This window comes from Silene latifolia, chromosome 11 (assembly GCF_048544455.1).
Source record: "Silene latifolia isolate original U9 population chromosome 11, ASM4854445v1, whole genome shotgun sequence".
NCBI lineage: Eukaryota > Viridiplantae > Streptophyta > Magnoliopsida > Caryophyllales > Caryophyllaceae > Silene > Silene latifolia.
The window spans coordinates 69,092,219-69,164,307 of NC_133536.1; positions in this window are offsets into that span (position 1 = coordinate 69,092,219).

Here is a 72,089-nt window from a genome sequence, read left to right on the forward strand (position 1 = left end):
GAACACCTTAATGGGGCCGAGGTGTTAGTCCTCTATGGTGCTAGGACTACTCCAACAATGATCAAGATTGATAAAATACAAGTTAACAAAACACAAACTTCTTTTCATGAAACTTGAAAATTAAAGAGAGGAAATGAGGAAACTTCACTTAAACTTAGATGGGTGCCTCTCGCCCGCTCCACCTAGCTATGAAGAAAATCCTCTAGAGATCGGCATCATCTCCTTCTAGATCACTATCCCATATCTCCTTTGATGCATCACTCATACTCGGGTCCATGAACTCGTCCTCTTCACTTTCAAGCTCCACCGTGTCCCCTCCGCAAGAATTGTTGCTCCCCTCCTCTTGTCTCCTGTTTGCCCCTTCATTTGCCCTCTCCGAATTGGGGAAGAGTAAGTCCATTTGAGCCCATGAGGGAAATGCTCCTTCCTCACTAACCTTTCCCCTTCGAACCATATCGTGGTATTGAGGATAGAGTCCATAGTAATTGTCCACGGTGGTTTCGTATTGCCGGTAGTGCAAATCTTGTAGAATTCCCGTGACAAAGTCATCACGGGGAAGGATGAAGGGGTTGGGATGGTTGTACGGTTGATAAGGAAATGGGTAGGGAGGCACTTTGATCTTCTCATCTTGAGATTGTTTCTCTTGTTGTTGTTGTTGTGGATTCGGAGGTGGTGGTGCTTGCCTGGCTTGATTCGGGATGAGGTAGTATGGGATTGGAGCTAAAGGTCCTCTTCTTGGGGAAATACGTGGTTGGCCGGTCATTGGAAGATAAATCGGCTCGCTTCCTTTCGTTATCCACTTGATCCGCTTATCGACCCCCTCAAGGGTTATCCAATGATGATGAATAAGAAGAAGATCTTCGTTTATCCTCGTGTTTCCCGAAAGAGGAGCATACTCATTATTCTTATTGAATCTCGGATTGAAATGCTTCGCAAGCCTAGTAATGAGTCCTCCATTTACAATGTGTTTCATCCCATCATCATCACCATTCCTAAACTTTGCCCATTTCTCGAATAGCATTAGAGGTGCATTGAAGTGGTACACACTCCTTCCTTGAATATTGAGGTAGGATTCCATAAACACAAGGTCAAGTTGATTCACTATGGCCAGATCTCGGCGAGCAAGTAGAGTGCCGGAAAGGAATCGATAAGTAAGTCTCAAGATAGGATTTTGAATATGAAAAGCGAGACATTCCTTGGTGTGTATGAAATCCCGGCCGGTCATGGCCCTCCACAAAGGTTCAACACTATACTTCTTTGGCTTCGATGTCCGGGTAGGCGAAACATCGAGACCAAGCACATTTGCGAATTCTACAAGGGTCATCATCCTATAAACATTCTCCAACCTAAATTCTATGCATATTGTTTTGTTCAAGGTTGTAATCTTCAAAAAGCTAAAAAATTCAAGCACAAGAGATCGGTAAGTTTGTTCATACATGCGGAAAAGGGTAGAGAGACCAAATACTTCAAAGAGAGCTTCCACTTGGTAATAAATCCCAAGTTTCCTCAAGGTGTCATGACATAAAAACTTAGTGGGGAGAATGTTCTTACTTAGAAGCCGGTGGAAGAATAGTCTTTGCACATCATTGACGAATTCGACATTTGAGAAGTCATCAAGCCTTGTAAGATCCACTATTTCTTCATGCTCCCTTCTTAATGTGTTGATATGGGAGGTAGAAGAACTTCCCCTCATCCTTGGTCTCCTCCCATTCCTAAAAGAAGATCTCCTTGGTGTCATTCTTTGATTATTGAGCTGGGATTTTTGATTTGTTAAGGAATAAAGATGCTCCTTGTAGATTGAATGTTTCCTTTGAAACCCTAGAAATTTGGGGCTTTTTGATTTTGTGGGGTAAAAGAGTGATTTGGATATGCTTTGGAGTCATAAGGAGGTGGGTTTTTATAATACAAGTGGAAGGAAGGGTGATGTGTCACAAATTGTGTGGTGGGGTGTAATTAAATTAAGAAAAGTCGGGCCAAAACATCGCACGAAGACGGGCGGATTCGAGCAGAAGACGCTCGGATTCAAGCTCCTCGGGACGGGCGAATTCTGGGTAAGACGCCCGGATTCTGTCACAGTCATCTTTCCAAAAATTGACGCCAAAAAGACGGGCGTCCCGAGCCTAAGACGCTCGGATTCTTCAATTGCGGGACGGACGGATTCGAGCAGAAACGCGCGGATTCCTTTCCAGGGAATTTTCTTGAAATGCACAGGTAGAAAGACGGCCGGTTTTCTGCAAAGACGGCCGGATTCTTCAGGACGAGCGTTTTCCCTTCTGAGACGCTCGGATTCTTCTACAGTCCCAAAATTTTCAATTTCTCGGTTTAGAAGGACGAACGGATTCTTCCCAGGACGCCCGGATTCCAGCAAGACTGCCGGATTCCAGGGAACACGCACGTGTTCAAGCTGTGAATTTTTCCTTTGACTTCCTTTCCTCTCATAGATGCTTCCCCACACTTGAAAATTGGTTCCTTCCTTCATTCAAAATTTGTTAGTGACCCTCCCTCACTTACTGTCATGAAAATAGTTTATGTTCATGATTAAAGAAATGCAATAAAATTATAAATACAAGTTAGAGGGTTAGTATATTTACAAGTGGTGGTTTAGGGAGGACTACACCAAACTCTCCCTTTAATGGTTCTTTCAAGGATGAGAAGGCCCGAGGTAGGTGACCTCGACCTCTCCAATAAACGCTCCCTCATAGTATGGCTTCAACCTTTGACCATTGACCTTGAACTTGCTTCCATCTTCCGCCTTGAGTTCAAAATCTCCATATTTTCCAACTTCGGTTATCACATAGGGACTCATCCATCTAGAGTTCAACTTTCCCGGAAAAAGTCGGTAGCGGGAATTGAATAGAAGGACTTTGTCCCCTTTGTGCAAGGCCTTTTGTCTAATTCTCTTGTCATGGAGTAATTTCGTTCTTTCTTTGTAAATCTTTGCATTCTCATAGGATTGTAGTCGGAATTCCTCCAACTCTTGAATTTGAATCATCCTCTTTTGACCACTCAATTTGAGATCAAGATTAAGTGCTCGGATTGCCCAAAAAGCTTTGTACTTCAATTCGATTGGCAAATGACATGCTTTTCCATAGACGAGCTTGTAAGGGGAGGCTCCTATGGGAGTCTTATAGGCCGTCCTATAAGCCCAAAGAGCATCATCAAGCTTTGTGCTCCAATCTTTTCGGGTCTTGTTCACAACTTTCTCAAGGATTTGTTTGATCTCTCTATTTGAAACTTCAACTTGACCGCTTGTTTGAGGATGATATCCCAAGCCGGTCCTATGTTGGACACCATATTTGGTCAAAAGAGATGCAATTTTCTTTTCATGAAAATGCGTTCCTCCATCACTTATAATTGCTCTAGGAACTCCAAATCTTGGGAAGATTATATTCTTGAAGAGCTTGGTGACCGTTTTTGCATCATTATTTGGAGTGGCAATTGCCTCCACCCACTTTGAGACGTAGTCTACGGCCACAAGGATGTACTTATTCCCATTGGATGTCACAAAGGGACCTTGGTAGTCGATCCCCCAAACATCGAAGATCTCCACCTCTAGATGCCCCTTTGTGGCATTTCATTCCTCCAAGAGATATTCCCCGTCCTTTGACAAGCATCGCAATGAATGATGAATTCTCTTGTGTCTTGAAACATTGTAGGCCAATAGAAGCCCGATTGAAGAATTTTTGCAATGGTCCTCCTTGTTCCATGGTGCCCACCGTAGGGTGATGAGTGACACCCTTCCAAGATTCCTTGGACTTCCCATTGAGGGATGCATCTCCGGTAGAGCCCATCACTACACTCCTTGTAGAGGTTTGGGTCATCCCAAAAGTACCTCTTTACTTCGAATAGGAACCTCTTTCTTTGGTTGTGGTTCAAATTTGGAGGGAGTACCTTTCCAACAATATAATGAGCATAATCGGCAAACCATGGGGTGATGTGCCTTTCAAGTTGTGTTTGAATGGCCATCAAAATATCGTCGGGAAATGAGTCATTGATCGGATTTTCTCCATGTTCATCATGAAACCGGATCCTTGACAAGTGATCCGCCACTACATTTTCGGCTCCTTTCTTGTCTCTTATTTCCAAGTTAAATTCTTGAAGAAGCAAAATCCATCTTAACAACCTTGGTTTTGCCTCCTTCTTTATCAAGAGATGTCGGAGAGCACGGTGATCCGAAAAGACAATCACCTTGGATCCAAGTAAGTAGGAACGGAATTTGTCTAAAGCATAGACAATGGCAAGAAGCTCTTTCTCGGTGGTATCATAATTCACTTGGGAGGGATCAAGAGTCTTGCTTATATAGTAGATGGCATAAAGAGCTCTTCCTACCCGTTGACCAAAAAACGCTCCAACGGCGTAGTTACTAGCATCACACATAATCTCGAATGGTAGTTCCCAATTTGGAGGTTGAATGATCGGTGCCGAGATTAGTGCTTCCTTGATTCTATTAAAGTCTTCAACACACTCATCAGTGAAAAGGAATTGGGCATCTTTAAGCAAGAGTTGAGTGAGGGGTTTCGCTATTTTTGAAAAATCCTTTATGAAACGGCGATAGAAACCCGCGTGACCGAGAAAACTTCTCACCCCTCTAACATTCACGGGAGGTGGGAGTTTCTCTATCACCTCAACTTTAGCTTTATCGACCTCGATGCCCTTTTCCGAAATTAAATGACCCAAAACAATTCCTTCATTGACCATGAAGTGACACTTTTCCTAATTTAAAACAAGACTAACATCTTCACATTTTTGCAACACAAGAGAAAGATTATGCAAACATGAGTTAAAGTCCTTTCCATAAACACTAAAATCATCCATAAAAACTTCCATTATGGTCTCTAGGTAATCGGAGAAGACACTCATCATGCATCTTTGGAAAGTGGCGGGGGCATTACATAAACCAAAAGGCATCCTCCTATATGCAAAAGTACCATAAGGGCATGTGAAGGTGGTCTTATGTTGGTCATCCGGGTGTATAGGGATTTGGAAGAATCCCGAATACCCGTCAAGGTAACAAAATAATTTGTTGGAGGCTAACCTCTCAAGCATTTGGTCAATGAATGGTAGGGGGAAATGATCCTTTCTCGTTGCGGAATTCAATTTTCGATAGTCAATGCACATACGCCAACCGGTGATCATCCTTGTGGGTATTAGCTCATTCTTTTCATTTGTCACCACCGTAGTACCTCCTTTCTTAGGTACCACTTGAACGGGGCTAACCCACAAAGAGTCCGATATGGGATATATGATTCCCGCATCAAGTAATTTCATAACCTCTCCTTTGACAACTTCTTGCATGTGGGGGTTCAATCTTCTTTGAGGTTGAATGGTAGGTCTATGGTCTTCCTCTAGATGAATTCTATGCATGCGAAAGTTGGGACTTATCCCCTTAAGCTAAGGTCATCTAGACTATAACCTATAGCCTTCTCATGTCCTTTCAACACATCAAGTAATTTTCCCAATTGGTTCTCATCAAGTCTATCATTAACAATCACGGGTTTGGTCTTTGATTCATCAAGGTAAGCATATTTCAAATTTGGGGGAAGGGGTTTTAAAGTAGGAGTTTGTACCTCACTTTCCTCCTTTGGAGTTTCATTGAGAATTTGCTCCATCTCCATTAGACATTCCATTCTCATAGCATATTCAACTTGTTCTTCATTCTCATCAACCTCATCACATTCGAATTCCATAATGGATTCCTCTTGCTCTTGAGCTTGTAAAATATCTTCTAGGATGGATTGCTCATCCTCTATAGGTTGACATGCTTCCACAAGGATGTTATGTACTAATTCGGATTGTGCATGAGTAAGTTCTTTGTTAGCTAGAGCGGCCTCAAAAAGATCTACCTCCAATTCCCAATACATATTTTTAGCCTCACTTGCTTCCAAGGCTTCCAATGCTTGCTTGGGATCCTTGAAGAAAGGTATACTTAAGTGGTCCTCTACAAAAAAATCTATAAGGTCCATCTTGCAAAATATCAAACAACTTGAAAATAATTAGAACAAACCTTGAGGAGTTTTACTTCCTCAAGGCAAAGAAAGACACAACTAATAACAATGTAAGAAAATCTAAATCAAGTTAACACCGTCCCCGGCAACGGCGCCATTTTTGGTCGGAACTAAATCTTTTCGGTAACTTGTCGTTAGGAGCACCTAGACCAAAACACAATTTATAGCTTCACAAACAACTCTACAATTAGTAAAGAGGTAAGTCGAGGTCGATCCATGGGACGGTGTGCTTTGGGTTCTAAGTCTATCTATCTCAATTTATGCTAGTGTCACAATTGTTGGGGTTTGTAGTTGTGTTCTAGACTAATGAAAGTAACAAAGTAGAGCAAACAATGAACCAAGAAATGTAAACAAATGATTAAAAGTGCTAGGATGTCATGGGGTCATAGGGGATTCATGGTATTGATCATACAAACATGTTTACAATTATAAGCAAGCAATTAGTGTTGTGGAGGAACCGACTTGGTTTATGTCTTACGGTTCTTAGGAAGGGTTGGGTCCCGGAGCCGAATCGATTAGATTGTACAACACCTACAAGTCGACTTACTTTCCTCCTAATCAACTTCTATGCATGGTCTAACAAGACTCGAGTTGGTTTATATCTTACAAGTCAAGTTGAAAAGATAGGTGATGGGTAAAAAATGCAAGGATTCATAGGCTCGCATTTCATCAAACATAACATGTGCATGAGTTAAGATCAAAACAAGCAAGCAAATAAACCATGAAAGCATATTAATTTAAGCATGAATCATTCCCCATGTTGGTTTCCCCTAATTACCCATTAATCCTAGCTAGGTGACTACTAACTCATTATCATGTTGGACATGATAGCAAGGTTGTCAATCATACCAACAAAGTGAAACATGATGAATAAATGAAAGTAATTAGCAATAATTAAAAAGGGATTAAGAGAATTATACCTACTAATGATTCCAATAATAAAGCATAGAATAAAAGAAGTACTTGATGCTTGATTGAGAGGTTGTCAATCTCTCAATAATAACCCAAATAATCTTCAATTACCCAAAATAAAGGATGAACAAAAGAGAGATTAAGGAAATAAAACTTGTATTAAAACTTGATTAATTGTTGATTATAAAATTAAAGAGAGATTTGATTGATATTAACTACACTAGAGATTGCTAAGAAGAACATGCTCTTCCTTTTAGACTAATGGGGTATTTATAGTGGGGATTAGGTGTAGGAATTAGGGTTAACTAAGGGTTTAAATGACGATTAAGTCCCTACTTAAGGAAACGCCTGTATTTTTGGAAGGATGGGCATCTTTCTTGAAGCTTGAAGAAACGAAGTTGTGCTACCTTGGAATCCGTTCGTCTTAGGCACGAGACGGGCGGATTCGATGGTCTGGGCCCGCGCGTCTTTGGGAGAAGACGGGCGTCTTCTGGCTGCTGCTGCTCGGGCGTCTTGTAAGGAAGACGCACGGATTGTGGCTTGGTGGACGGGCGTCTTCTTGGGAAGACGCTCGGATTGTCATGCAGCGTGCTTTCTTCTTCTTTTCTTCCCTTTTCTTCATAAAATCCTTGGGGATTTCCTCGGGGATGCAAGGATCTTTTCTCATCATTGCCCATCTACTATAATATGTACAAAGGCCTTCTAATCTTGTCTCTCCTTGATGCTTGGTCATTTGAATTCAATCAATTTAGTCTCATTTTGCCATGAAAATGCAAGGTTTGCACTCCTTTCCTACCAAGGACACAAAACCTCAAAGAATATGCAAAATAAAGAACTAAAGACAATAAATGACCCAAATATGCACTAAAAAGCATGGGAACAAGGCTAATTCGGGGACTAAATATGCTCTAATTATGGTGAAGGGGCGGACGCTCGCGTGAAGATTATGGTGTGTGAAGGGTGGTATTTATAGAGAAATGTGGGATGGTAGGTCGGTTGTGTTTGCTTGGAGGCTAAGCAGACACCGCATTGAGGCGCGAGCAAGCCTGTTATGCAATGGGGTGCCCTGTCCTTTTCAATTTGGACGTGGCCAATTCTCCATCCATTGTTGATATGTGGCATTCATATAAGATGTCGTGTAACAATACGGGCATCTAATAAGATGATTTTGGTGTTACTTGAGGTAGGTGTTTTGTGTGCTTGACTCGGGTTTAACCCGTGTGAGTCGGGATTTGAATTTTGAGTCGGTTTTTGGTCCGGTGTCGGTTTTGACTCTAAATAGGGTCATTTTAAAGGAAATGACATGATAAAGACATTCATAGCATTATTTTTGACATTCGAGAATTGGGTTGACTCAGGTTGACTCGAGTTGCGGGTTTCTAAGTCGGTTTTGGGTCCGAAGACGGTTTTAACTCTAAATAGTGTTATTTTAATGCAAATGAAGTTAGAAAACTTTTGAAATCATTTTTCATATAGTGCATTAAACCGTCTCATGTATAGCCAATCCATGCACGCATATCAAAAACACGTTACAGTCCGATCATCATCGGGTGGTTTTTGAAAGGTGCAGATACTGGGTATCTACAGAAACAACATTAAACAAACAACAATCTATGTATAACTAGTATGTACTTGTGAAAACTCCGCCACAACCAATGACGGCATCGCAACACCACCACCAACAGCCGCACCGTAACGCGAAAATACCTGCATCACAACACGAAGTACCGTGCCCGGATCACCAGCCGAGGCACATCAAACACATGGATAGTCATTGCAACTTATACAATCCCATAAACACGGACTCAGTATAACTTCCCGGACAAGAAAACTTACTCAAAACTGCTTTACTAGATCACAACGCAACATATTACACGGAATAAACAGATAAGAACCTCATGAATATCATCGATAACATTTCACGGAATAAAAATATATCCTTGATACACATACAAGTATAACTAGCCATGCCAGATCACCTAAACTATCAGTTTTGAATATCATTCCATTAGGTTACCGTACCCAACATACATTACAGAACATTCAGATAACAACTTTATAACTAACACACCATACTACTTCTCGTGAGGTCAGAACCTCACACAAACATTTATACATATCATAGACCCGTAATCACATCTAACTAGTCAATCCTGATCCTGTAAGTTACCACTTGATAAACGTTACCTCTCGCCCGGGCTTAACTCGTATGACCCTCATAACACATTCTGCTATTCGCATAACCATCACCTTCTGTCAAACATAACTATATCGCTAATACTCAACTACTAGCAACCGCCTCCTATGACCACATCTTATACTCCCTCATAACCATTCATATCAATCCGCTCCCTAAACAATCAACCTCTTTAGAATGGCTATCTTTCCTATTTATCATCACCCTTTAACCACTAGTGACAACACCTCAACACTACCACTGTTCGTATATCAACCTCTTACACTCATCTTTAAATATCCTTGTTTCTTTCTCATCTTCGGTTAACATCCCAAGTAACGAACATCAAATCCATCAACAAAACTTACCTGAACATTCATTCCAATTCTATCCGTAATTGTATCGTTATTTAACTCCCCACCAAAATCTCATATCGTGTCAATACTTTACCAACTTTTACTCCTTTTAATTCCTCGAAACTCATGGCTAACACGTTGTCCCGAAACTCCAATATAACCATTAACTCACACCCTCTCATGATGCTATCGTACATCTCCATGATTCCTTAACTTCATGCTCCTTCACTCCGGTCAACGTTCTCTTAGTTTACTCCCCTCATTCTTTTCCTTTTACATTCGACAATATCAATTAACAATTCAACTCCTTATTTCTTCTACCTAACTCTTTAGTGCTCCGGTTACCTTCTCATTGCTCCAAAACTCAAATCCCATTATTTCATATCAGTACCATCTCACTCTTTCTTACCATGTATCGTCTGTCATCATGCTATCACTCACACTTGTCACCAACCGTCCACACAAGCAAAGTTTACTCTCCAATCCTCTAGAAACCTAAACCCATTTCATACCGTTAATTGCCCAAGGAAATCACACACTAGTTTCACTTCTTAATAAACCAAATTCCCCAAACTCACTCACTATCTACAAATCCACGTCGCGACATGTCTCCCTCTAAGTTCACTATATACCACTCTTCTCCATCCTTTTACAACGACCTTTCATTAGATATATTCTTAACCAATACAATCCTAACCATCTCCCTCCATAATTCCTTACACATCTCAAGTTGCTACTATCCACATCCTTCCTTTCAATCTTTCCATTCTCACGTTCCTTAGACTTATATCATCCCTTGCCCATATTCACTTAGCTTTACATTACTCAAACTCGCGATTATATCACCCACCACATATCACAAAACATGCTCCTTGCCTCGATAAACTCATCAATATTCCCTTTTCTTTTCCACTATCCCTCACAACCACATATAACTTATGTCCTCCCCGCCAAACTTATACCCACCATAAGGTGCTACTCTTACATCATAAGATTGGGTAACTTACACATCAAGACCAACACATATCTAAAACAATGCATAAAGAAGCAAAAGAACACCTTTGAATTAAAAATAATATGCGACGAAGTCAAAAGATAAGTATATGACCCAAAACAGGGGTCACTAGATCGAGTAAAACTACTTGATTCTTTCTTCCAAACAACTTACACAACAACAAAGTAAACAAAACTAACTCGATACTCGTAAAACCAGTATCCCTAACCACATGTTACTATCTACAAAAGCCAAACAACAACATCCATCATGCACATATATTATTCAACTTATCAATCATGTACTACACACATGCTCTGATACCACTTTGCAACACCCCCATATACCAAGGTGCCTTACCAAGACCACCTAATGCATGGAAGTGCTACCATCTCGGTTACCCGAGGCAATGTATATCAAATTGACCATAAAAGAACATACTTTAGATAAATAAGTTTAAAGTGATTACATCAAAACCAACTGTAAAGTAAAGTACAACTGCTCCAAAACCAAACTACAACTAAAGTAACAAAAGTATTATGATAACACAACGGAATACTACTATCAGACTCGTTGCGACTCCATCCCCAGCTAATCCCGCAAGCATCCATAGTATACCTGCTAGACAACTGCTCACCACCCCCGAATAGATCACCACAGTTTTAAAAACATTTAAACGGGGTCAGTTACTGATTACACAAAACAAGATACACAATATACAAATAACACACAACTACCAACTCCATTATATCTCCACACACCTGACTACACACTAAAGTGTGTAGTCCTTGCTAAATACTCATCGCAACAGATATTCCACACCGCCAGTGGGGGACCGCAACCGTACCCACCTAATCCCCGCTCATCTATTCCGAGCGAAAACCCATGTTCCTTAATGTGCACATCCCCTCTTGTGGCGAGTTCCACATAGGGCGAATCAAGGGCGTGAAGCCACTCCAGCAAGTGACTCCACTCAGCCGAGGGCACATCTCGTGAACCACAGACTAACAACAACAACCAACTACAACATAATCAATTACCAATTCAAATACGATATAGATAAATGCCATTAACCAACCATCAACAACCAATCAACCATCTAATATACAAGTAAACAATAACCGAGTAGGGAAACCCTACCTGGAAAAGCAATCAACAAAACCGTCACAATAGTGAATCAACGAAGTTCCTCTACGAAATCACCTCCTATGAAATACACAATTATACAATCACCATCTAGTATCAAAATACTCCCAAAACCCCCAAATTACCCAATTAGGGTCTTAACTAAACTCAATGAAACGACATAAAAACTGTACAAGAATCTTACCCACAATACGACGGTCTCAACGGTATAAAGAACTCGGAAATCCAACGACCCTAGCCCCATGGATTTGATAGCAATGCGAAAAGAGAATGTAACGACTTTTTTTTTCTTGTAAAAATGTTTAGAACTTGGTAAAAAGTAAAAAGAAACTGACGGAGAAGCTTATATAACCTTTCCACGCATTGTTATCAAACCCGGCAAATAACCCGTAAACACTGACTTACTCGATCTAGTAAGTTACTTACTCGATCGAGTAAGCCCTACTCGATAGAGTACCCAACAACACATAAAATCGTAGTATTACACCTGATGTAGCAGAAAAGGTAGCAAAGGCCCTTAATATTATCATAATAGATGTTACATTTTCTTTACAGAACATCAGAAGGTCATCTGCAAATAATAAGTGATTCATCTTTAAGCTTCCACATTGAGGGTGAAATCTGAAGAACCATTTCTGAGTAGCATAATCTAGAATCATTGTTAAGTACTCTATGCATATGGTAAAGAGCAAAGGAGAGATAGGATCCCCTTGTCTCAGTCCCCTCTTCCCTTTGAAATAGCCAACCTGAGTGATGCGTGTCGTTCAACACCAAAAATAAATGCCAACGAGCCTATACTATAAATAGCTAGGGAAGTCGGGTCGAATCCACAGAGAGGCTTTTCTATTAACTGTGGTCTAATCTGTCGGTAACAAACTGGCGGTTTTGAATTTAATGTTCTAACTACTAAAGTTTAAGGGGAAGAGAAAATAAGGGTATAAGAGAAAATAAGGAGAAAATGTAAATAAACTATCAGATAAAGAGAGATATGCCAGGATTTCGGTACGCCGTGTTCTACACACTATCGGAATAACTAGGTCGGTAAGTTTATTGATAGGAAGGGCTAGGTTATCTCCTTTCGGTCTCAAACCCGACTATACCTTTCGGTCTAAAGTCGCCCTAAGGTCATCCTACTTGACTTTCGCCCTCATAGGAGTCAATTATCAGAACTAAGCAAGTCTACCCTTCCAATATTTCGATCCAGGTCGGGGGTTAACTAAACAGACGGTCTCCTGCGTGCACTCATTTAACCGAACTACAAATAAATTGCTTAGACCTGATTCTGACACGGCTATCGCAACCCTATCAAAGATAAAACCTAACGGTCTCAACTAAAATGTAGCAGAGGCAGTCGAGTATCGAATCCACAGGGAGGTAATGTAATTATAGCTGTCTATTTCTAATCCTATGGTAACAAATGGGGGTTTGTTTGAAATTGGTTCTAAGCTACGAAGGTTGAAAAGAAGAGAAATAAAATAAAGAGCAGTAAAGAATAAAATACGATTAAACTATCAAAAAGAGAGGGACATGTCGGGATTTCGGTTCACTACGGTAGTCCAATAACTCAGCTGTAAATGATTCAGACGAACTAATGTGAGACGGATGTTAAAAGGTCCTTTCGGTCCACTTTCTATCCTAAAATACCACTAACTTAACTTTCGTCCTCATTAGGGTGGTCTAATGTTTATAGCAGGCCTATTTAGTCCAATCTTTCGATCCAGGATTAATTTTAGCCAGATTAAAGGGTGACATAGAAGCGTGCACTCAACTAGGTCGGTAATTACAGTTAAATTGCTATAGCGACAGAGTCTCGTAATTAATTCGTCTAATTTATTCACTACGTCGTCACATTTCTACCGCAGATCCCCTAATCCCAACATGAAAGGGGTTTAGCTACTCATATCGGTAATTAAACTAACAGCAGACAAATTTCCAGCAGGAAACATAATGAATAAATAATAAAACGCAATAATGAAAACTAGGGCAAAGGGGAATAAGAACACAGTCGAGAAATTAAAGCAACAAATGATTATTATTAAATAAGGAAAGAAAGGATTACAATCAGTGCGAATCCGGCGTAAAGAACAACTGAATCTGATCAACAATAATCCCAAGGAAAAGTAACAGTGAAGGAAAGAAAAGCTACGTACTTAGGTTTTCAGTAAAAGAGTTTGATAGATAAAAAAGGTCTATCTAATTAACCTAGTAATGTGCTTAAATAGCAAACGGAAATAATGTTTAGCGAGATAACACAAAACACGGACTGATTAAAAGCCCATAATGACGAAAACCACTCGATCGAGTGGATAAAACCACTCGATCGACCAACTTCTCGGCAAAAGTTACTTGATCGACCAACAGGTTACTCGATCGAGGACTTGGTCTTGGTGCAGCTTACTCGATCGACTGGTAAACCTCTCGATCGACCAACATGGGGTGTAGAAACCACTCGATCGACTAGTAAACTCCTCGATCGAGTGGCTATGTCTTCATTTCAGCTCACTTCTTCACCTAAGTGTCTCGAAATGCGTGCCACGACGCTTCCAAATGCAGTATCTCACTCTGGGACAATCCCGTCTCCTCTAAATGCATGCAAAAGGACAAAAAGGAGTATGGTTCCACTACTTTCGCGATCATTCCTACAAAAAGGACAAAATACACCAAAGTAGCCAATTCGGGGCAAAATACCATAAAAACAGTATAGAAATGCATAGAAATGCGTGCTGAAATAGGCTAAAAAGACTATACATTAGGCACGTATCAAATCTCCCCAAACAAAACCTTTACTCGCCCTCGACTAAACACAAAACTAAACTAATGGAACGGAAATGATAACTCAGAGCTAGCTTAACTTGTCTACTTGAACCAATTTAATGCAACAAAAATCAACAGTTAAAGCCAAGCAAGACAAGTTAAACGAATTATAAGTCATTCGAGAAATAAAGTCGACCTATCGACCTTGCAAGACCAACAAAACTGGACTCTCACGTGGTCACTCTTCTCTTATGAAGCAAAGGGCAAATGTATTATGTAAAAGAGAGAAGAAAAGACAGTCACTCACCTAACTGCGAGCTACATAGCATGCATGCAACAAAAATGAAAGACAATTCAAATACTAATGCACAAATTCCAACCGATAATGTCCGTCACAGCCGAGGGTTTGCAAATAATATGGGAATAGTGAGGTTCAGGTGAGAAAAGGCAAAACAAGTTATGGAAAAGTGGAGGTAAAAGCGTCAAGCTAGTTCCTAACAAGACCATAATGAAACCATCCGGATCTCAACTGACTGAAAGACTAAGTACAACTGCCCTTCACTTGGCACAAAACTCACTAGACTCAAAGCACAATCTCCTCAAAAAAATATGGGATAGAACGGAGGAGTCAGACGGTGACAAACTTCTTCTTTTAAAAACATCGTCTGAAACAACTAACTGAAACGAACAACCCTTTTCGATTGTACGTCTTCAAACATCTTCTCAACTCTGACAAGAGGGCACAACTGTTTTCACAATTTTTTTCTTTCCCTTTTTTTTCGTTCCAGCTCTTTTTTTTCTGTTTTTCATCATTTTTTTTTCTTTCTTTTCACGTTTTCTTTCTCTTTTTTTTTTTCAATACTTTTTTCTTTTTCTTTCCTCCTCCCTTAATACAAACACCAACTCCAACAAGAATCACGGGCCAAATTGCAATGGAGAACATACCACAAAAGGACATACTAACTAGCTTGACTAGGCAGGCTTAGTTTGGAATGTAGCTAATGGGTCAAAAAGGCAAGTTTTGGCTAATGTGGAGCTAAATGGGTGAAAGATATAAAGAAAGGGAAATTTGCAAGACCCTCCCTGCATGTGACACCAACCACAAACCCGAATATGTGCATTTGACGAGAAATTAAATGTCATAAATGTGCAGAAGAGATGAACATGCTATGCAAGGAGTACTACTCTCAAAATTCCTAATGAACTGGTCATAAATGACACCAGTTATGGCTCTAAAAACTCAGAATTTTTAAGTAGTTTGCCAGTTTATAGGTCAAGTCTAAACAGTCAGCTTATATTTGAACAGAAATTCGTAGATTATGCGTATGACAAGGCTAATAACTATTAATAAAAGTGCAAGGCTCAAGAAAAGTGACAAGTTATAGTGCAATTTCATCACGGGAATCTACCGTTCCGACTCAACCTATATGCAAAAAATAAACGTGAAATGTTTTTGAATTTTTGAAATTTTCTACTTTTTTTGGATTTTTTTTTTTTTTGATTTTTATTGAAAATAAACAACAATGCAAGCGAAAAATTAAACGTGAATGCAAAACAAATGCAGATGCAGACCCAAAAGGATGCAATACCCTCCCCAAACCAAAACGGACAACGCCCTCGTTGTCCTCCAGCATACACCAGCAGAAAAATGGGGAACGGGAATATACAACCAACAAAATAAAAATAAAGGAGACGAAATAAAAAGAGTAAGAGAACATACAAAACACGAACTTCCCCAAACCAGCCAGAAAACTGGGGAAGTGAGTAGACCAGTAGCTACTCGTCGTCGTCGGCACCGCCATCTCCCTGGTACTCCGACTCAACAAGACGGTTGCCCCAAACCAGCAACAAACTAGGGGAACCGCTAATCGTCATCTCCACCCACATCCTCCGGACCTGGTGTAAACGGGCGATCCCTCGCCTCCTCTTGGGCAGCTCGCTGTGCCGCCTGCTCAGCCCGCAACCGCACCTCTCGTGCTACCGGTGTCTCCTCCGCCTCGTCCTCTGAGTCAGAAGGGAGTGGAGGGTACCCACCCTCTGGGTATCGGTAGAAGGAGGGATGCGGCCACCCTACTGGAATCGGTCGCCGTGCTCGGATATGGAACTCGTAGAGCGGGAATACAGCCAAGGCCATATCCCGTCGCATCTCAGTAAGGTACCTGCACATATCCAGAAGCAGGGCATCACGACGCCCTTGGTCCATGACCTCGGGCGCCCCTAAAACAGGAGGGCAAACAAAATTGGCCGGCAAGGCCGAACCAGAAGGGGGAGGGGTAAGTGGAGGTGCAGGCGTGGGAGTCTGTGTGGGTTCAGTCTGAGCCGGAGTCTGAACCTGAGGGGTAGATGACTCTCCGGCCTCCCGCTTCCTCTTCCTCGAAGAAGAAGAAGAAGAAGGGGTGAAGGTAAGGTGGTAAATGGGTGGAGGTGGCCTCGCTCCCTCAGCAGCAGTCGGGAGCGGTAAGAGTGGAGGAAGGGTAGGGCACGGCAAGGTAATAGACGTGGAACCACAAATCTTCCACGTCCTCGCGCCCTTCTTCGGTAACTAGGCGAAGTCAACCATGGAAGCCAAGTCAAGGTAAGCCTACTTTTGAGGCGCAGTAAATCCAGGCTCAGTGGAGTAAAGATGGCGGGCAATCCTAGTCACTAACCCGCCGCAGACAACAGAAGTCTTGACCCGCGTCCCAATTCCGTTCCAATGCTGAGCTACTAAATATGCAATGTTTAGAACAAACGGGGTACCGTAGTCAATGTTAAGGTATCCCGCGAGAATCGCTAGCTCAGTGTTGGTCACGTTATTGGGCTCAGGTCGCCCAAAGATGGTCTCTCCTATCAGTTGCAAGAAGTAACGGGGAGCAGATAAGTGTACGTGGGCTCCCTTCCGTGTGGGGAAGAGAGTGTGAGAGAGTGCAGCCCAAAGCGGCTGAAGGAGATCCCGTGGTGGCTCGGTGGGGCCGTCACTAACGAGGCCTAGAACCTCCCCAAACCTGGCCAAAGTCAAGTGGTGTGACTCATTGCGGAGTCGGAAGTGAATGCAAGGACTAGAGTGGTTGGCATCGTAAGAGTAGGTGTCAAAAGAGTAGGAGCTGAAAAACTCGTAAGTGGGAATACGAATAGCAGCTTCCTGCATGGTAATCAGACCCGACATACCCGTCCCGTTCAACAAACTACAGACCTCCTCATAAATTCCTAAGGTCTCTAGGTCAGTCCGTGCAATGAAACGGGTAGAGGAGAGAGGGCAACGAAGCAAAGCGGATAACCGAGTCCGGTGATCCGCGGCGAAACGAAACGCACGTGGGCATCCCTGGTAAAGGGGTGAGAGCGACCTCTCCCGTAACATGACTCCGAAGGGCTGGAAGTAATGGCTAAGCGGCTAGCCGGGTGACTCGGCCTAGGTGGCAAAGATACCGGGTTGCGGGAATCGAGGCGTGGCTCCTCGACCCAGCATAGAGAACGGCCTGGCAGGTGTAGAAACAACAGCTGAAGCTGCCGTGGTGACTAAGGCGGAGCTAGTGGCAATAACAGGGGCCACCGACTCGCTCAAGGACGGACTGGAGGTGGTACTAGTAGAAGGTAAGGAACTAGTATCCATCCTGCAAAATGATAAAGGGCATGATAAGAAAAACGGCTGCTAACCGTGGTTAAAACAACACGTTAACCAACATGTGACAGCACATAAAGGCCCTATCAGTCGAAAATTCGACTTACAGCAGACAAAACCCAACAATTCCTCAAAATTTTCGAATTACAACATGCAAGGGCGATAGGGGACGGGAAAACAGTGAGCAACAGTGGCATGTGAGAAACAATTGAAATGAGATAGATCATGCCAGCAAAAAGACCGTCTGAAAATCAAAGTTTTCGACTTAAATAGCCCTAATCGATGTTTCTTTGCAAAGGCTCAGTGAAGCATGGCTAAGCATACATGGGAGTGCGATTTCAGTTAACAATCAGAAGTAAAAACCGCAACAAGATGCTAGCGAGACAGAATTTAATAGCAAAAGAAGCAAAGTGACAGTCGAAAAATTCGACTATCCTGAACCCATATCACAAAGGTCATGTGAAAATCGAAATAACATGTATTAAGCAGCGAGGAATTATGATCATGATCATCAAGCAAGCTAATTAAGACCAGACAACATAATCAAGTCGAAAATTTCGACTCAAAGGGGATTTTCAAAACCCTAATTCTCTAGCACCTTATAAAATTCAAGATAATCGAGATTAAGATGCAAAGAAGGTGAAGAAATACTTACTTGATGATAAGAACCTACAATATGCAAATAATCCTCAATTAAACAAGCAACAATGGCGGATTATCGAGCTTAAAACCGCAAACCCTAAAACCCTTTAAACACCGAGAAAACAAGCAATAACAGAGGGGAAATCAAAGGGCTTTTGAAGATTAATATGCAAGCAATGAAATGTAGGTGACGGATTTGGTGATTTGGGCAAGAAAATGGGGATTTGGGGGAAGATGAAAACGCAATTAGGGGAAGGGGTTAGACGGAAATAGAGGATGAAATGAATTAGAAAACAAAAATAAGAGTTTAAGGTTAGAAAACTCCCGTGTCCTATTCATTTCCACTCGATCGAGTGGTTTTAAACTACTCGATCGAGGGGTTTTTGATGTCCCTGTTGCTCGATCGAGTACAACGCACTCGATCGACCAGTTCCTCCTTTGGCTTTACTCGATCGACTGGATACAATGCTCGATCGACCAACTTTCCATTCGATCGAGTACAAAAAGTACTCGATCGAGGACTTTCCTCTTGTGGACTCTTGAATTTCCGTCTTTACTTCCTTGAAATGCGTGAAACTTCCCCAAACCTGCATAAAACACATCCAAAGATATCCCAAAATACCAAATATGCAAACAAACACAGTCTATAGTCTTACGTCTATGCTAAAAATTGTCTAAACTAATTGTCGTAATTAAAACGCAATAAAGCAAATTCAAAATAAATTCAAAAATTGTCTATTACAAGGTGTTACACGAGGCATTTCCCCGTTTAATTCTCATCAAATTTCAGTAGCCCCTTCGTGGGCTTCTGACTGGAGGACGTCACCTCAGCAATACTGACCGACCTCTTTAATTTCCATGAGCTTGAATCACTATTTGCAACAGTAGGAGGAATGTAGTTCCAATCCACGTAGGTTCGAACTTTACTCGTCCTTGCTCCTCTGTCATCTTCTTTGACATCCTTGTTTCCAATTTGATTGATAGTGGTTGCACCATGTCCCTTGACAGCCCCATCCTTGCTTTCATCTGTACCTGCAGTGATAAAAACAGACGAACTTTCCTCCTTTTTGCTCTCAGTATAAGGCGGAGGGTTAGCAATAACAGCAATATTCTCCAAATTTTCATCTGGAGTGTCAATAATAGGACTAATAGAAGAAAGAGCATTGCAAGGCTGGGCTTGCATGGGAGCTCTCCGGAACTTGGACTGATGAAAAATCAGCTCCTCGTCCCCCACCTGAAAGGTCAAAGTCTTCCCCCTGACGTCTATAATTGCACGGGCAGTGGACAAAAATGGTCTCCCTGAAATGATAGGGGTGTGTTCATCTTCGGGGATGTCTAAGACGACAAAATCAACGGGAATAAAGAACTTCCCGATCTGAACAGGTACGTCTTCTACTATGCCTAATGGCCGTGATAGACTACGGTCGGCCATCTGGACAGTCATGTTGGTGCAACTCAGATTTGTCAAACCAAGTCTCTTAGCCAGAGACAAAGGTAGGACACTTACGCTAGCGCCTAAATCGCATAGCGCATTATCAATCAACTGCATACCGATATGACACGGAATTGAAAAACTACCCGGGTCTGATTGCTTAGGAGGTAGCTTATTTTGAAATAGGGCTGACCCCACCTCAGTCAAAGCTACGGTCTCATTATCATTAATAGTCCTCTTACGTGCTAAAATTTCTTTCATAAACTTTAAATAAGAGGGTACCTTAGTTAGCAATTCAGTGAACGGCACGCTGACTTCCAGACTTTTCAAAAGTTCGACAAATTTGCCAAACCGTTGATTAACTTTGGTATTCTGCAGCCGCCTCGGGAAGGGATCCGTGATTGGTATCTCGAGTCCCTTGTTTCTCTCTTCCAAAGTGTCTTCCGGTGCAAGTTCAATATCCTTTGGACGCTTCTTACCTCTAGAACGAGGTCTTTCCGGTGATTTCTCGCTTAAACGAGCACTAGCAGGCTCTCGTATAAGCTTCCCGTCATCAATACTACTCGATCGATCAACTTCTTCAGTCGATCGAGTGGTTTCTTCTTCAACAGCAGTCGATCGAGCACAGTTTCTACTCGATCGACCAACTTCTTCATCTGCTTCACTCGATCGAGTAGGAATTCTACTCGATCGACGATTTGCTTTGTCCTCCTGTTCACTCGATCGAGTGGAAACGTCACTCGATCGACCACTATCATCCTCAATTCTACATTCGATCGAACACCGGTCTTGATCGATCGAGTAGTTCCTTTGTCGTGAGCCCTTTTTTTCTCGACAAGATAATCGTTCACCATCGTAATGGCTTCCCTAGGGTCCGATTTCTTCATTGTGGTCCCTCGTAAGAAAGACCGCTCCTCAATTCTATCAGGTTTACCGTCTCATGTGGATTCTTCTCATTTTGAGTCGGTAATTGACCCGGCTTTCTCTAGGATTGATTTGACAAGTTGGGCAACTTGAGTCTCAAGTGCCTTATATGACGCGTTTTTCTTTGTTGATTTTGTTGATCTTCACTGCAATTGCTTCGATATGGCTTGCATCATGGACTTAAGCTCACCCATTTCACTCACCCCACTAGAAGATGATGCACCTTGGTTAGGAGGGTTGAAAGAAGGAGGCTTCTGATAGCCCTGTTGATTCTTGTGTGGGGGATATACGGCGATGCGGAGGGGCGGTGGGATTAAGTACATTCGACTACTCCACCTCAAATTGGGGTGGACATTCGGCTCGTAGTAATTGTTGTTCGCTGTAGTGTTGGAAGGCGGCGCATTGCTCAAAAGGACTGGGACAATGATCTGAGACATGCCCCTCTCCTCCACATCTTCTACAGACGAAAGGACCGTCTGTCATAGCATTAACCTGATACATCCCTCCCTTGGAAACTCCTCTTAGCTCATACTTGTCAAACCTTGCAGTAAGAGCTTCAAGTGCAAAATGGACAGAAGAAGATTCAGCGACTCTTCTTTGATTTCCTCTCGAGTTCCCATATTCAGCCTTATGGATGGCCAAATCATCTATGATCTTCCACCCCTTGGTTGCTCCCAAGTTTTCAGCGAATCGGCCATTGGGTTGCAAAGACATCCAAAATAGCCCCCTGATCGTCGTACAGACCATTATAGAAATGATTGCACAAGCTCCATTTTTCGAAACCATGGTGCGGTATGGTACGCACTAGCTTCTTAAATTGAACCCATGCCTCGTGAAAGTTCTCGTCAGGACCTTGTTTGAAGCTCGTTATCTGAGCTCTAATGGCAATAGTCCTTGATGCAGAAAAGTACTTCTTATAGAACGCTAAAGCCAATGAATTCCAGTCAGTTATACCGTGAGCAGCTCGGTCCAAATCCCTATACCACTCCCTCGCAGCATCGCGGAGTGAGAAGATGAACATGGTTTCTTTTATCCGATCCATTGTCACGCCAAAGCGGTGGGGGTATGGAGCAGCAATAATCAATAAACGTCTCCATGTTCTTTGCTGCATCCTCGTTCGCAGCCCCACCGAACTGATTCTTCTCAACCATATTAAGGTAAGAAGGTTTCGGCTCGAATTTTATGGCATCCCCTGGTAGCTCGAACCCCTTGTAAAGATCCTCAGCTGTGGGTTCAGAATGACTGGCAATGGTCGCTTCTTCGGCCATTTCGGGGAAGTCTGGAAAAATAACGGTTTCAACTGATGAGTGTGAGACTGGAGAAGAAGGTGGGTTATCCTCGAACAGTTCGTTCTCGTAATAGTTGGAACGAGAACTAGACTCTTCCTCTGACTGTTGGTCTTGAAATAATCTCCTCTTTACGTGCAAAGATCTTTCAATCTTAGGATCGAATGGTAGTTATGGACCACCCTGCGACCTGCGCATAAGAAGAAACTACAACAGAAAATAAGAATAGTCTAAGGAACGGGTGTCCCTTAGACTGAAAAGGACTAAAAATAAAGCAACTAATAAATTGAACAATTGCCTCCCCGGCAACGACGCCAAAATTTGACACGGCTATCGCAACCCTATCAAAGATAAAACCTAATGGTCTCAACTAAAATGTAGCAGAGGCAGTCGAGTATCGAATCCACAGGGAGGTAATGTAATTATAGCTGTCTATTTCTAATCCTATGGTAACAAATGGGGGTTTGTTTGAAATTGGTTCTAAGCTACGAAGGTTGAAAAGAAGAGAAATAAAATAAAGAGCAGTAAAGAATAAAATACGATTAAACTATCAAAAAGAGAGGGACATGTCGGGATTTTGGTTCACTACGGTAGTCCAATAACTCGGTGTAAATGAATGACGGACATTTAACTAATGTGAGACAGATGTTAAAAGGTCCTTTCGATCCACTTTCTATCCTAAAATACCACTAACTTAACTTTCGTCCTCATTAGGGTAGTCTACTGTTTATAGCAGGCCTATTTAGTCCAATCTTTTGATCCAGGATTAATTTTAGCCAGATTAAAGGGTGACATAGAAGCGTGCACTCAACTAGGTCGGTAATTACAGTTAAATTGCTATAGTGACAGAGTCTCGTAATTAATGAAGGAAATGTAGATTCATATACATACTAACATACTCATATATGTCGAAAATAATTTGTCATAAAATTAAATGTGGATTTTATGCATGCAAACAATATAAAATAGAGGAGAAATCATGTCCTTACATTGATGATTTCGGTTCAAATGGGCACAAAAGAATTCTCCTTTTCTTTTGTTCTTGAGCTTTCCTTAAATGGAAGAACAAGATCCAAGTGTAGGATCTCTCCTTAGGAATAATACCCAAAGCTAACCCTTAATCTAATTAGTATTATTTGATCTAGTATAATATTAATCTTGTGAAAAATTGAACCAAAATGTTTGGTTTTTAGCTCCTAAAACCGGGTAGAGGAGAAGGAATTTTGGAGTATATTATCTCTCTAATTTATCATTAAAATGTAGAGAGGAAATTTTATTTCTTACACTAGAAATTATGAATGTGAATGAATGAATAATTTAGAGGAGAAAAACTCTCTAAATGCTCTATAAAAACCGGTGGGGGGAGGAGCTTTTGGGGAGCCAATGCATGCCCATATTTGTCTTCACAAGATAAATAGGGTTGCATGGCTACTCTAGCTTTTTCATCATTATGTTTTCTATTTAAAATATAAACATAATTTTAGCCTAATACTCCTCTAATATTTCGGCACTTTTAGTTAATATGGATTCCATATTATTTTTGTCAATTGTCAATATGTCACATGTCACATGTCACATAAATTTGTTATGTATTTTTAACATATTAAAAATCAACGTATTAATAAAAATACGTCACATACAAAAATCGACTTAGTAATTTCATAATTACTTGTGCCAAAATATTTTACCAATTTATAAATCACAACAGATTGTATTTATAATAATTCATTCAATTCCGATTGTTTCTTTAAACAATAATTTCATCCGAGTAATGATACAATTCGATTACTCAGACCGTATCTCATTTAATCACATTTCAATTTGATACGTAAATTTCACTTCCAAAATCGTCCGTCAATTTTTCAAGTAATTTAATTAACTCGTAACGTTATACGATTAATTAAATAATCAATTAAGAGTGTTGCCCTATAGGTATGACCTAGCGGGTCAATCGATCACCACCGTCGCACGACAAGTAATGTCAAACTCTAGTCAGCCAATCATTACCGATATATGTTGACCGGTTAATGTATAAATACTTCCCAATTGTATTCTTTAAAATGAGATTTAATAATGATATTTAAATCATGTGATCGCACTATTGTTGAGGACACATTTCGCAACAATCTCCCACTTGTCCTCGACAAGTGTGCATCACCAATTCTCTTGTCCTATTACTATCTCCCACTCAATGCAAGGTGTCTTTCAGGTCGTACTTGCAAGTGATCATATCGAGAGTGGTTTCCTCGATCTGGAGAATAACTGATTGACCGGACTTATCTATCATAGATACTTTCCGAGCGTGGCCACGCATTTCCAGTTCATTACTCCTCGAGTGGCCCTGAGATATTGTTATAACCCTGACTAGGGGTGGACAATTCCTATCGCACTCATTCCCTTCAACTAGCCATAGCCATCATAACCCAAAATATGCCCATTTGACCCCATTTACGAAGGTCGTAGTAACACAAATCAAAGTTAATCTGAAACTGTGCCATCTTAGGCGAATAGTCTTTAGTCAAAAGAATCGACTCATTAGAATACTATAGTAGCTCTCGCCACGACCAGGCTATATAAATTTGCCAGAACTCTATAAGCGGTCATAAGGCCCGACAAAATGTTCCTAACAGTCTGCCTATGTGATCGACTAGTCATCTCACATGACTATATGGCACTTGAACTTGCCATCAATCGCCTCACACTCTAGTCACTTCGAGACGTCACCTCATACAGTTGACTATGGGCAAATACTATGTTAATCCGTGTTCACTTTAACGGGGTTCAATTGTCTTCACAACCCGTTTGGATGTAACAATGTATAAATTAAAGATAAAAGACAAATGTGATTGTGAATATGAACAAAAACAACACTTTTATTTCATTTCAAAATCTAACAAAAAACTTGGTACACGTTTAAGTCCCATGGACGTAACATGTCCATCATGCTTAGCCTGCGATAAAGGCTTGGTGAGCGGATCGGCTATGTTGTCATCCGTCCCAACCTTACAAATCGCAATTTCCTTTCTTTCAATGAAATCTCTTATTACATGATATTTTCTAAGTACATGTCTAGATCTATTACTAGACTTCGGCTCCTTAGCTTGGAAGATCGTCCCACTATTATCACAATAGAGAGTGATGGGATCATTGGCGGTAGGTACTACTTTTAGTCCTTCCGTGAATTGCTTGATCCACATAGCTTCCTTGGCAGCTTCGACGATCTTTGCTATGTACTCACCTCCGTTGTCGAATCCGCATGATTCTGACTTCCTTGAAGCTTCTCCACTTACGGCACCACCATTGAGCATGAAAACAAAACCACTTGTGATTTCATGTCATCTCTATCTGTTTGAAAACTTGAGTCCGTGTATCCATTAACACGCAACTCGGTGTCTCCTCCAAACACAAGGATAGAGTCCTTAGTTCTTCTTAAGTACTTAAGGATGTTCTTGACAGCAATCCGGTGACTCTCACCTGGATTTCCTTGATATCTACTCGTCATGCTCAAGGCATACGAGACATCGGGACGTGTGCATATCATGGCATACATGATTGATCCAACAAATGAAGCGTAAGGGATCAACTTCATGCGTTCAACATCATGGGGTTCGGAGGGACATTGAGTCTTGCTCAATATCGTCCTGGTTACCATAGGTACCAAACCCCTTTTGGATTTGTCCATCTTTGAATCGTCGAAGAATCTTATCAACATAAGACTCTTGACTTAGTGCCAATATCCTCTTGGATCTATCTCTATAGATCCGGATACCTAATATGCGTTGTGCCTCTCCTAAATCCTTCATTTGGAAGTGGTTACCTAACCACTTCTTAACAGAAAACAACATTGGAATATCATTTCCAATAAGTAGTATGTCATCGACATACAAGATTAGGAACACAACATTGCTCCCACTGAATTTCATGTATAAACATGGTTCCTCAATATTTCGAGTGAAACCATTTTCCTTTATAACATGATTGAATCGATGATTCCAACTTCTAGATGCTTGCTTAAGACCATAAATGGATCTCTTAAGCTTGCACACTTTGTTAGGATTTTTAGAATCAACAAAACCTTCGGGTTGTATCATGTACACCTCCTCTTCTAAATGCCCATTTAGAAAAGCGGTTTTGACATCCATTTGCCAAATTTCATAATCATGAAATGCGGCGATCGCTAACAAAATCCGTATGGATCTTAGCATGGCTACGGGGCGAAGGTCTCATCATAATGGAGACCTTGGACTTGGGTAAATCCTTTTGCCACTAGCCTAGCTTTGTAGACATCGTCATGTCCTTCTATGCCATTTTTGACCTTGAATATCCATTTGCATTGGAGGGGTCTTGCCCCTTTAGGCAAATCTACCAAGTCCCAAACTTGGTTTTCATGCATAGAATCCATTTCGGACTTCATGGCTTCAAGCCATAAGGAGGAATTCGGACTAGAGATTGCGGTCTTGTAGGTGGCGGGCTCGTCACTTTCTATAAGTAACACATCGAGTGTTCCATCTTCCTCGATAAGTCCCACATATCGATCGGGATGGCGAATTACTCGACTCGTCCTTCTTAGTGGAGGAGGTACAACCGCGTTAGACGACGAAGGAACATCTTCTTGCGTCTCTACCTCGGTTTGTGGCTCTTGAACTTCATCAAGTTCAAAATTTCTCCCACTCTGTCTCTTAGAAATAAATTCCCGTTCTAAGAAGACAGCCTCGCAAGACACAAACAATTTGTTCTCGTGAGGTTTATAGAAATAGTAACCTCGAGAGGTCAAAGGATAGCCTACAAAGACGCACTTTTCAGATCTTGGGGCAAGCTTATTGTCGGGTTTAGTTTTGACGTAAGCATCACATCCCCAAATTTTCATGTAGGATAGATTAGGAACTTTTCCTTTCCATGTTTCAAATGGAGTCTTTTCGGTGGCTTTAGTGGGACTATTATTTAAAGATAGAATTGCAGTTTGAATTGAAAATCCCCAAAACGAGTTAGGTAACTCGGTTTGACTCATCATGGATCGAACCATATCAAGTAGGGTTCGATTTCTCCTTTCGGCAACACCATTCAGTTGTGGTGTTCCGGGTGGAGAAAGTTGTGATATGATACCACAACCTTTCAAGTGTGAATCAAATTCAAGGCTAAGGTATTCACCACCACGATCGGATCGTAGTGCCTTAATCCTCTTGTTCAATTGGTTCTCTACTTCATTTTGAAATTCTTTGAATTTCTCAAACGCTTCACTCTTATGTTTCATTAAATAGATATACCCATATCTACTTAAATCATCGGTGAAGGTTATGAAGTAGTCATAATTACCACGAGCGATGATAGTCATTGGTCCACATACATCGGTGTGTATGAGTCCCAATAGCTCACTAGCTCGTGTCCCTTTACCACTAAAAGGATTACGAGTCATTTTGCCAAGTAGGCAATATTCGCATGTACCAAATGATTGATAATCAAATGGTGTAATAACATTAGTTGAAACTAATCTTTTGATGCGATTCTCCTTTATGTGACCTAATCGACAATGCCAAATGAACGCTTCATTTGGGTCACTTGTTTTGAGTTTCTTTGATTGAATGTTATAAATATCATTTGTCGGATTTGAGGTCTCTAAAATGTAAATGCCATTGATAGAGGAAGCTTGGCCTATGACCAAGTCGTTCCTAGAAATAGTACAACGATTGTTCTTAATGACAAAACAAAAATCGTCCATGTCTAGCATGGCGATTGAAATAATGTTTTTAGAGAGCGTAGGCACATAAAAACAATTATGCAAATACAACTCAAATCCATTAGGCAAAGCTAAAACATAAGTTCCCTTGGATTCGGCCGCTACCCGAGCTCCATTTCCAAGGCGTAGATCCACATCTCCCTTGCTAAGCCTCTCCACATCTCTTAAACCCTGTAAATGATTACAAAGGTGAGAACCACAACCGGTATCTAGTACCCATGTCGTAGTGGAAGTATAATTTATATCAATAACATAAATTTCTTTAGAAATTGTACCTTTTGGAGCAATGAGTCCTTCCCTTATATTTCGCAAATACATGGGACAATTCCTAAGCCAATGTCCCATGCCATAGCAATAATGGCACTCATCATTAACTTGCTTGAAGTTTTTGATTTTCTTTCCTTTCTTCTTGAACCTCTTGCCCTTTGAAGCAAGAACTTGATTGCTAGAGCTCCCACTAGCTTTGGCATCCTTATCTTCCAGAGATAAAGACCCTATAGATCGTATGAGGTAGTCTTCCTGAGACGGACTCACACGAGGTCTAGTAGAAGTGGGTGGTTTAGAAGAGGTGATGAAGTTAAGGTTTCCATCCGAACCTATCCCGAAATGAAGTTCTCTAGTTGTATCGAAATTATTGTTGGAGCATACGTCGTCAAGAACATGGTGATATGACTCAATAGTTATCGGTGCAGTAGCATTTGTTGGATTCATTGTAATGCACTACAAATATGGAGGAAAGGAAATATTAACATTTGTCTTTTTAAATCATGCTTGCAAATTAACAAGATATGAACATTTATATAGTGACCTCTACCCAACTATAATAAATGATTCCAAGACCCAAATTCATATCAACTTAGGCACGGGGTAGCCGATGCAACCTTCATTAATATAACTCGGTGGATTAACCTTTTAATCGATTCTACTTTTAGAACTCTTGGTCGATAAAATTACTCTAATGTTTATCTATAGCCCAAAACACATCAACAAGGGCACGGTGTAGCCGATGCAACCCTTATCAATTACTTTTGTTGAGTTCAATCCAAATTTCGAATAAATGTGTCCATTATCCAAACCCACATCAACTTGGGCACGGGGTAGCCGATACATCCCTTATAAACATGAATTCGGTGGATTAACATTCATCACCCACTTCCCCTACGTAACAAGGTTTGTACCCCGGGGTAGCCGAGTGCACTCCCTCGCGAAATAGGTTTTCATGGTTTCTACTATTTGGTAAGGCTATGTCTCAATTAATTGTTTTAGCGAGAGGTCATGCCAATTTATTATCTATCACGTTTTAAGTGAACTAAAGCGGTGAACTACGATAATTTGAATTGACACGGTCGATAAACTCGATAAGATAAAAATGCATGTTTTAGTTATGGCGATTTAGCGATGCATGTGACATAAAATAAAATGCAAGCATAAAGATAAATAAATCCTAGTATGGCCTTTCCTAAAATAGAAAAACTATTTAACTATTACATATTCGGAAACCAACTCCATTGGTCCCTTGAACTTCGGTTGTGGCACGCATCTCGAGGTAACACCGTCTTTATGTATCGTCATTCTTGAAGAAATCCGTCTTTTGGAACTCCGGAATGAATAAAATTACATAATAAATTACATAATTTCCTATTATACATTTGTAACTAAAATAAAATAAATCTATTAAATTACAAAACAGTGATTCGAGATCACAATAAAAATTACAACCGAATCGATATTCCCATACATTTCGGGAAATACCAATTAAAATCTAAGGCCATACTAAGTAAAATTACATAATTCAAAAATTACATAAAATAAAATTATGACAATCATAAAGAAAATGCAGCATTATAATATGTAAGAACATGCTAAATTTTATGCTAAATCGCCTTTTAATTAGCCAATATCGTATATTACTCGGTTTTTACGGATTTGCGTGATTTCAACATTTTATAATCACAAAAATACATAAACTCATATTTATGCATAAGTTAATTACCCTAACCTCTTAGGACTCAAGATTTAGTCTTCACTAATAATTTGACCATAATTAACCCATATTATAGAAAAATTGTTCATAAATGGACCAAAAATTACAAAAATAAGCTATTAAACTTCAAATAAATCACAAAATTTCAAATAAATTCAAAATTTTAAATTTAAACTCATGAACATTCTGGAAAATTTCCATGACACTCATAATGTTCAAAATCTTAGGTTAAAAATTTCGAAAATTTACCGGAAAAACAATGTTGCGGTTTATCGATTTTTAATAAAATAATCATAAAAACATGGAAAAATTATTTTCACTAACTTTTCAATTTTAGATCTGAAAAAGATAATAAAATGCAACTTTAGACGTTTTTCGTAAGTCATAGATTATGTTTTATTAATTTTCCACTAATAATGTCACTATTTATGCTATTTTACTTCAAAAATCCATAAATCATGCAAAAAAACTTCTTTATAGCCAATTTTTTTACACACATCTTGTAAAATTGCATGTGACAACATATTAATTTTCTATGACCAGATTCGAAATTTAACTCATATTAACCTATTTTTCACTTAAATCCGAATTTAATAATGAAAAATTCATTTTTCGAGCATAACAAGTCCAAAAATAATGAAAATTTACAGGTTATCTCAAAATAATATATGTGACAACATATCCAAAAATCAATGGAAAACTCGAAGTATAGCTAATTTTAGACCAAAAATGACATTTTTACTCATAAAATCACATTTAAATGCCATTATTGTAAATTATGAACAATAAAAATCCGAAAAATTAACCAAAATATCCTAAAACATTTTTGGACCAGAAATATTAACATGCATGGTTTAATTTCGTGATATATCATAATAACACAAATTTTACAAATTTTATTTGTTATTCTTATAACTCGGAAAAACTTTTAACCGATTTGCATGCAAACAACCGTGGCTCTGATACCGATTGAAGGAAATGTAGATTCATATACATACTAACATACTCATATATGTCGAAAATAATTTGTCATAAAATTAAATGTGGATTTTATGCATGCAAACAATATAAAATACAGGAGAAATCATGTCCTTACATTGATGATTTCGGTTCAAATGGGCACAAAAGAATTCTCCTTTTCTTTTGTTCTTGAGCTTTCCTTAAATGGAAGAACAAGATCCAAGTGTAGGATCTCTCCTTAGGAATAATACCCAAAGCTAACCCTTAATCTAATTAATATTATTTGATCTAGTATAATATTAATCTTGTGAAAAATTGAACCAAAATGTTTGGTTTTTAGCTCCTAAAACCGGGTAGAGGAGAAGGAATTTTGGAGTATATTATCTCTCTAATTTATCATTAAAATGTAGAGAGGAAATTTTATTTCTTACACTAGAAATTATGAATGTGAATGAATGAATAATTTAGAGGAGAAAAACTCTCTAAATGCTCTAGAAAAACCGGTGGGGGAAGGAGCTTTTGGGGAGCCAATGCATGCCCATATTTGTCTTAACAAGATAAATAGGGTTGCATGGCTACTCTAGCTTTTTCATCATTATGTTTTCTATTTAAAATATAAACACAATTTTAGCCTAATACTCCTCTAATATTTCGGCACTTTTAGTTAATATGGATTCCATATTATTTTTGTCAATTGTCAATATGTCACATGTCACATGTCACATAAATTTGTTATGTATTTTTAACATATTAAAAATCAACGTATTAATAAAAATACGTCACATACAAAAATCGACTTAGTAATTTCATAATTACTTGTGCCAAAATATTTTACCAATTTATAAATCACAACAGATTGTATTTATAATAATTCATTCAATTCCGATTGTTTCTTTAAACAATAATTTCATCCGAGTAATGATACAATTCGATTACTCAGACCGTATCTCATTTAATCACATTTCAATTTGATACGTAAATGTCACTTCCAAAATCGTCCGTCAATTTTTCAAGTAATTTAATTAACTCGTAACGTTATACGATTAATTAAATAATTAATTAAGAGTGTTGCCCTATAGGTATGACCTAGGGGGTCAACTGATCACCACCGTCGCACGACAGTAATGTCAAACTCTAGTCAGCAAATCATTACCGATATATGTTGACCGATTGTGATATAAATACTTCCCAATTGTATTCTTTAAAATGAGATTTAATAATGATATTTAAATCATGTGATCGCACTATTGTTGAGGACACATTTCCCAACAATTAATTCGTCTAATTCATTCACTACGTCGTCACATTTCTACCGCAGATCCCCTAATCACAACATGAAAGGGGTTTAGCTACTCATATCGGTAATTAAACTAACAGCAGACAAATTTCCAGCAAAAAACATAATGAATAAATAATAAAACGCAATAATGAAAACTATGGCAAAGGGGAATAAGAACACAGTCGGGAAATTAAAGCAACAAATGATTATTATTAAATAAGGAAAGAAAGGATTACAATCAGTGCGAATACGGCGTAAAGAACAACTGAATCCGATCAACAATAATCCCAAGGAAAAGTAACAGTGAAGGAAAGAAAAGCTACGTACTTAGGTTTTCAGTAAAAGAGTTTGATAGATAAAAAAGGTCTATCCAATTAACCTAGTAATGTGCTTAAATAGCAAAAGGAAATAATGTTTAGCGAGATAACACAAAACACGGACTGATTAAAAGCCCATAATGACGAAAACCACTCGATCGAGTGGATAAAACCACTCGATCGACCAACTTCTCAGCAAAAGTTACTCGATCGACCAACAGGTTACTCGATCGAGGACTTGGTCTTGGTGCAGCTTACTCGATCGACTGGTAAACCTCTCGATCGACCAACAGGGGGTGTAGAAACCACTCGATCGACTAGTAAACTCCTCGATCGAGTGGCTATGTCTTCATTTCAGCTCACGTCTTCACCTAAGTGTCTCGAAATGCGTGCCGCGATGCTTCCAAATGCAGTATCTCACTCTGGGACAATCCCGTCTCCTCTAAATGCATGCAAAAGGACAAAAAGGAGTATGGTTCCACTACTTTCGCGATCATTCCTACAAAAAGGACAAAATACACCAAAGTAGCCAATTCAGGGCAAAATACCATAAAAACAGTATAGAAATGCATAGAAATACGTGCTGAAATAGGCTAAAAAGACTATACATTAGGCACGTATCAGATTCCTACCGCATAACTACCTTAGTAGTCGTCCTAACATGCTTCTAACACAGTTTCCCTCATCCCGGCATATAAAGAAATTAGCTACGCATGCTAATTATATTAACTAACACAACTAATAATGAAATGCTAACGGAAAACATGATGTGGCAACAGTATAAAGCAATAACGAGATTAGGGCTGAAATCAATAATGAAACTAAAAGAGCAAAAATAAAGCATAAACAAGAGAAGAGATTGAGGGAAAGAATTATACTATAATAGCAAATCCGGCGTAGAGAACAACCAAATCCTAGATCGTAAAATTCCAAGCAGTGAACAGTAAACGTAGTAAAAATGTATATGGGAAAATGAATGATAGGTAAAAGATGATGACCTAGTAACTCGTCTAATTGTTTTTATAACAAAAACTTACGAGTAGTTTTATTAACCTACGGGCTTTAATAGCCCATGTAAAGGAAAACCTCTCGATCGAGAGGTTAAGGCTCTCGATCGAGCACAGGACAGCTCGATCGAGCACAGGGCAACTCGATCGAGGGCTTGACAGTTCGATCGAGCACAGGACAACTCAATCGAAGGCTTGTGTTCCTCTGCGTTCTCGATCGACAGCCAAATGTGGTCGATCGAGATCTTTAGTCACTTCTCAGCTTCCGTAGTAGTTCTGACTTGCTTAATTTGGTTAACTTTCGTCTTCACGCTTCCCCATGCATGAGTCCTTCGTCCTCTTTTCCGTCCATCTTCCAGAGATGCTATATCGAGGCCACTAAAGGTTGGTTTCCGCTACAAATCTGCAAAATAGCAATAAAAGCACAAAGTAGCCTATTCGGGGTATAAAGTGACATAATATCACTCAAATACATAGAAATGCGTGCCAAAAGAGACCGTAAAAGTCTATATAATATGCACGCATCAAACTTCCCCAAACCAAACCTTTGCTTGTCCCCAGGAAAACTAAATGCAACTAAGGACCTAATGGAAAGGAGTAATTTTCAGAGGTAACTACTAGTCAATGCCAAACCGCTTTAATGCGCAAAATCAACTACTGCCAAGCTCAAAATAAGTGAACAAATTTATGCATATCATGGAATTACATTGGATGTTCGACCTTGCAAGACTCATAAATTTGGACTCTCCCGGTTCACTCTTCTCTCAGCAAAGCAAATGGTAAGTAAGAATATGTGTGCAGAGAAAGAAGAAATTGCAGACTCTCACCTAGACTGCGACCAACACAACATGTAACGCTAACTAACATGAGTAATGATTCAGTCACCGTACACACGCAAAACCACCGTTCAAGGACTATCACGTGCCGAACAATTGCATAATATGGATATGTGAGGCTCAATTGGTAAGAAGGGGCAAAACAAATATGGAAATGTGAAGGTAAAATAGCTGAGCTAGGACCTAACCAAGACCATAATAAAATACATCCCACTCTTCCAATCATATAAATAACTCAATGCCTTATAATTTGGCATATACAACACAAGAATCCATAATGAATGTACCTCGTAAAGTATAAATAAGCACGAGAGGTATAAAATATTTTTCAGCCATTTTTTTTCTCTTTTTTTTTCTTTTTTTTTACACGGTTTTGATTTCTTTTTTTTTTTTCTTTTGGCTGTTTTTTTCTCCTTTTTCTTTTTCTTTTCTCATTAAAACACACTCCAAGATAAGATGAACGAGCCAAAATCCGATACATAACAAAATATTCCACAAAACTACTAACTAGCTCAGCAAAGGTAGGCTAAAAATAGGTTGTAGTTTCAGGGCATCTGGCAGATTTGGCTAATGTGGAGCTCATGGGATAAAATGAGAAAGGGGGATATGCAATAGTTCTCAAAACACGTGATACCGATGAAGGAAATGTAGATCTTTATACATACTAACATACTCATATATGTTAAAATTAATTTGTCATAAAATTAAATACGGATTTTATGCATGCAAACATATAATAAAATAGAGGAGAAATCATGTTCTTACATTGGTGATTTCGGTTTTATTGGGCACAAAAGAAATCTCCTTTTCTTTTGTTCTTGAGCTTTCCTAAGATGGAAGAAACAAGATCCAAGTGTAGGATCTCTCCTTAGGATTAATACCCAAAGCTTACCCTTAATTAAGATTAATATTATGAGAACTAGTACAATATTAATCTAAGAAAAAATGACCCAAAAATATTATAATACACTTAATATTTTCGGTTTATAGAGAGAAGAAGAGGAGGATTATTATTCTCTCTAGAATTATATTTTGGATGATGGAATGAATGAATGATAATCTACAACATTTTGTATATTATTAGGTAAAAATTATAGAAAAACCATGATGGTTTTTGTCTTCTCAAAACCGGGTAAGAGGAGGGATTTTGGGGAGCCAATGCATGCACACATTTGTCTTCACAATGTTTGATAGGGTTGCATGGCTAGGCAATTAGGTAATCATTGTGTTTACCATTATCTTAATCAAACACAATATTAGCCCATTTCTTCCCCTAATTTCGGCACACATGGATAACAAGTAATCCATTTTATTTTTGTCAATTGTAAACATGTCACATGTGACATAAATTTGTTATGTATTTTTAACATATTAAAAATCAACGTATTATTAAAAATACGTCACATACAAAAATCGACTTAGTAATTTCATAATTACTTGTACCAAAATATTTTACCATTTATAAATCACAACAGATTGTATTTATAATAATTCATTCAATTCCGATTGTTTCTTTAAACAATAATTTCATCCGAGTAATGATACAATTCAATTACTCAGACCGTATCTCATTTAATCACATTTTAATGTGATACGTAAATTTTACTTCCAAAATCGTCCGTCAATTTTTCAAGTAATTTAATTAACCCGTAACATTATACGATTAATTAAATGATCAATTAAGAGTGTTGCCCTATAGGTATGACCTAGGGGGTCAACTGATCACCACCGTCACACGACAGTAATGTCAAACTCTAGTCAGTCAATCATTACCGATATATGTTGACCGATTGTGATAACAATATTACTTCCCAATTGTATTCTTTATAATGAGATTTAAACATGTGATCGTCATGATCAATAGTCGTGATCGCATTATTGTCGGAGGACACATATTGCAACAATCTCCCACTTGTCCTCGACAAGTGTGCGTCACCAATTCTCTTGTCCTATTACTATCTCCCACTCAATGTAAGGTGTCTTTCAGGTCGTACTTGCAAGTGATCATATCGAGAGTGGTTTCCTCGATCTGGAGAATAACTGATTGACCGGACTTATCTATCATAGATACTTTCCGAGCGTGGCCACGCATTTCCAGTTCATTACTCCTCGAGTGGCCCTGAGATATTGTTATAACCCTGACTAGGGGTGGACAATTCCTATCGCACTCATTCCCTTCGACTAGCCACAGCCATCATAACCAAAAATATGCCCATTTGACCCCATTTACGAAGGTCGTAGTAACACAAATCAAAGTTAATCTGAAACTGTGCCATCGTAGGTGAATAGTTTTTAGTCAAAAGAATCGACTCATTCGAATACTATAGTAGCTCTCGCCACGACCAGGCTATATAAATTTGCCAGAACTCTATAAGCGGTCATTAGGCCCGACAAAAAGTTCCTAACAGTCTGCCTATGTGATCGACTAGTCATCTCTCATGACTCTATGGCACTTGAACTTGCCATCAATCGCATCACACTCTAGTCACTTCCAGACGTCACCTCATATAAGTAACTATGGGCAATTACAATGTTAATCCATGTTCACTTTAACGGGGTTCAATTGTCTCTACAACCCGTTTGGATATAACAAAGTGCAAGGTGAGTTAATAATAACTCAAACGACAAATGTCGACATCACACTCGGGTAGTCAATATCATATTACAACCTTGTGATGTATATCGTAAGTGTAAACACTTATTGATTGCAATAGAAGTTTAACATGCCATGTGTCCATGTGTTCAAACTTCTTACACTTGCAATTTCCTTTACATTCATGTTCTTTCTTATAGCATGAATCTTACCAAGTACACATCAAGGTTCCCGACCTTGGTTTCGGTTCTTTAACTTGAAAGAACTTTCTTATCGACTATCACATAACGAACGAATTTGTGATGAATGATATAACTTGTACTAATCAAGTATTCCATCCACACACAATGCACTAGGTATATGTTTTGTAGAATCTTGTAACAATTGACAAGATTATTAGCTTAGCACTTCTCACAAGTCCTGGCTTAACTAGGAAAGATTATTTTTGAATAACCTCTTATTCAACCAAGCATCTTTCCAAAACTTCTCATTTCTCTTTCTGGGCTTGAAAGAATTGGGATTCTCATAAATCCTCATATGTGCTCGGATTTTCTTTAATATGTGAAACCTCTTGACACACAATGGAACATTCCGTCAAACACTGAAATCGCTCATCGGATTCTTCTTGAGAATTCATGACGTTTCTATTATGGCTTACCATCCATCATCATGCTCTTATGCATATGATTCATAATTGGACATGTACATGATAATTCTAATGGCGGAAACATTAGTTACTAATAATCATGAGATCAACCGTTCATAGGTTCAATGAACGACCATGACTGCTAATGGTAATTCCATTTTCATCTACATGAATAACCTTTTGTGAATGTTGAAACGATGTGTATCTCTTAATACTAATCAAACATCCCTTGATGTAATTGGATTCATCATAGTCCATTTTCATCCAGAATTGAAAACTCAAATGCTTCTTTATGAAAGAATGTATTAGCTCGTCATTCTTTAATGAGTGATGAGTTGTAAACATTCAAAGGATGATAGCTCCCACTAAATTCCATGTCTTCACATGAGAATTTCCTAACTCCCACTCAATTCTACACATTTCGAAATTGACTTCTCAATCGAAATTTATCAAGAATTGAAATATAAATTGCATTGCCAAGTTATTAGGATAAAACCATATATGTTCCCATCATATCCTTTCAAAATACCTATTTTGAAGTGGTCTCATCTTAACCTTACGGAAAGAGATTTTGAATCTCCAACACACTCATGTCATAATGATGTGTAGTAATGTCATTATTCAAATATAAACAATATCTAGAATACGTCCTTCGCAAATACCCTTTTGGAAGGAGGTTTAACCATTTCATAGTGAGATTAAGCAATGACATTTGCGTGGTTAAAACTTTGGCCATTGAAGATATCGGTATATCAATCTTTGCAACTTGATCATAACTAGTATGTTACTATGATTCATTTAGGCTCTTAAGTAAATCTCAAGGTTGAAACTATTGGTCAAATGTTTCATAAACTTAGTCAAAAAAAACTTGTTAAGACTTTACATTAGTCATTTTTCTTCCAAAACTTTCTTTTGGTCTCCTCGTGTAGTTATCTTGAGAATATACTCTTATGATTACTTCACTTGGTCTCTTTAGTCATATAGAACTAACTTGAGACCATAGATCTCATCTATTCGGCACACTATGTAAATAGATATACCTTCATTCAAATCATTCACTCTTGCGTAGATCTTCATTTACACAAGTACACAATTTTATCTTGCCTTGTGTGTTGTGTCCTCATTTTTCTCCCACTCTATCTTTAGAATAAATACACTATAGATTCAAAGATAGCATATGAGACACAAATTAATGATGTTGAAGTATAAGGAGGACTATCTCATAGATAGACTAATAGTTATTGATTTCATATGTGTTCTTGGTGATTGACATTCCTTTAAGAGAGTTCATAGACTCAAAATCGCTTTATAAATGATCATACACAAGCCTTAAGCATGTGGACATATAATGAAACCCGTCATTATATTTGTCAATTAGATCACTTTAAGCGAAAGATCTTATGTTTCTAAGAGCAAGCATTTAAAGATGAATTTTAGAACATAAAAGGATAAATGATAAAACGGGTGACTTGGGTTGCAAACCAAGTCACCATCATCCAAAAACAAACCATTATCCAAAATACCTTTCCATGTCGAACACGGAAACTTAAAGTTCTAAAGATTCAAAACATAAATTAAAGTAAGACAATGAAAAGCAAAGCTCCATAAAAGCTATCCCTAGCTTCTTGATGGTTTCTCATGCTTGCTTTTCCTTTCCCTTGTCTTTGCTTGGTGGAGGCCCTATTTACAATAAAAAGGGAGATACATTATCACAACTTTGCATCATAATACCATAGTTGAATTAGAAACATAAAAGAAGGATAGTCATTTACCTACTGGAGTGATCTTTCCAGCTTTGATATCACCAAGGTATTTGGACTAATTTCTTTTCCAATGTCCCATGCCATTACAATAATGGCATTTATCAAGAAGACCCTTCTTGACTTTTGAGGTGCTAGCTTCATTAGGCTTAGCTTTGGTGAATGTGGGAGCTAGCTTCTTGCCCTTTCTCCCATTCTTCTTTAACTTCCCCTTACTCTTAGTGCTTATGTTAAGCACATCCTTGGGAGGGTTCACATTTAACCCCATGTCCCTCTCGGCTTGCACAAGTAACTTGTGCAACTCCTCAAGAGACACATCCTTGTCTTGCATGTTGAAATTCACCCGGAATTGCACATATGCCTTGACTTTGGACAAGGAGTGTAGAATCCTATCTACGATGAATTCTTTGGGGATTTCAACCTTTTGAATTTTCAAGGTCTCGACAAGCTCCAATAGTTTGAGCACATGAGGGCTAACCTTTTGGCCCTCTTTGAAGTCGAGATCAAAGAATGCCGCGGCCGCCTCATATTGGACGATCCGCGGAGTTTGTGAAAACATGGTCACAAGTTTGGAGTAAATCTCATTAGCATTGCCCATTTTAAAGGCTCTCCTTTGGAGGTCCGCCTCCATCGCAAATATCAAGACATTTTTCATTGCGGCGGACTCCTTTTGGTAAGCCTCATATGCTTCCCTAGTGGCCGCGGTGGACCTAGTGCAGGGTTCGGGTGGAGAGGCCTCGGTAAGGTAACGAAGCTTGTCGTCACCTTCGACGGCTAATTTGAGTTGGGCATCCCAATCGGAGAAATTTGACCCATTCTTTTCAAGTTTACATCGATCCATAAAGGATCGGAGCCATGATGAACTAGCGAGAGGTGTGGCGTTAGGAGTTGGTTTTGGTGTTGCCATTTGTTATGAAAAAGAAGTGGTCTACAAAACAAAATATAAGGAGTAAAACAATTGTCGTTTTAATAATACTCGTAAAAAGTATGATTTAAACAAGTTTTATACATTTTTCTAGTGACCTCTACCCAACTAGATAAATGATTCCAAGACCCAAATTCATATCGACTTAGGCACGGTATGGCCGATGAAACCTTTATCAATATAACTCGGTGGATTAACGTTTTAATCGATTATACTTTTAGAACTCTTGGTCGATAAAATTACTCTAATAATTATCTATAGCCCGGAACACATGCAACTACGGTCGCGAATACTTCCGTTGAGCTCAATCCAAATTTCGAATAAATGTGTCCATGATCCAAATCCACATCAACTTGGGCACGGTATGGCCGATGAAACCCTCATTAACATGAACTCGGTGGATTAACACTCATCACCCACTTCCCCTACGTAACAAGGTTTGTACCCCGGTAGGGCCGAGTGCACTCCCTCGCGAAATAGGTTTTCATGGTTTCTACTATTTGGTAAGGCTATGTCTCAATTGTTTGTTTTAGCGAGAGGTCATGTTAATTTATTATCTATCACGTTTTAAGTAAACTAGAGCGGTGAACTACGATAATTCTAACTGACACGGTCGATAAACTCGATAAAAAGATGATGCATGTTTTAGTTATGGCGATTTAGCGATGCATGCGACATAAAATAAAATGCAAGCATAAAAATAAATAAATCCTAGTATGGCCTTTCATAAAATAGAAAAACTATTTAACTATTACATATTCGGAAACCAACTCCATTGGTCCCTTGAACTTCGGTTGTGGCACGCATCTCGAGGTAACACCGTCTTTATGTATCGCCATTCTTGAAGAAATCCGTCTTTGGGAACTCCGGAATGAATAAAATTACATAATAAATTACATAATTTCCTATTATACATTTGTAACTTAAAATAAAATAAATCTATTAAATTACAAAACGGTGATACGAGATCACAATAAAAATTACAACCGAATCGATATTCCCATACATTTCGGGAAATACCAATTAAAATCTAAGGCCATACTAAGTAAAATTACATAATTCAAAATTACATAAATTAAAATTATGACAATCATAAAGAAAATGCAGCATTATAATATGTATGAACATGCTAAATTTTATGCTAAATCGCCTTTAATTAGCCAATATCGTATATTACTCGGTTTTTACGGATTTGCGTGATTTCAACATTTTACAATCACAAAAATACATAAATTCATATTTATGCATAAGTTAATTACCCTAACCTCTTAGGACTCAAAATTTAGTCTTCACTAATAATTTGACCATAATTAACCCATATTTACAAAATTGTTCATAAATGGACCAAAAATTACAAAAATAAGCTATTAAACTTCAAATAAATCACAAAATTTCAAATAAATTTGAAATTTGAAATTTAAACTCATGAACATTCTGGAAAATTACCGTGACACTCATAATGTTCAAAATCTTAGGTTAAAAATTTCGAAATTTTTCCGGAAAAACAATGTTGCGGTTTATCGGTTTTAACTAAAATAATCATAAAATCATGGAAAAATTTATATTCATTAACTTTTCAATTTTAGATCTGAAAAAGACAATAAAATGCAACATTAGACGTTTTTCTTAAGTCATAGATTATGTTTTTTATTAATTTTACACTAATAATGTCACTATTTATGCTATTTTTCTTCAAAAATCCATAAATCATGCAAAAAGACTTCTTAATAGCCAATTATTTTACACACATCTTGTAAAATTGCATGTGACAACATATTAATTTTCTATGACCAGATTCGAAATTTAACTCATATTAACCTATTTTTCACTTAAATCCGAATTTAATAATGAAAAATCCATTTTTCGAGCATAACAAGTCCAAAAATTATGAAAATTTACAGGTTAATTCAAAATAATATATGTGACAACATATCCAAAAATCAATGGAAAATTCGAAGTATAGCTAATTTTAAACCAAAAATGACATTTTTACTCATAAAATCATATTTAAATGCCATTATTGTAAATTATGAACAATAAAAATCCGTAAAATTAACCAAAATATCCTAAAACATTTTAGGACCAGAAATATTAACATGCATGAATTAATTTCGTGATATCTCATAATAACACAAATTTTACAAGTTTTATATGTTATTCTTATAACTCGGAAAAACTTTTAACCGATTTGCATGCAAACAACCGTGGCTCTTGATACCGATTGAAGGAAATTTAGATCTTTATACATACTAACATACTCATATATGTTAAAATTAATTTGTCATAAAATTAAATACGGATTTTATGCATGCAAACAAATAATAAAAAAGAGGAGAAATCATGTTCTTACATTGGTGATTTCGGTTTTATTGGGCACAAAAGAAATCTCCTTTTCTTTTGTTCTTGAGCTTTCCTAAGATGGAAGAAACAAGATCCAAGTGTAGGATCTCTCCTTAGGATTAATACCCAAAGCTTACCCTTAATTAAGATTAATATCATGAGAACTAGTACAATATTAATCTAAGAAAAAATGACCCAAAAATATTATAATACACTTAATATTTTCGGTTTATAGAGAGAAGAAGAGGAGGATTATTATTCTCTCTAGAATTATATTTTGGATGATGGAATGAATGAATGATAATCTACAACATTTTGTATATTATTAGGTAAAAATTATAGAAAAATCATGATGGTTTTTGTCTTCTCAAAACCGGGTAAGAGGAGGGATTTTGGGGAGCCAATGCATGCACACATTTGTCTTCACAATGTTTGATAGGGTTGCATGGTTAGGCAATTAGGTAATCATTGTGTTTACCATTATCTTAATCAAACACAATATTAGCCCATTTCTTCCCCTAATTTCGGCACACATGGATAACAAGTAATCCATTTTATTTTTGTCAATTGTAAACATGTCACATGTCATATGTGACATAAATTTGTTATGTATTTTTAACATATTAAAAATCAACGTATTATTAAAAATACGTCACATACAAAAATCGACTTAGTAATTTCATAATTACTTGTACCAAAATATTTTACCATTTATAAATCACAACAGATTGTATTTATAATAATTCATTCAATTCCGATTGTTTCTTTAAACAATAATTTCATCCGAGTAATGATACAATTCAATTACTCAGACCGTATCTCATTTAATCACATTTTAATGTGATACGTAAATTTTACTTCCAAAACCGTCCGTCAATTTTTCAAGTAATTTAATTAACCCGTAACATTATACGATTAATTAAATGATCAATTAAGAGTGTTGCCCTATAGGTATGACCTAGGGGGTCAACTGATCACCACCGTCACACGACAGTAATGTCAAACTCTAGTCAGCCAATCATTACCGATATATATTGACCAGTTGACAGTAACAATATTACTTCCCAATTGTATTCTTTATAATGAGATTTAAACATGTGATCATCATGATCAACAGTCGTGATCGCATTATTGTCGGAGGACACATATTCCAACAACCGACCACAAACCCATGCGTGCAGGCAAAAAGAAATCAAAACTCATATACATGCGATACAATGAAATGTGGGGAGTAACCACTCTCAATTCCTAGGAAAACTGGTCATGAATGTCACCAGTTATGGCTCTATATCTCAGAATATATAGGTAGTTTGCCAAAATTACGAGTCAAGTCTAATAATCCGTAGTAAATTCCACAACAAAATTTGTGAAATCACTTTTAATTTTCTTACAAGGCAGTTATGAAAGGCAAGGAATGGCATATAAACGACTAGCAGTGCAAAGTCATCATTAAAGAACTCCAATCCGACTCTGCTATATGCAAAAGTAAACATGATATGTTATATATTTTTTTATGTTTTTGATGTTTTTTTTTTGTTGTTTGTATGAAAAACAAAAGCATAAAGCAGTAAACGTGAATGCAAAACAAAATGCAAATGCAGACGCAAAAGGATGCATATACCCTCCCCAAACCAAAACAGACAATGTCCTCATTGTCTTCACAACTAACTAACAGCAGCAAAATGGGAGATGGGGTACGCAAACCTAATACATGCTCCTAAAATACAATAAATAAATACAAAGATGAAAAAGAGGGGAAGACGGTACTCACAAGACGGCTTCCCCAAACCAGCAACAAACTAGGGGAACCTCTAATCGTCGTCTCCAGCTACCTCCTCCGCACCTGGCGTATATGGGGGGTCCCTCGCCTCCTCTCGGGCAGCCCGCTGTGCCGCCTGCTCAGCCCGCAACCGCAACTCTCGTGCTACCGGTGTCTCCTCCACCTCGTCCTCTGAGTCAGAAGGGAGTGGAGGGTACCCACCCTCTGGGTATCGGTAGAAGGAGGGATGCGGCCACCCCTCTGGAATAGGTCGCCGTGCTCGGATGTGGAACTCGTAGATTGGGAATAAGGCAAGAGCCTGATCCCGTCAAAGGTACCTGCACATATCCAAAAGCAAGGCATCACGACGCCCATGGTCCATGACCTCGGGCGCCCCTAAAGCAGGAGGGCAAACAAAATTGGCCGGCAGGGCCGATCCGGAAGGAGTGGGGGTAGGTGAGGGCGTGGACGTGGGCGTCGGTCGAGCCTGAGTCTGAGCCTGAGAGCAAGAAGTCGCTCCGGCCTCCCGCTTCCTCTTCTTGGAAGAAGAGGATGTAGGGGTGAAAGTAAGGTGGTAGGTGGGTGGAGGTGGCCTCGCTCCCTCAGCAGCAGTCGGGAGCGGTAAAAGTGGAGGAAGGGTAGGGCACGGTAAGGTAACAGACGTGGAACCACAAATCTTCCACGTCCTCATGCCCTTCTTCTTAGGGAACCAGGCAAAGTCAACTATGGCAGCCAAGTCAAGGTAAGCCTGCTTATGAGGCGCAGTAAGTCCAGGCTCAGAGGGGTAAAGATGGCGGGCAAACCTAGTCACTAACCCGCCACAGACAACAGAGGTCTTGACCTTCTTCCCAATTCCGTTCCAATGCTGAGCTACCAAATAAGCAATGTTTAGAACAAACGGGGTACCGTAGTCAATGTTGAGGTACCCCGCGAGAATCGCTAGCTCAGTGTTGGTCACGTTATTGGGCTCAGGTCGCCCAAAGATGGTCTCTCCCATAAGTCGCAAGAAGTAACGGGGAGCAGGTAAGTGTACGTGGGCTCCTCTCCGCGTGGGGTAAGGAGTGTGAGAAAGTGCAGCCCAAAGCGGCTGAAGGATATCCTGAGGCGGCTCGATGGGGACGTCACTAACTAGGCCTAGAACCTCCCCAAACCTGGCCAAAGTCCAATGGTGCGACTCATTACGGAGTCGAAAGTGAATGCAAGGACTAGAGTGGTTGGAAGCGTAAGAGTCGGTGTCAAAAGAGTAGGAGCTGAAAAACTCGTATGTAGGGATACGAATAGCAGCCTCCTGCAAGGTAATCAGACCCGACATTCCCGTCCCGTTCAACAAACTACAGACCTCCTCATAAATTCCTAAGGTCTCTAGGTCAGTCCGCGCAATGAAACGGGTGGAGGAGAGAGGGCAACGAAGTAAAGCGGATAACCGAGTCCGGTGATCCGTGGAAACGAAACGTACCGTGGGCAACTCCGGTAAAGGAGTAAGAGTGGCCTCTCTCGCAACTGCAGCCCCAGAAGAGCTGGAAGTAGTGACTAGCTGACTAGCCTGCTGACTCGGCTTAGGTGGCAGCATACCAGGTGTCGGGAATCGAGGCGTGACTCCTCGATCCAGCATAGAAAAGGGTCTGGTAGGGGCAGGGGCAGCAGGTGTCACCTCTCCCACAGCCTTGGCTTTTGTGACCTCGGTGGCGGCTGTGGGTTTCTCCGTCACTGGGGTAGAAGCAGCAGTCGGAGCTGCCGTGGTGGTAACCACCGGAGTAACAACACCAACAGAAGAAGCAGCCGTCTGAGCACTAGCAGCGGTCTCAGGTATGGTCTCAGTGACAGGGGTTTCTTTACTGGAATCCATAACTACAATAGCATCAAGACTAATGATTAAATTACAATTTCAATTGGAAAATTCGTCCTAAACAACCACATAAACCCTAAAACACAAAAAATGGAATGGGGATTGCAATTAATTGAAAGAGAAGAGTAAGGTCGAACTTACTTGATGCTAGAATACCCACAAAAGCTTAATTAATCGAAACAATAAGCACAAATTCGAAAAATTCGAATCGATAGACCCTAAAAACCCGAAAACTCTAATTAATCGAAAAAGATGGAGTTTGGGAGAGGGCTTTTGATCAATTAGGAATGGTAATTATATGGGTGATTTATTGTAGAAGGATTTTGGGCAAGAAAAACCAATTTTGCAAGTTTATTAATCGATTGAAAAATGCAGGAATGAAGGAATTGGGGTCGAGAAAATAAAGGAGACGATCGAGAAGAGAACTCCCTTTATATACCCGTTAAGCTTCTCGATCGAGATACAAGTTTCTCGATCGAGAGCTTTAGTTCTCAGATCCTCTCGATCGAGTTAATTCATACCTCTCGATCGAGAGGTGGCTGTCCCTTGATCTTCCTCTTACTCGATCGAGAACGGACTCCCTCGATCGAGCTCTTTTTCTTCAAAAATCCCCTCGATCGAGATCTGACTCCCTCGATCGAGCTCTTTTCCTGCTGGCACGCATTTTAATGGATTATCTTTTGACTGCGGCTTTCTGTACCTGCAAAATTGACAGTAAAAATATCCCAAACTACCAGCAAATTGTCTACTGTCCACAATTGTCTTCTATGCTAAAATTGTCTATAGTCTAAGTGTCTAACGCAAATAAAGAAGTTTAAAAACAATAAAAGAAGTTCAAAAATCTATTGTCTATTATAATTTGCACGGGGTTGCAAACCCGGCAAATGCTCAATTAAATCCTTCAGGCCTCTGCTAGGCCTCTGGCTAACGGAGTTACCCTCAGCTGCGGTAACTTCCAACTTTCTTCTCCAGACATAAGTACCACTTTCCGACGAATGTCCCAACTTTATTTCTTCCGCCAGAATGCGTGTCATATTGCCACCATCGCCCTCTCCTATTCCAACATTGGAACTCATTTTGGCTTGGTCAAGCGTCAAAGCTCCCCATCCAGGTCCTGTACAAGTAACAACAATAGCACGGTCCTCCTTATTGCTCTCATTCTGAGGCGGAGGTGTGAGTGTAGTAGGTAAAGTAACAACACGAGGGGGCTCAACATCAACAACGGGGATGGAAGGCGACTCAATCATGGGTGGCGTAACAACACCAACCGCGGGAATAGCATGACACTTTAAAACACACATAGAACCCCTATGAGTAGCGGGTTTAGCAAAAACCAATTCCTCACCACCGACATTAAACGTTAGAGTGCGCAACCCGACACCTATAACTGCTTGCGCAGTGTGCAAGAACGGTCTTCCTAGAATAATTGGGTTGTGATTATCTTCGGGTATATCTAACACGACAAAATCGACAGGAATAAGAAATCTTCCTATTTGCACAGGAATATCTTGCAGTACTCCTAAAGGTCGGGACAAGGTCCGATCAGTCATCTGGACCGTCATGTTGGTGCAATGGAACTTAGTGAATCCTAACCGTTTGGCCAAAGACAAGGGTAACACGCTAATACTTGCTCCTAAATCACACAACGCATTATCAATTAATTGAACTCCAATGTGACACGGTATCGAAAAACTGCCAGGGTAAGCAAGCTTAGGTGGGGTCCTATTTTGGAGGTGTGCAGAACACCCCTCCGTCAAAGCTACTGTCTCAACATCATCTATGGTCCTTTTACGCATTAATACTTCTCGCATAAATTTTAGATATGAAGGTACCTTTTTTAGCAGCTCGATAAACGGAACACTTACGTTCAATCCTCGCACAAGTTCACCGAAACGTGCGAACTCAGGCTCCGTCTTCTTGACCCTCTTCAAGCGCCCTGGATATGGAGCATCTGCAATGGGAGCTCCGTTATGCATGTCACGAATCAAAGCGTTATTAATCATATGCTTGCTCATTGGCCTCGATCGACCACTTTCATCATCAGAATCTCTCGATCGATAACAACTTTCTCTCGATCGAGAGACTTCACCAATAGCAGTGCTCGATCGAGCTATAGCAGCCTCTCGATCGAGCTCCATCTCTCCATTTTCTCTCAATCGAGGAATACAAACCTCCCGGTCGAGAGCTGTCGTACTGTCAGCAGCAGTAGCATTGAAATTCGTGCCAGAAACATCAGTACCAGCAATATCAGCATCAGAATAAGTCAGTCCGCTTCTCAATGTTATCATATTCAGCGTTTCTTTCCTCTTTTCAGATTGAGAAGGCAGCTGTCCGGGTTGCCTCGTGGATTGATTTGCGGCGACTTGAGCTATTTGGGACTCAAGCAATTTGATAGTAGCATTGGTTGCTTGGTCCGACCTACTCACTTGTGTAGCGAGAGCTTGAATCATGGATTTCAGCTCTCCCACTTCTGAAATTCCTCCAGATGAAGAACTTCCTTGCTGCGGATTTGGAAATTGCGGGGGGTTTTTGATAACTTTGCTTATGCGGTGGCACATAAGCTTGTTGCTGCGGTGGAGGAGTAGGATTTAGGACATTCTGACTCGACCAACGCAGATTTGGATGGACATACCCCGAATTATACCCTTGATTTGCATCTTCTTTGGAAGGAAAAGACTTGCTCTCTATCAAAGAAAAATCAATAGCAACGTGCCCCAGCACACCTCATCTCTCACAAAGATTCGTATCGTCTTTCTTTAGCATGTGAACCGTTTGTTGACTCCCTGGAGACTGCATCTCCAATTGGTCAAACCTAGCATTAAGCCTCTCGAACTTAGCATCCATATCCTCACATTCGACATTAGCTATCGTCCGTGTACCACTCCGCGGATTCCCATATTCTGCAGTGTGATTAGCCATCTCCTCAATAAGCTTCCAGCCCTTATCATCATCAACCTCGTGCTGGAATCTACCATTGGCTGCAGCATCTAAAATGGCTCTATGATCATCATACAACCCATTATAAAATTGGTTGGATAAAAACCACTGTTGGAATCCATGATGAGGTACCGATCTCACAGCTTTCTTAAAGCGGCGCCATGCTTCAAACAGATTTTCAGAACCCGTCTGCTTGAAATTAGTAATCTGGGCCCTCAATTCATTGGTCCTCTGCGGAGGAAAGTACTTCTTATAGAAGGCTAGAGCTAAAGTAGTCCAATCCGTGATACCTGCTGCTTCTCTATCCAAGTCCGTCAACCATTCCCTCGCATTATCGGTCAGATAGAGAAAGGAAAGAGAACTTCCTTTATCTTGTCTTGGGTCACTCCCTTGGATGTAGGGATGGATGAACAATAATCAGCAAATCTTTCCATATGTTTCCTAGGATCCTCGCCCGGGACCCCCCGATACAAATTCCGTTCGACCAAATTGATGTAGGATGGCCGAATGTCGAAGGTATTGCCGTCCTCATCGGTAGACAATTTGAACCCCTTCGGAATATAGTCAGCAGTAGGCTCTGAATGACTCGCGATATTAGGCATTTTGACTGGAATAATAGTCTCACGAATAGAAGTTTCCTCAATAACCGAACTGTCAGAAGTACTCAAGACTTCCTCCTGACGAACTCTTTCTAATTCCCTCTTTCTGCGTAAAAAGGATCTTTCGGGTTCAGGATCAGCCTCAACTAATTCAGCCCTACGAGAGCTGCGCATACACAGCTAAAAGGAAATAAATAAGAACAGCCTTAAGGAAATAAAATTCCTTAAGACAAGACAGAAATAAACAACACAGATAAAAATGAAAATTGCCTCCCCGGCAACGGCGCCAAAATTTGATGCGTGTCATTCAACACCAAAAATAAATGCCAACGAGCCTATACTATAAATAGCTAGGGAAGTCGGGTCGAATCCACAGAGAGGCTTTTCTATTAACTGTGGTCTAATTTGTCGGTAACAAACTGGGGGCTTTGAATTTAATGTTCTAACTACTAAAGTTTAAGGGGAAGAGAAAATAAGGATATAAGAGAAAATAAGGAAAAAATGTAAATAAACTATCAGATAAAGAGAGATATGCCAGGATTTCGGTACGCCGTGTTCTACACACTATCGGAATAACTAGGTCGGTAAGTTTATTGATAGGAAGGGCTAGGTTATCTCCTTTCGGTCTCAAACCCGACTATACCTTTCGGTCTAAAGTCGTCCTAAGGTCATCCTACTTGACTTTCGCCCTCACAGGAGTCAATTATCAGAACTAAGCAAGTCTACCCTTCCAATCTTTCGATCCAGGTCGGGGGTTAACTAAACAGACGGTCTCCTGCGTGCACTCATTTAACCGAACTACAAATAAATTGCTTAGACCTGATTCCTACCGCATAACTACCTTAGTAGTCGTCCTAACATGCTTCTAACACAGTTTCCCTCATCCCGGCATATAAAGAAATTAGCTACGCATGCTAATTATATTAACTAACACAACTAATAACGAAATGCTAACGGAAAACACAGTATAAAGCAATAACGAGATTAGGGCAGAAATCAATAATGAAACTAAAAGAGCAAATATAAAGCATAAACAAGAGAAGAGATTGAGGGAAAGAATTATACTATAATAGCAAATCCGGCGTAGAGAACAACCAAATCCTAGATCGTAAAATTCCAAGCAGTGAACAGTAAACGTAGTAAAAATGTATATGGGAAAATGAATGATAGGTAAAAGATGATGACCTAGTAACTCGTCTAATTGTTTTTATAACAAAAACTCACGAGTAGTTTTATTAACCTACGGGCTTTAATAGCCGACGTAAAGGAGAACCTCTCGATCGAGAGGTTAAGGCTCTCGATCGAGCACAGGGCAACTCGATCGAGGGCTTGACAGTTCGGTCGAGCACAGGACAGCTCGATCGAAGGCTTGTGTTCCTCTGCGTTCTCGATCGACAGCCAAATGTGGTCGATCGAGATCTTCAGTCACTTCTCAACTTCCGTAGTAGTTCTGATTTGCTTAATTTGGTTAACTTTCGTCTTCACGCTTCCCCATGCATGAGTCCTTCGTCCTCTTTTCCGTCCATCTTCCAGAGATGCTATCTCGAGGCCACTAAAGGTTGGTTTCCGCTACAAATATGCAAAATAACAATAAAAGCACAAAGTAGCCTATTCGGGGTATAAAGTGACATAATATCACTCAAATACATAGAAATGCGTGCCAAAAGAGACCGTAAAAGTCTATATAATATGCACGCATCACTGAGCACCATTTAGACTTAATGTAAAGAAGGTGGTAGTGACACAAGTCATAATCATTTGTCCAAATTTGGTAGGGAAGCATAAAGCAGATAACATTTGGTCAAGAAATCCCCATTCAATAGTATCATAAGTTTTTTGCATGTCCAATTTAAACAGACACCTAGATGAAACATTAGCCCCGTTATACATTCTGACCAGATCCTGGCATATTAATATATTTTCAAGAATGCTTCTCCCTTGAACAAAAGCACCTTGATTCTTACTAATCACATCAGGGAGAACAAGAGATAATCTGTTGCATAGGAGCTTAGAAATCACCTTGTATATGACATTACAGCAAGAAATTGGCCTAAAATGCTTTACACTTGTGGGTCTGTCTATTTTTGGGATTAGAGTTATAACTGTTGTATTAATCTGAGTAAGGAGTTGTCCACTCTCAAAAAAATTCATCACAGCTTCACAAATATCCTCCTCAAGTATACCCAAGGCAGCTCTATAAAATTGACTAGAGTAACCATCAGGCCCTGGAGATTTCTATTTAGGTATGCTGAAGAGACACTGTTTTACTTCTGCAGAAGTCACTGGTGCATTCAACATATTCCAGTGCTCTTGAGTATAACACCTCCCCATTCTCACTACTCTGATATTGACATCAGCAGTGTTAGTCTGTGAGCCCAGAAGATCAACATAATAATACAGGAAAGCTCCTTGTATTTGGGAGCCTTCTTTGCAAATAGTACCATCCTTATCTTCTATCATCAGAACCTTATTAAGCATAATTCTTCTCTTTATGGCATTGTGAAAGTAAGCAGAATTAATATCACCTTCTAGTGACCATTGGACATTAGCTTTCTGAGTGAGGAAACTATCCCTTGCCACCATAAGTTCCCTCAACTCATGAGCCACTTCCAATTCTTGCTGAATTAGTTCAATGTCACTCGGATTATCCACCAAGTTCTTCTGAATGGTTTCCAAAAGAGAGCTGGTAATTGCTGTACTATTCTCAATATTTGAAAAGCAATGTTTGTTCAACTATTTCAAAACTGGCTTTAGAGCCTTCAACTTCTTTATAACTCTAAACATTTTTGTTCCCTCATATCTTATCCTCCAAACACTATCCATACATCCAATAAAATGTTCAGATAAGCGCCACATATTGAAGTACTTAAAGCTCCTTCTACCTCCAAATTCCACTCTTCTGTTAACAATGGTACATGGGCAATGATCAAATATCCCTTCAGGGTGTAAATGACCTATAAAATCCCCAAACTTCTCCATCCATTCCTGGTTGCCTATCACTTTGTCAAGTCTACTATAAACCCTATCCTAAGGCACCTGTTTATTAGACCAAGTTAACAGGACACCTGTAACTTGGACATCTTCCATCCCACAGAGAGAGACACATTCTTGAAAATGTTTCATCTCAACCTCTGTAGTAGATCCTCCTAACCTCTCCACAGGTGACAAAACAGTATTAAAATCACCCATCCATAACGAGGGTTCATCGCACTAATTAGAAGTGGTTTTGAAAAAATTTCATAGTTCCACTCTTTCATTTACTCCATTAAAAGCATAAATTACTGTTAGATAGAATTTCTATGAATCCACAATGGAAGTCACCAGCATATAGATAAATTGAGCTCCATAAGACAAAAACTGAATATCAAAGCAGCTAGGTTTCCACATTATTCAAATTCTCCCTCTTTGTGCCAGCTACAATTAGTTGAGATATTCCAACCATCACAAAGGGTAGTGTTCTGCTTCAGTAGCTTACTAGGTTTTATTTTTGTTTCTAATTGCCCAAACAGGCCTACTCCATTATTATGCATTAACCATTTAACTACTTTCTGTTTATTCAGGTCATTCAACCCCTTAACATTCCAAAATCCTAGACTATGCATTAGATTTAGGAGTTGGTTTGGGAGGATCTTTTCCACTCTGGACTACTTTCCCCCTAGGAGTAGCCATACCTTTCAGGGCATCAATAAAAGAATAGGTGCTAGAAATCCCCACTGTTCTCATTCCAAGTGGCCCATCCTGTCTACCTATTTTCATAATTTGTCTTGCTGGAGTAGTCTTACTTGCTGTTAAAGGAGGGAAACCTTCAGGAGTAACAATCTGGTCAGTTGGTACTACTGGTGAGCTATGCACAGGTTTAGCCACAGGTCTCCAAATTTGTTTCTTAATAGGTACCTTCTCCTTATTCCCCAGTGGCTTCTTCATGGTTTTCCTACACTGCTTACCCTCATGACCTAGTCATTTACACACAGTGCAAGTAACAGCTTTTCATTCATACTCCACTCTCACATTGATCTTCTTTCCTGTTTCATCCAAAACGTAGACCTTCTCAGGTAATTTTTTATCAAACCCTAATTCAACCAACACCCGAGAAAAACTCAGTCTAATCTTCTCCTCAGTTGCAAGATCCTTCTTAACATAAGTCCCAACGAGCCTTGCAATCCTGGGTAAACAATCTCACCAGAATTTTAAGGGGACATCATACAATCTTACCCAAACAAGGACAATTTCCACACTTTCTTTCACCAAATCAACCTCAGGAACCCATGGTTTAACTACAACAGCTTTGTTATCAAACAAATAGTATCCAGAGTTCAGTAAAGCATCACGCTTTTAAGAGGATTTTAGCCTAACAATGAAGATTCCATTGTCTAGAAATGAAACCCTGTCAATGTCAAACAGACCACCCAGCTTCATTCTGCACCTCCACCGTTTGCGGAATTTTATTCTCATCCAGATTTAAGACAGGAATACCAGTGATAGCACTTATCATCTTAGTCTTGACCCCATCAGAAGAACTTGGTCCCGTAGGCCGAGGAACCCTTTTATTAGTTAAAGGTTTAGGTTGTGTATTTTTGTTTTTGAGATTCAGTAGTTTTTCCAGCTGAAGATGATCGTTTGGATGTTGAAGCAATAATATTTGGTGTATTAGACTGTGTTAATGGTGAAAATGAATTGTCAGAAAATGTCATAACGGCCATGGCTCTAAAATTTAGGTTAGAATTTCAGAACTTTTCCTTAACTTCTCTCTCATTACAATGGATTTTAAATTCTTATTTAGATAACTTATTAAGATTTTTTATGCGAAGGTAGTACTTATGTCATCTCCTTCCCAAGAGACGATATTGGTAGAGAATTAAGAAAAGTGCTTTTTTCTTTGTAAGTTGCTTAATTTGTGAGAGACAAAAAATTTGTCAGTAAACATGGTGAATGATTTTTGTTGAGCTGACTTTTGTAACTAAATGATAAAAAGAATTATACAGTAGATGATTTCTATTATTGCAAGCTAAATCCACTTTAATCGTATTCTATTAACTAATGTTGTTATTACTCTGATATGTTATTGGATTGTTAATTGACTAACTATATTATTTGGTTCTCATGATTTGATAAACACCTTATTGTGGTTTAGTGTACGATCATGTGCTTTAGTCGCAATGTTATTGCCAAAAGAATTGATTGTGTTAACTGAGCAAGCCATATGGAGTAACTCATTATTACTCTAGATACAATCCATCATTCAATAGCTCACACTTAAATTATTTTCATTACCTTAACTCACACTATTGAACCAATACGCTAAACCAAAATAAGGATTTATTATATGGGTAAAACTCATGACCCTTTACAATTTTAGTTTCCCGTCAATTTAAACAGCCTATTTTCTTTATCCATTGCATTCTATTCTTCTCCTTCTCCTACCATCCCTTACATGTGCATTTTTTTATTTTCCTATTAATCTACTCCTTGGTCTTTTTCTATAAGAAGATGATAAACTCTACATTAGCTCAGTTAATACTTGGTACCTAGGAACAACATGGGACTACCTATACTCACATTTTAGTACAAAAAATATTTAGCTCAGTTTGAGGGACTTCGTCTATCACGTTTTTTTTTTTCCAAGTACTTCATATAGGTTATCACATTCCTTAATCAAGGATATATTCTTTTTACTTATTCTAAATAGTAGTGATAGTTGGTATAATAATTACTTTTGACACTTTTACTTAGTTTCGTGGAATTAAATTAATTGTATTTTTTTTTTCTTTATGTTCTAATTTTATACGAGACGTTCTTTCCTGGCACATAAGTTCAGTAACATTTATCCTAAAACAGTTTCATTTTTAAGATTTTTGTTTTTGACAGAAAATTGGAATGCAATGCATCTATAGGGTGAAGAATATAATAGAAAGTCAGCTCTTATCAACATCTATTGACCACTTGGTTTTTCTGATGAGCACCTTAACTATTCAAGCGTGACACCTTTGTCATTGAAGCATATATATTCATAGTCTCATGGGTTGTACAATGGTACTAAGAACATTTTGAAGAAAAATAAGTTTATTATTATAGTAGTTTTGATTCGATTTTCTTTGATTTACAATAAATTCATGGTTGTGTTTTATTAGCAATCTTGCTAGAGCCATTTTTTGATATAAACTAATAGTGTGTTGGATATCGCCTCCATGTGTATATAACTGATGTCATGGTTGAATTGGTTTAAGGTTGTATTTGTTCTTATTGATTGAATTACTCTTATAGAGGTGGAAATACCTCGAGACTTTCATGTCTTTCTCAATCTTGTCATGGTGACCCTCAACTCGCTTATCCACTCTCAAGTGGTCGGCAAAGGCGTCACTAGCTAATTTAACGGTGGCGTTTTTGAGCCTAAAGCTCACAGCATGGGTACCCTTATCATAGGTGAAAGAGCTTAAAAACTCCATAGTGAGGTTATGGTAGCTTATTTCCTCTAGGTTGTACAATCCCTCCAACCCAAGAACCGAAAAGATGTCATGTACCTCCCTCTCTATTTCGAAGAACTCCAAAGTACTTACCGACATACACTTTGTTGCGGCAATCCTTCTAGTGGCTAGAACCTTAAAGTTATTCCAGTGATATTCTCTTCCAAAGGTTATTGACGGGTAGCTCGGAAGGGTGGTGGCAGGTCGTGCCTCTTGTTGTGGTTGGCGGGCGTTCCTCCCACCGCCGATTCTAGTGTTACTCAACATGCTACAAGATGAAATCACCAAACAAGATATGGAATGGGAAAGGTAAGAATTGGAAGTCAACTTTGGATATGAATGAAAATTTCTTGCACTTCTCAAGTTGGTAAATGATAATTTAAAAGAAAATCCTAACATAGTTCTCTTGTATTTTAACCAACACTCAAAATTTTCTCATGTTACAAATTCTTTTCCGGAAATTGAAATTCTTGTGACATAATATGGCTTAAAACATAACCTTAATCACATGTACTACTCTTATTTATCATCCCATTTTGTTCAAACTAGAATCAACAATGGGATACTACACTAGACTTTTAGCATAATGGTCACTTGTCTTGAAAATCTTGAAAATTTTAAGATGGAAAATCTATTTGTAAGAGGTTACATGTTATTGGTGTGTTTCAAACTCGTCGTTAAAAGCTACCAACAAAAACAATATTTATAACTTCACGAACTACTCTTAGTAAAGAGGTAAGTAAAGGTCAGATCCTAAGGGACGGATATTGATGTAGGATTTTCAATTGCAAATAGCTATGTCTAGGGGTGTCACAATTTGGGTTGAGATGTGGTGTATTCTAAACTAATCAACAAGATGAATGTAAATTAATAAAAACAAAGCAAAGTAATTAAAGGGGTTTGTAAACAAATGATTAAAGTCACTAGGGTGTCATGGGTTCATAGGGGATTCATGGGAGTAGATCATACAAATATGTTCTCAATTAGATGCAAGCACTTATTGTTGTGATGAGATCGGGTTCAGGGGTTCATAGTCTCACATTTCATCAAACATAACATGTGCATAGGTTGAAATCACAACAAGCAAGCAAATTAATTAAGAGAACATATTAGATTAAGCATAGATAAATCCCCATGGTTGTTTCCCCTAATTACCCATTAACCCTATTTAATGAAACTACTCACTCATGAAAAAGTTTAGCATGCTAATAAGGTTGTCAATCATACTAACAAATCAAAACATGATGAATAAAGGAAAGTGATTAACAATAATTAAACAAGGGTAAAAAGGAATTATACCTATAAAGATGATCCAAATAATAAAGCAAAGAATAATAGAAGTACTTGATGATTGATGGGAGATTGTCAATCCTCCAAATAAACCCAAATAATCTTCTAATTACCCAAATAAAAGGAAGAACAATAGAGAAATTAAGGAAAGATTAAGATGTGATTAATATTGAGAAATGTATTACAACTTAATTAAGACTAAATTAAGATGAGATTATTATAGGACTAAGATTGGATGATAATCTAGGTAGTACAGTGGAGTATTTATACTAAAATTAAGTACAAGGATTAGGGTTACTAAGGGCTTAAATGACTATTAAGAACCTAAGAAAACTTGAGGAAATCCAAGTCCCGAGGGACATGCGCGGATCGTCTCTACTAGTCCCACCACGATCCGCTCGTCCTGTGCTGAAGCACGGCCTGTTCTGTAAGAAGATCCGCTCAGATCAGAGAGGAGCCACTCAGATCATAGCTCTTCAATCCGCCCGTCCTGGGATTAAGCCGCCCGGATCCTGGCACTTTGGTACGCTCGGATCATGCTCGGGCCGCTCGGATCGTTGGACAGAGTTGTTCTCTTGTTTGGCTCCTTAACAATCCGCAAGGATCGTGTTGGGGATGCAAGGATCTTTTCATCATTGCCCATTTCACTTTATTTATCTACTTAGGCCTCTAGTGTCGGTGTTCTCTTTGATGCTTGGTCATTAGATGCGATCCATTTAGCTCCATTTTGTTCCATAAATGCAAGGTTTGCAATCCTCTCCTACCAAGGACAGAAAACCTCAAAGAATATGCAAAATGGTAAACTAAAGATAAGAAATGACCCTAATATATGCTAGAAAGCATGGAAACGAGGCTAATTCGGGGACTAAATGTGCTCAAATATGAGTCACATCAAACATCCCCAAACCGAACCTTTGCACTTCCCGAGTAAAGAGGTGACTAAAACTAGGACATTTATTTAAACTAGCCTACTAATATAGCCGATATGAGACAATTAGCGAGTCTCACTCCGCCCCTTCAACTCACAACAAGACAAACATGAGGTAGGATGCCTTCTTGAAAGGCAAGGTGGGGCTTGCCAAAATGGCGATACATCCAAGCATGAAGCACACAAAACAAGTAATGGATGCATCTACAAAAATGAATAGCCACTTTCCTCATCTAAGTGGCGGAAATTATCAAAAAGGGAAGCAATTTAAGGTTACACACTCCATCATAGATATGGTTTCTTCAAGTTACTAAGCCTAAGAGGACACCAATAAATCACCTCCAAGTTGTGTCAAGCTAGGGTACCTTTTCCCTCAATCGCTAAATGCTTTTGTCAAGAGTAGACTCCTTATGGTGTTAGAAACACTGTAGGATCGCGGAATTCCCCTTCTTGCCTAGACAAGAAGAAGGGTCGTCCCCTCTCCACCATGCACAAAAGTGGGATCAATGGAAAAAAGGGGTCAATGTATTTTGAGTTTCATGATGGGAGTTTGCTTTGGATGTTGTTATTCCCCCCAATTTCTTGTGGCATTTGACATTTTTGAGAACAATTTCTTTTGCCATTTCTTTGATGTTTGGCAATTTGATGCTTGACAATTTTTCAACTTTTTGCATTTATGAACATTTTCAAAGTCACCCCAATTAGTAACGAGGGTGCTTATATTTGAAGCATATGAGTCTATTTTTGCTCCTCTTTTCATTGATGCAATTTGAAAACTTTTGACATTGATAACTTGAACTCAATTTGGTGATTTTTGTGCCCATTCCCTTTTTGTTGACAAAAATTGATGATAGAAGTGAAAGAACGGTTGCATGGCTTCAAAGATCACCTTGGAATAAACGGTAGCCAAGGAGTTATCACACCACAAGGTACTCTTAACTAGGCCTTAGTCCATGGGTCAAAAGATACTAGTATGACACATCCTAGGGTGTCTTAAGAGGCATTCTAATGAGCAAAGTCTCAAGAAGAAAAAGTATCTACAAGGGCCTTATATATACTTGTCAAGCTTCCCAAATAGATGTTTTCGCAAATTTTTTCCTAAAATGCAACTACAAGCCATGATGCAACTAACATTTATGTAACCTAATGCAAATGCTTCTATCAACTAGTATGCCATATAAGCTAAATGCAACTCCTAGAATCACATTGGTTTGTACCGCATCAATCAAAATAAAGCCACATAGTCATTAACATAGAGAGGAAAAAGGAGATTTGGAAAGATCATACCATGCGGTCTTCATATTCCTCATGCCTCGGATGTGGCGTAGTCGATCCAATGTAATAGGAGGACAAACAAATACAAGTATATACACAATATACAATTCTACACTACAAAGGAATGAACATGTTTTTGGTTTTTAAATTTTTCAAATTCTTATGGTTTTTGTTTTTATGAAAATAAAAGAATATATTTTTGTAATTTTCGAAAATTTTCATTTTTTTTATCATTTTTGATTTTAAAAGTTAAGTTATAATTTCCCATCCCCACACTAGTATGGGCATTGTCCTCAATGGCCAATACGATAGGAAATTATGCAAGCTAAATTAGAATGCATGATTTCTACACTAATATTCAAACTATATGACATATATACAAGTGATGCAGTCTATTCTACTCTATATGATGCATGATTTTATTAGTTGGAGAGCTAATTTGGATTAACTCCCATTCCTTGCGTTTGAACTTCCTCAAACCGAGTAAGACACTATTTCTAGTGTCAAAAAGAGGGAAGTTCATGCAAAAGTCAAAGATTCAATGCATTAAACTAATTGTCATTTTGGATTTTCAAAAGTGGGAACAATAAATGAGACACCTCAATGGAACTGAGGTCGGAGTCCTTTGAGTGTTGCTAGGACTCAAAACAAATGATCAAGATTGAAAATGTTAAAACAAGAGATATAAACAAAGCTAGAGGAGGTGTAGGAAACTCACAATGGAATAGGTTGAAGTCAAGTAATCAACCCCGCATATGTGGCATCCTCCAAATAGCTTGCCAATCCTCAATTGTCTCTCATTGCGACATCCTTATCACTATCATCAATTTCTTCTTCATCATCCTCATCATCCACCTCCATTGACCCGGAGGCTTCACCACTCTCATCATCATCATTTGAGCCTTGCTCTTCTTCTTCTTGGCAAGAATCACTACCTTCTCCGTCTTCAACAACAACAATCTCCTTCCCCCTAGCAACCCGACTATCCATTTTTGCATCTTGAGAAGCACTTGGGAAGAATACCTCCTTATCTGCCCAACTAGGCGAAGGACATGAAGGATCAAGTAGTCCTTGCCTAACTAGATGTAGTAGGGGTGGATATTGAGCACGGTAAGCATTCACCCGATCTTCATGAGCTTCCTTATGCATTTGTTGCATTAGTTGGGTCAAATAGTCGTTGCCTACCATGACATTAGAGCCACTTGGTTTGAATTCTTGGTAGGCAAATGGATATGGTAGAGTCACAATGGAGGAGGAGGAGGGCTTTGCATTTGATTCCCTATGTTGCTTGATGATTACTTCGGCTTCCTCGGAGACGGGTAGAAGATAGTCGGGTCTACGGACGGAGATACGACAAATTTTGCTAGGCAAGATGAAGGACTTAGCTTCTTTGATGAGCCACTCATACTTGTTGTCAAGGTTATCATTCTTGACCCAATGGAATTTGTTGATCAAAGTGTTCATATCAAGGAGGTTGCTCCCTTTAACTGGTTTGTAGGTTTTAAATTTGTTTAAATTCGGGTTAAAGTGCTTGGCTAACCTCGTTACTAAGCCTCCATTTACAATGAAAGCCGCTCCATCTTTCTCATTATCAATCTCAAGCCACCGATCAAGCAATAGTTGAAGAATGTTATACTTTTTGGTGAACTTTCCATTGATATTCATGGTAGACTCAAGGTAGACAAAATTAAGCTCGGTAAAGTGATTGGTGCCTTTTCTTGCAATTAAAGTATTGCCCACAAACTTGTGCCATACTCTTATGCCCGGATGGTGAACATATAAAGCATGGCACTCCCGGAAAGAGTCAAATGTTCGCCCGGTAATCGCTTTCCAAAGGGGTGCGACATCATATTTTAAAGGCTTCTTCTGATAATGATAATATTGTAAAAGACCAAACACTTCACCAAACTCACTCAAAGACATTCTTCTACTCTTGTTCTCAAGACGGAATTCAACATATTTTTGAGTCTCTATCTTAGACACCTTCAAGGAGCTTATGAACTCCATGGTTAGTGAAGGGTAAGTCAATTCTTCCATTTCAAAGAGGGCTAGCAACCTCATGGACTCGAAAAATTTCCTAGTTCTCTCAAGCACACCCAATTTTTCTAAGGCATCTTGACATATAAACTTGGTAGCCACAATAGTCTTCCTAGTAAGGGATAAAAATGCATTCCTATGAGCATCGGTTAAGAAAGTTACCTCCGGAAAATTTGGCAATTGTTCTATAACCGGAGTAGGTGTAGTAGCTTCCTCAATAGGAGTTGCGATTTCTTGGATTTCCATCCTTGGTTGTACCACTACCAAAGCCTTGGATGCAATAAGAGCTTGTTGCTTCTTTGATAAATTTGGGGTTTTGGGTGCCTTGTTTCCGCCTTTTGTTCTTGCCATTGCGTTCTCCTTCTCAAATTTGTATCAACAAACCAATATTGTGCTTGAATGCTCCTTGTTTCCTCAAACTTCAATCCATTCCTCAATCAATTTTAGGATTTCCGAATTTGTACCCAAACCCTAGAAAATTGAATCAATTTGTGAGGATTTTGATGTTTAGATGGTCTTTTTTTTTATATAAAGGAGTGGTTTAATCTTGATTTGAGCAAGTTTTGATTTGATGGTGGTGATTTTGGCTGAGAAATTGGTGTTTTTGAATGCGGGGATTGAGGGTTTAAGTGGAAGAAGAGGTGTGTGTGTTTGTGTTTGTAAAAGATATAAATGATTTGGGAAGGAAGGGATGAGTCCCGTGTTTTGTTAAATGTCAGCTCGGGATGCTCGGATTCAACACGGGACGCGTGGATTCTCACACTGTACATCCTGAATTTGTTGGAGTATGTGTCCTCAACAATAGTGTGATCGCATGTTTAAATCTCAAATTAAGAATACGTAAGGGATGATTCATTTATATAGTCAACTGATCAACATTAATCAGTAATGATTGTCTAACTAGAGTTTGACATTACTGTCGTTCGACGGTGGTGGTCAGTTGATCCCTTAAGGTCACACCTATAGGACAATTCCCTTAATAGACTAGTTGATTAATTTTATGTCGATACAAGTTAATCAATTCCTTAAATTTGAACAATTCATTTGTGAGTGAGAATATTTATATCTTATTGTAGTGTGATTAAATAAGATTCAATTTAGTAATTAATTTGTTATATTACTAAAATTGATTAATGTTTGTGAAACATTTGAGATAAGAGTAATTAGTTAGTTATAATTACAAGATGTTGTAGATTATATTAACTAGACTTAATGTGACCCATTTTATATACATGTAATTGTGAATTATTTGTTAATTTGTTAAATGTAATTTATTTAATTTGAAATGATATTTAATTAGTTAAATATGCATTTATATTACTAATGACATGTTACATGTCACATGTCACAACATATTACCAATGACAAATTACAAAGATAAAATCACGATCCATTTTATGTATAAAACCGGTTGGACTAGGGGTCTTATCGGTGTTTAAGTTTTTTGTCATTATCTTGGCATAAGATGCTAAAAACATGATAATTGCATCTAGGTATAGCCCTTATATACCTATATTTTGAGAAGACAAAAATCAAGAGTAGCCTTGCCTTCCCTATACCACCAAACCGGCACCCCCCTCCATATATGAGAACATTGGTTCTCATTTTTCTAGTGTAGAGAATCTCTTATGCTTATCTCTCTCTTATTCTCTCCTTCTCTCATAAATTGTTTATGTTCATAAGATTTGTTCAAAATCTAATATTGTCACATGAATACTAGTTGTAGTATTATTATAAATATTAGATCTAAAATTTAAGGATACTAATACATATTATCTAGTTAGTAATAATATTAGTATTGTGGGATAGTCTTGGGTGCAACTAAGAGGAGTGTCTCTATGCTTGAGACTTGAAGATCTTGGAGGATCATCCTATATTATTTGAGCTCAAGAACAAGTGAAGGTAGGAGATCTTACTTGTGTCCATTTCGAACCATTTAACAATGTATGGAACATCGTTTTCTCATTTTATTTCTTATTAAGTTATGCATGCACTGGATCTTAAGAACTCATATTAAAATGTTAATTAGTTCACCATTACAAAAGTCTAATAATATAGGTATATGAACCTAACAATTGGTATCAGAGCATAGGATGTTGCATGCATAATCGACTTATAGTTTTTTCGAGTTATTAGTAACTTAATTAAAACTAAAAATTTGTGATTTATTAGATAAAGTCACGAAATTATAATACATGTTATATATTATGGTCCTAAAATATATTTAGGTCATTTTTATGATTTATGGTATTTTATTGCTCATTTTAATGATTTTTAGTTATTTTATTACATTTTTATGACTAAAATGGTATTTAAAATGCTAAAAATAGTTAAACTAAGTCTCTGATCTTGAAATTTTTATATGACCTCACATGCATATTTTACTCATTGTATGTAAAATTTCGTATAAATGTGATTTATTTTGCATGATTTATGATTTTTATGATATAAAAATGAATTAAATGGAGGTAAAATGGTTAAATATAGTTAAACTTCGAAACAGGCCATGAAATTTTAATATATTGTCACATGCACATTTTACCCACTTTGTGTAAAATATGAGATGAACTTGATTCATTTTGCATGATTTATAAATTTTTAGAGTAAAAATAACATAAATAGTGACTATTTTAGCATAAATAGCTAAAACAAATTACATGGCATGAGAAAATTATTTTAGTTGCATTTATATCCCACTTATCAAATCTAAAGTTTTAAAATTGATTATATTAATTTTTGTATACTTTAGATATTTTATTTGATAAAACCGATAAATCACAACTACATTTTTCTCGAAATAAATTCGAAAATTTTAACCATGATTTTTGATATTGTGAGTATCATGGATATATTCCAGAATGTTCAAAAATTTGAAATTCAAATTTTGAAATTATTGTAATTAAAATTGGTTTTATTTCATAAATGTTATGATTTTAGGGTCAAAATGAGCATAAAATTATATCAAGTTGAATTATTGTCAAAAATTGAGTAATGACTAATTTTTGAGATCTAAGAGAGTTAGGATAATTAACTTGGACTAAAATTAGATATTAGTATTAATTTTTGATTTTAATAAGTTAAAAGTCGTGAATTTCCATAAAACCGGGTTATATGATCGATATAAGTTAAATAGAGCGATTTGGCACATAATTTGGCATGTCAGACACATATTATAATGCTGCATATTTCATTGTTGAATGCCATATTTTATTTATGTAATTTTGAATTATGTAATTTTATCTTAGTATGGCCTTAGTTTTAATCGATATTACCCGTAATGTAAGGGGATATTGATTCGGTTGTAATTTAATGTGATCTCGTATCACTTTTATTTTAACTAGTTGTTTTCATATTACAAATGTATAATAGGAATAGCTTTGTATTTTATTATTATTTGTAATTCCGAAGTTCCTTCAAGACGGTGCCATTCGGAAAGGCGTTCCGACGAAGACGGTGTTCTAGGGAGGCGTGCCACTTGAAGATTCAAGGGACCAAAGGAGTTGGTTTCCGAATTTGTAATAGATTATTTTATTTTCTATTATAGGATGGCCATACTAGGAATTTATTATTTGCTTTGCATTTCTTTTAATATGTTACATGCATTGCCTAATCGCCATAACAACACATGCATATCATATCGAGTCATCGATCGTGTCAATTATAATTATCGAGAATTCAATTTTTAGTTCACTTAAAAAAGATAGATAATAAATTGACATGACCTCTCACTAAATTTTAAAATTGAGATTAGCCTTACCAAATAGTAGGACCCATGAATCCCCGTAACATTTGGGGTAGGTTCAGTTTTCCCGAGGTGCCTTCATTTATCATTGGGTAAGTGGGGTAATAAAACGTTATTACACGCGAAATTTGGTTGATCTCAATGGAATATTATGACTAGTCTTATGTTCCGGGGCTAGAGATGGGTTTTATGAAAAACATCGACCGAGAGTTCTAAAGTAGAATAAATTAAAGAGTTAATTCACCAAATTTGTATAAAGTATGGGATGTATCGGTTTCCTCGTGCTCATATTTGTATAAAGATGGATCTCGGAATCATTTATTATAGTTGGGTAGAGGTCACTATATAAATGTTATACTTGTATTTACAAGTATTATAACGATAAATGTTAATTTGTTTCCTTCATCTCCGTTTTTATAGTTATTTATTCGCAATGGATTCATCTAATACTCTTACATCGATCACCATTAATTCATGGCTCCAATCATTCAATGAAAAATGCTCCTTGTATGACAATGATACGATGAGAGAACTACGCTTTGGCATTGGTGAGGATGGAAATTTTTACTACCTTACCACTTCCACACCTCCCACTCCCATATTCATGCTCACCTCTAAGGTAAGAGAATCTTGTGAGGAGAATCTCACAAATTCCATGGCATCCTTGTTTGAAGAAGCAAGAAGAAATATTATATTAAATGGGAGTTCTAGCAAGTCCTTGCAACTTAAAGGAGTAATCGTATTATTAAAGGAAAGGCAAAGAAGGGTAAGAAACCCAAACCCGATAATAGATTGGAAGTGGATAGTGAGACTACCACAACTAAAACAAAGAAGGGTGCGCAATCCTACGATGAATGTCATTATTGTAATGTCATGGGCCATTGGAAGTGAAATTGCCCCAAGTATTTGGGAGATATCAAAGCTGGACTTGCCACTCCAGTCGGGGTTAAGTAGTGTGGAAGCACTTAGCAATGGTAACGTGGATCTTCAATTAGCAAAGGGATCTAGAGTAGCCGCCATTTCAAAGGGAACCTATGTGATTGCCTTAGCTAAAGTGATTTTAAGTTGCATCTACATAATTGTTATTATGTACCCACTTTGTCTAAAAACATTATTACCATTTCTATGTTAGACATGGAAGGATTTTCTTTCGCCATAAAAAACAATCGTTGTATTTTGTTTAAAAGTGACTTGGTCGTGAGCCAAGTCACTTCTCTTAATGGTATTTATGTTTTAGACACTTCCAACTCAAGCAGAGATATCTATTAAATACAATCCAAAAGACTCAAAACAAGTGATCCAAATGATTTATACATTTGGAATTGTCGATTAGTTCTCATAAATGAGAAACGCATTAAAAGGCTAGTGTCGACTGGAATTATCGAGCGATTTGATTTCTAATCATATGGATTATGCGAATCTTGTCTCCTTGGAAAAATGATTCGTGCCCCCTTTAGTGGTAAAGGGACACGAGCATGTGATTTGTTGGGACCAATGCATACCGATGTATGTGGTCCAATGAGTATCACTGCTAAGGCAAATTATGACTACTTCGTCACTTTTACCGATGATTTAAGTGGATATGAGTATGTTTACTTAATCAAATGTAAAAGTGAAGCATTTGAGAAATTTAAAGAATTTCTAAATGAAGTAAAGAACCAATTGATGAAAAGAATTAGAGCATTACGATCCGATCGTGGTGGCAAATATCTAAGTAATGAATTTGATTCTCACTTATGGATTATGACCTTGTGTCACTACCTATAAGATCAAACTAATATGAGTCGGATTGAGTTGTCGAACTCACTTTTGGGGATTTGTAATCCAAAACGGACACATTATTTTAAACGAAAGGTCAACCTGGAGATACCTAAAATAGCAAGTCTATTTAACAAATGACATGGATCAGATTCGCATATTACATAAATCAAGCTGCCATAATAGAGCTGGTCTTTTCATGAGCTAACACGTCAGTCTAGATGAACTTCTATTACTTCAACATATATGTTTGTAACTCACAAAGCTATCTCTTAAGAAGATATAAGTATTTCTAAGAGATAGAGTGGGAGTAGATCGTCACAAACATGTCTTATAGTTAATGTGTTACTTTTTGAAAGTATTGGAACTATAATCTATTGAGATAGAGTGGGAGTAAAGTACACATGTCTTATTGTTAATATGTTACTTTTCGAAAGTAATGGAATTATGACCTATTGAATGATCAATTGCGAGTAGTCCCAAATCGACTTCGTTGCATAAAAGCCATAGCATTACAATCCAACAAAATTTTTTACTCAAGAGTAGATTTACTTTAAGGCGATGGTATGTTTAAAGTATAGATTGACATGAAGATGTTAATCAAGATAAATCATGTTAGGAATTGCCACATATCATTTTGATGAAGAATGGCAAATGATATTAAAAATTCGCTTTTCTAAAATGGGAATTTAGAGAAGGATGTGTACGGAACACAAAACCATGGATAAAGATCTAAGAATCCTAACATATTATGCAAAGCTTACTTAAGCGATCCTAGAATGGTCTTAAGCAAGGATCAAAGGATTATAATAATCATACTTTTCGTTCATGTGATAATTGAGAATGATTTCATTCACATTGTTGAAGAATCATGTTTATACATGAAGTTAGGTGGGAGCCACAATTATTTTTCTCATGTCTTATATGTTGATAACATATTACTCATTGAGAATAATGTACCAATGCTCTTTTCTGTGAAAGAGTGATTGGGAGACTAGGAAAAAGGTGCAATGTATTCTAGATTTTCGAATCTATGTGTTAAAATTAAGACAATATTGGCATAGAGTCGAGAGCCTTATGATGATAAGATCTTTCATATCTGTTTAACATCAACAAGGTTGAGTAGGTTATTCATATTGATGAAAGTGGAATTACCATGATAGAGTCATAGTCATTCACTGAACCTAAATAAGTTGTTGATCACATGAAATTGATTTCTAATGTTTCCGCCATTAGATCGATCATGTATGCCATTATATGCACATGCCGTAATGAATCAAATGCTTGGAGCATAATAAGTCAATAACAAGTTAATTCGAATGAAGGTCTTTTGAAAGCCTTAAGGAACATCCCTTAAGATTCTTGAGGAGAATTGGGGATTCGTTCTTATGTTTGGATGATATACTAAGTTGTGTGTTAAAGGGTTGCACAAACTCTAGTTTCCAAACCTATAAGGATTTGTCCAAATCCTAGGCTGATTTTATTGACTTAGGAGTAAGAGACTAGAGAAATGTTTTAGTTTCAACCATTGCAAGTTCTACAAACAGAATCTAAGTACATTGTGATAAGATGGTCAACATAGGGAATGAGAATAGATCCCTCTACCAAAGACTTTATCACAAGTTATATGATAACAGTGGGAGCATCATCCAAGTATAAGAGCCCAAGTCTAGTAAGAAGACTAGACATCTACTTAGATAAATTCATGTCATTAGAAATGACATTGAATAGAAGGAAATAGCAATTCATAAAGTTGGAATGTATGGATACATGGTATATCCATTTACCAAGCTTTTATTGTTAATTAGTGTAAAATGTACACTGTAGATTATAAGATATGAAGTAGCAATAAGGTATTGACTATTCATATATGATAATCGCATTTATCGTTTGAGTTTCTTTAAACTCACCCATTACTTTGTTATATTCAAATGGGTTGTTGAGACAATATTGAACCCCATTGAAGTGAACTGGATTGACATAGTATGCGCCCCTGGTTACGTATAGAAGGTGACGTCTCAAAGTGACTAGAGTGTGATGCGATTGATGGCAAGTTCAAGTGCCATAGGGTCATATGGGATGACTAGTCGATCACATAGACAGACTGTATGGGACACTCTGTCGGGCAGTGACCGCTTATAAAGTTCTGGAAATTCATAAAGCTTGGCCGTGGCAAGAACTACTACAGTATTCTTATAAGTCAATTCTTTTGACTAGAGACTATTCACCCAAGTTGGCACAAGTTTCTGATTGGCTTTGATTTATACTCTACGACTGACATTACTGAAGTCAAATGAGTATATTTTGGGTTATGATGAACTGTGGCTATATGAAGGGAATAGTGCGATAGGAATTGTCTACCCCCTTGTCAGGGTTGTTTGAAATCTCAGAGCCACTCGAGGAGTAGTGAACTGAAAATGCGTGGCCCCGCTCGGAAGGTATCTACGGTAGATAATTCCGGTCAGACACTTACTCTCCAGATCGAGGAAACCACTCAAGATATGATCAAATATAAGTACGACCTGCAAGACACCTTGCATTGAGTGGAGATTGTAATAGGACAAGAGAATTGGTGACGCACACTTGTCTCGGACAAGTGGGAGATTGTTGGAGTATGTGTCCTCAACAATAGTGCGATCACATGTTTAAATCTCAAATTAAGAATACGTAACGGATGATTCATTTATATAGTCAACTGATCAACATTAATCAGTAATGATTGGCTAACTAGAGTTTGACATTACTGTCGTTCGACGGTGGTAATCAGTTGATCCCTTAAGGTCACACCTATAGGACAATTCCCTTAATAGACTAGTTGATTAATTGTATGTCAATACAAGTTACTCAACTCCTTAAATTTAAACAATTAATTTGCGAGTGAGAATATTTATATATCTTATTGTAATGTGATTAAATAAGATTCAATTTAGTAATTAATTTGTTATATTACTAAAATTGATTAATGTTTGTGAAACATTTGAGATAAGAGTAATTAGTTAATTATAATTACAAGATGTTGTAGATTATATTAACTAGACTTAATATGACTCATTTTATATACATGTAATTGTGAATTACTTGTTAATTTGTTAAATGTAATTTCTTTAATTTGAAATGATATTTAATTAGTTAAATATGCATTTATATTATTAATGACATGTTACATGTCACAACATATTACAAATGACAAATTTAAAAGTTAAAATGAAGGTCCATTTTATGTATAAAACCGGTTGCACTAGGGGTCTTATGGGTGTTTAAGTTTTTTGTCATTATCTTGGCATAAGATGCTAAAAACATGATAATTGCATCTAGGTATAGCCCTTACATACTTAGTGTTTTGAGAAGACAAAAAGCAAGAGTAGCCTTGCCTTCCCTGTACCACCAAACTGACACCCCCCTTCATATATGAGAACATTGGTTCTCATTTTTCTAGTGTAGAGAATCTCTTATGCTTATCTCTCTCTTATTCTCTCCTTCTCTCATAAATTGTTTATGTTCATAAGATTTGTTCAAAATCTAATATTGTCACATGAATATTAGTTGTAGTATTATTATAAATATTAGATCTAAAATTTAAGGATACTAATACATATTATATAGTTAGTAATAATATTAGTATTGTGGGATAGTCTTGGGTGCAACTAAGAGGAGTCTCTCTATGTTTGAGACTTGAAGATCTTGGAGGATCATCCTATATTATTTGAGCTCAAGAATAAGTGAAGGTAGGAGACCTTAGTTGTGGCCATTTCGAACCATTTAACAATGTAAGGAACATTGTTTTCTTATTTTATTTCTTATTAAGTTATGCATGCACTAGATCTTAAGAACTCATATTAAAATGTTAATTAGTTCACCATTAGAAAAGTCTAATAATAGGTATATGAACCTAAAAGAATTTGCCAACCGTGCCAGGACGCGCGGATTAGTCTCAAGACGAGCGACTCATAGTCTTGGATGAGCGTCGTGAAGATAATCTGCTCAGATTCTGATACAGGACGCTTTCTTCAATTGAAGCCTTGCCTGGACCCGCGTCCTAAGGACAGGACGCTCGGATCCTCTTCAGGGACGCCTGGATCATCCTCAACTCCCACGGGCTCAGGTCTGCCCGTGGGGTTTCCTTTTCCCATATCATTCTTTCTTCTTTTCCTTTGTTCATTGTTGCGGGTGCACTACGAAGGCTCGGGTAGCCTAGGCAATTGCCATCCCCACACTAGATAAAACACTACACATCAAAACACGTTAAAAATACCTCCCTCACTTGCTCTCATGTCAAAAGTCTTGATCAAAGCATCAAAATGTAAATCCAAAAATGACAAAGATGCAATAAAGGAAACAAAATGCTAGTCAAGGGGTTAGAATATTTACAAATGGTGGTTTAGGGAGGACTCCACCAAACTCTCATTCTTTGATGAGATGTTAAGGGGGCAAAGCCAAGATGTTGTTGATGTTGCTCAACACCTTGTAGAAGTAGTCTAAGGCTTGCTCATTTTCATTATAAAGATCTTCAATAGATCTTTGTGCATTGTGATCTTCATGGTGGTGACCCGAGTCAAGATGATGACAAGGATCAACAAAGCCTTGGTCTAAGGTCATAGCATTTCTAATATAAGGATTGACTAATCCTTCAAATTTGTTATCCCATAGACCACAAACTTCATTAGCTTGTTCCCCAATGATGTCATGAGTTGACAAGAGCAACTCCTCCTTCTTGTTGTCATGGCCAATGAGGCCTTCTTCATTGCTTGTCATGGTGGGTGAGCTATTCAAGCTCTCATTATTGCTGAGAATTCCTTGCTCTCCGAATAGAGCTACTTGAAAGTTATCCACTTTCTTCTTCCATATGGGTGG